This window comes from Ictidomys tridecemlineatus, chromosome 13, assembly GCF_052094955.1.
Source record: "Ictidomys tridecemlineatus isolate mIctTri1 chromosome 13, mIctTri1.hap1, whole genome shotgun sequence".
Lineage (NCBI taxonomy): Eukaryota > Metazoa > Chordata > Mammalia > Rodentia > Sciuridae > Ictidomys > Ictidomys tridecemlineatus.
In genome coordinates this window covers 65083296-65155384 of record NC_135489.1, presented here as the reverse complement: position 1 = coordinate 65155384, position 72089 = coordinate 65083296, and the positions used below count along the sequence as shown (strand labels likewise).

The following is a 72089-nucleotide window of genomic DNA, read 5'->3' as shown; positions in this document are numbered from 1 at the left end:
TGGGATTAATTTCCTTTTCCTTTTTCATCATTTCACAGATAGAGGATTTGTGCTTATTATAGATCTTAAGAACTTTGTCTAGAATAGATTTTTCTTTCCTTATTAAGTCAATAACTTTCACATTTTTATTTCTCATTGGTATATCTGAATTGCAAGCATCACTGGTAATCACATTTCTTGTGCTCTGGGGCATTGCTAAATAAAATAAGAGCTATTTGAATACAAACACTGTGATACTACACTAGTCAATCTGATAACAAAGATGGCTGCTAAGTAACTACCTGGTGGATAGCACATATGGTGTGAATTCTGTGGATGAAGAGATGCCATTGGACATGAAAGATGGACACAGAGTGTGAGGTTTTATCATGCTACTCAGAACAACATTCAATTTAAAATTTATGAATTATTTATTTCTGGAAATTTCCCATTTAATGCTTTTAGATAGTTGACCATGAGTAACTGAAACTACAGAAAGCAAAACTGCAAATCTGTGCCTGAAACCTACACATCCAAAGCCAAAAGACTCTTGCTCTTTCCTACCAAACCTGGTGCTCTATTGGACTTTCCCTTCTGAGGCCAAACTTTGCAGTTAGCTTTGACTCCTCTCTGTGTCTCACACCCCACATTCAATCTAGTCAGCAAATTCAGCCATTTTTATTTCAGATCTCAGAATCTGACCATTTTTTTACCTTCATTGCTGCCAGCTGGGTCTTGGCCACCAGTCTTTCCTTACTGGATTGTTGCTGCACATCCCAACTGACCACCTTGATGCGGTCTATTCTATATGTATCAGCAGAGTGGAGCTACTAGTTCATTTCAGGTCACTCCTTTGCTCATAACACTTCCATAACTTCTGATCTTCCTAAAAATGAAGATGAACATCCTTATAATCACCTCCACCTGTGATTCTGCAACCCCTCTGATTCTGCTCCTGCTCTTATCCAGATACACTGTTCTCCTTCTATTTCCTCACCTCCATGAGTAGTGCCCTGCTTTGGGGACTTCATGCTTTCTGTCACTTCAGCCAGAACCTGCATGTTCCTGATATCACTTGCTTTATTTTTTTTTCCCCTCTCTTGGTTCATAGTGCACTGCTGAATTCCCAGCCTCTGTGTCAGTTTGTAGAACATGGGGGCAGTTGATAAATATTTGTTGAATGAATGATTATTTCCGATTTTCTTCTCCTTGGGTATAAGCAGGGAATATAAAATATTAATTATTTAATTATCACACTTATCATTATTCATGTGTAAATATAATAATCCAACTTAGTTATTGGGATATATAAAAACATTATAAGACCATACAATTTTGAGAAATTTCTCAGATTGATTTTTTTCCCAAAATCTTAAAAAAAGAACAATGTCAATCAAGGAATCAGAATACATATGGAATTAATTGTTTCTGGGTCATTAATGAATTTGACTGTGCTGTTGCTCTCAAAGCACTAAATATATCTGGCATTGAACCAAAGGTCCTTCATGATCCTTGAAACTGCCTTGAATTTCTAAAGAAATACTCAGGCTTATAAGAAGTTTTAATGAGACATTGTACTATTCAGAAGAGAAGAAATCATAGTTTCTGACCTCAGGGGCACTGATAAAATAATAGAGCAAAAGCTCTAGGGAAATTAGTTTTTAGGAAGTGGAATCCAGTGGCTCATTGCACATTCTAAATAGCATCAGAGTAAGAATGACAGTCTGGCTGATTGGGTTTAGTGATGTGGATAGATTTGGCTGTTATATTATCCAGACTGGATTTAAAACCTCCCAATATCAATGAGGTTTTACAAAGATGTAAAACTTCTGGGCCACAATCCATTCTAGTACTTTATTTAAGTTAAAATGGAAAGTGGGCCTTACAGAGGTAAGGTCAATTCACTATTGGAATTTTGATCAGTGAAGTCTAATAATATTAAAGTTTTTCTTGTGTCTGTCTTATTTGTTCTACCCACAAATATTTATGGAATATTTACTATCAATCAGCCACAGTGCATGGTTGGGAGGGTGTTCAACAGTCATCATGTCAATAAATTCTGCTCTTATGAAGCTTCTGTCCCACTGGGAGACAGTCAGACAGACAAATGAATATGTAAATGCAGGTTATAAAATAGAACTAGAAGGAAAAAGATAAAAGTGCTTGTGAAAAGAATAGGGGTCACAATAATTAAACCACTGCTACAGTCTGAATGTGGCCCTATTAAATTTGTGTATTGAAATTCTTACTTTCAAGGTGGTATTATTAGGAGGTAGGGCCTTTGGGAGGTATTAGGTTGGTGGTGGGGCTCATGAATGGGATCAGTGCCCTTATGAAAGAGGAATTAGAGATCCTTTCACCATTTGAGGTATCAGTGAGAAGATGGCAACCCATAAAGCAGGAAGAGGGTCCTCATTAGACCTAACCCTGTGAATTGGCCAGTTCTTTGTTCTTGAGATCCTCAGCCTCCGGTACTGTGAGCAATGAATGTCTGTTCTGCTGCTCAGTTTATGGCATTTTGTTATAGCAACCAGGTGAACTAAGACAACTAGGTTATCATAAAAAGCCATCCTGAAGGTTCCATCAATGTTCATGAAAGAAATGTGGGTTCAATTCATAAAGTATTTGAGTAAGATAAACGTGAATCCTCGGTCAAGGCATTAGGCTTGTGGTCTACGTTTTATTTCCTTCCCTTTTTTTGTATTCTCCACCCTTGTGAATGTTACAAAGGGAATAAAAGGGACTGGTGCTTCTGTGTGTGTGTGTGTGTGTGTGTGTGTGTGTGTGTGTGTGTGTGTCTACTGACTCCTTGCCCTCAGCCCTTATATGGTTTCTCCTGTGTTGAAATAAAAAGTCACGTGTGAATTCTTCTCTCCAGCTTTACTAACTTTACTTTATGTTCATTCAAAACCTCCCCTCATCACTTCTTCCCTCTTGATTATATGGTATTTCACGGTGGCAAGTTTAAGTGGGTTTCTGAAAGTGGAACCTATCTAAAAAGTCAAAGGTGCAAAGATTCAAAGTGTCAATTCAGTAGAACTAATTTCAGGTGCCGATGTCCTTTTATACTAAATTATAGGCCACTAATTTTTCAAACAATGAATTTGCTTTATTTCTATAGTGTCTAATAGTGAGTGGCAATTGTAAATAGATTAAACCATCCCTGGCTAAAACAAGCCTCTTGCCAAGAGGATGCCTGATTGAGGTAGAACTATGTTATGCCACATAATACGCTGGTGGAGTTGAAATGGGTCATTACAATAAATAAAGCAATAGTAATTATTAGTTAATAGTGAATAAATAAATGAGTGAATAATAAAGTGATAAGTTTTTAAGCGTTCATTCTAAGCCAGTGATTATAAATTAGGTCACATTAAAATTCTCCCATCTCAGTAACTGTATGCCCATTTTCTCAAGAATTATTCCCAGTGACTCACACAACCTTTATGACTTAAGCATCTCTGAGACTTAGAGGCACCTTGAAGTTGCCCTGTGTGAATCTGCTGGGAAGGCCACTTTGTATTGGCCCCTGCTCTACCAGTGACCTCAACTCACATTCACTGGTCTCTTCATTGCCCAGCAGCAGACTCCAGCAAGTTTGTTCCAGCTATTGATATTCTGTGTTCCATCTAGGGCAGTGCTAGCACATTATTCACCTGCAGAGCAAAAAAGAGAATGCATTTTCCTTTCTTGTTCTCTCAGGGGGAGCCAACAGCTGGGATTCTTCTTAGGCTCACAAGTTTTAGGAATCTAGTGGAAACACTTTTTTCAGTTCTCACACACAACTTTTGTCTTTCCAGGATAGGACTGGGAAAGTTGATTTGCCAGTCACCACCACCTATACAGAAGTACTACACTTTTCAGGAACCTCAGGCTTCATAGTTCAGTTAGGTCACTCATACCAAATTTCTTTTCCCCATAGAGTGAATTCTTAGCCAGAGATTTAGTCTCTGTTTAGTGGGGATGTACTAATTTATGCTACAATGAACAACTCTACAATATTGGCTACTTAATAAAGCAATAGAAGTCTATTTCTCACTCTTGCTATATATTCATGATAGATTGGTTGGTGAGGGAGAAGCATTCTGCTCTTTACTTAGGGGCATGGATGATGGGAGGCTTCAGCATCCAGAAAGTTTTCAGTCACTTTGGGAGAGGAGAAGGGAGATATACCAGTTCTTTATGGTTTCCCCCAGAAGTGACATATATTACCTCTTCCTCATTTCCTTCTTTTTCTTTTCTCTCTTCCTTTATTTGGTCTTATTTTATCAAGTCACAGAAATAAATTAATAAAACATACATACATTTATGTGTGTGAATGCATGTACAACTTATGCTGCTCGCATCCCATTAGCCAAAGTAAGGTGGCCGAGCACAACTCCTAAGGGACAATGTAGTGCTGTTTTGCCACATGTCTTGAAGAAGAGCTGGGAATGCTGCTGAGCAGCAACAGTGATAATCACACCTCTTTTCCTGGAATTTTGCTCCTATCCCTTTCTATACTCTCTCTACATGTGCCCCTTTTGACATACATCTACACGTATGACCTTCAATCACATGAAGGCCCAAGATTCTCCCATATTAGTTATTGGTTCTGATTAAGGGTCTCTCACAATTTGCTGTCTTAGGCTGTAGTCATTTTAAGGCTCAGTTGCTGTCACAGGTACTCATGTCATTGTTGGCATGCATCTGTTGCTACAAGACTGCTCCCGATATGATAGCTTATATCCCCCAGAGTAAGAGAAGAGAGATGAAGAGAGTCCAAGATAGAAACCATGTGCAGTTTTTATATCTGATCTTAAAATTAACACACTGTCACCTCTGCCTGATGAACAACTCTGAAATAGAGCATGTGGGAACTCTATAAAGATGCGAATAATAAGAGGTAGAGTAATTGGGGGCCATTCTTGGAAGCTGGCTACCACTCCCATTGGGAAAGTCTACTTGCTCTCATATAAATGCATGGCTGCAAGTAAATGCTGTCTGAATTTTAGTTTCTCCCAAAAAGCATACACAACATGGAATAAATGAAATGTAAAACTTCTCTCAAGGGGGTCCCTTCCTTTCGAACAGTGTTAGTCTTTTCCTGTGCCATTAAATGATTCTTACATTCCATCATCTTCTATGTCTAATATCCAAGAAAGTACATATACATTTCCATGACTCATTTACTTTATTGATAATGTTTTAAATGCTATTTTTAAGTCCCTTGTATTTAGGTAGTTGTCACACTTGAAATGAGAGCAGACTTGATATATAACAAATAAGAAGAAATAAATACTTGGTAATTTTTGTTGCCCTTTTCTATGGAAGCATGAGCTATGTGAGCTAAGTGTGACTTTAAATAGGACACAGGGAGGAATTAGAAATAGTGGCACAGTGACACAAACCCCACATTAAAATTCATCCTTGTCAGCACAATGTGATTTCATAAATGAGGGTTCTTTTTATATTAATCAAGAAATCATTAAAAGATATTAGGGGAAAATGCACTTCTATTAGCAGAAGGCAGTTCCTATGTGAGGGGAGGGAATATGTTTTAACGCTACAATTAGAAATAGGGGGGTACATATGTGAATTTGTGTGCATTCATTATTTTTTTGAGCAAAAATAGATTTAGTTTCCTTTCTTTATGAATTATTCTTACAGAAAAAAGCCTGAATGAGCAAGAAACTCAGTGTGCCTAGAAGGTCCTCCCTGTCTCATCCTGCTGTGGAGAGAGTTTTATTTACTGAAATCCTTAAATCAGCTTCTTATAATCATCCCAGTGCTGTCTCATGGATTAATTCAGCCAAACTGGCCAGTACAGGTGGTCTGTGAGAAACACATGGATAGCTCACCTCCTCTTCCTTCCTTTTTTATCTATTATTTCTGCATTGTTTTATTTTATTTTATCCTACCATCTTGAATCTCTTATACCCCAAATTACAATATTCTCACTTTATGCCAGATTTCTCCTCCCACCCAACCCCTCCTGCCTTCACCAGCAACATCTCACTTCAGAAAATCATTGCCCTTGCCTCTAAGCTCACTGTGTTTACATTTTTCTGCTTGTCATGGTGGTTTAATCAATTCTACCAAATGAATTTCCTGGCAACTGTAAAAAGAAAACCCAGAGAAACATAATAGCAATAGAACACTATACTTTTGCTCATTTTTCTAAAATGTACAGAACTGTTTGGTCATTGGATTGATTTTTAATGATCTAAATGATCAAATGTTTCAATGCTGCACTGCTGCAGCTTGATAATAAATAGGGAAGGGGAGGGTCTAGGATGCTGAGCATTCACTCAATGCTAGATGAATAATCCCTGAAATACCAGCCAAGGAGACAAGATAAAATGTTTGTCAAATTGTATATTAGCATTTTTAAACAAAGACACCTAGTTGCTTTATTTTTTGTGATAGAGCAACCAAAGCAAGATATTTTTAATGAGGCATTAGAGCCATTAATAGGGTTGGGAATCAAACCATAGCCTTATTCTATAAGTATCTATAGACATAAGCAGAATGTCGGTAGAGTGTCTTTCAATATCCCCAGAAAGCATTTTGACATCCTAATGGCAGGGGGGAAATATTATTAACAAAATGACACGAGTAACACTCCCCAGGTTACATGAAATCAGTAAATTGTAATCCAACTTATTTGACTGTTTGCTCTTTACGGTAGGTAGGTAGATGGGTAGATAGTAAAGGAATAATGAAATTTTATGCACTCATCATAGGACTTATTAACTACTGTACAACTTTGGGTGAATTTCTTAACTACTCAGTGCTATGACTTCCTCACTGCAAAATGGACAAGCTAGTAGTACTTTTGAGGAATAGTAAATGAAGAGAGCCAAGTGTTTAGCACAGTTCCTGGTACTTACTAGTTGCAGAGCTCATGGTCATTATTGTTGCATCTTCTACTTCTATAATTGCACTCCTTCCAACCAGTCCTTTCTGGCCACATCTAAATGGGGCAATGCTGGTAACATAGTGTGTTAGGCAAAAGTAGACTTGGAAATCCAATCATAGCTCAGCCTTTACTGTCTGTGTCCACAGGTGAGTAACTTAACACCTCTAGATTCTTCAGAGAAAACACAGGATATTAATACTTACTTTGCTGTGAATCTCAAAGGGAATATGTAAGCCTCAGTGCACAAAGCCTCCCCCCTCAAAATGTTAGCATCATTTCATTCTTCTTGTCTCATTTCTAATAGGATATTGCATATTTCAAAATGATATGTGGAAGAAAGCTAATTAGTTTCTTATGCTACTTATTAATAGAGTGTCTTCAGTTAAACAATGTATTCTTTTGAACAGATTAATTAAATTTCTGTTACTAGAAATGTACAGGTGCCAGGTTTATGCCAACTGATCTGGGACTCATTCCAGTGAAGGGTTTTCTCCAACAGCATTTCTCTGAAAAAGTAGCAATATATATTACTTCATATACACATATATGAAGTAATTACAGTCTTGTATAGTATAATTTTTCTTGAAAAATAAGGTATTATTTTACTTTTCAATGTTGGATTTTAGTTATTTATAATAAAGTAAACAAGTTGTGCTGACTATCAGTCCAATGAGTCTCCATTTGAAATGTAAGAATTCCATTTCTTCTTCCTCAAAGCCCAGGTCAGACAGTTCACTATCAGATATGCTTAAACATGTCACCTTAATCCAGGTAATATGACCACAGAAGTGTAGTCCCACCACCACAAGTAGGAAAAGTGACGTGGCAATGGTATGAGAAGCATGGTTTCTGCATTTAAAAGATACCATCTACCATTTCCCCATTTTATATTATAAGAAGATGAGAATCTTATTGAAGAACAAGCTCTAAGAGTGAGAATAACAGGAGTTTGGACCTTCATTGGAGAATATTTGTACTCCTGGTATAAATGACAGCAGTTTGGGCCTCTAAGGACAATGTTTTCTGTTTTTTAAATGTTAGGAAAAGTACAACAGCAATGCCCTATGTGTGCTATAATAGAGGTAAAAAATAAAACAAGACAAAATTGTGCCTGGTGAGATGTTTTAAATATGTTAAGTCTTGAAAAATAGCAAGTTTCTAATAAAAAATTATGTAAGATTTACAGAGGGTTAAGAGTTGAGTAAAATCAATTATTTTATGAAATGGTTCAAAAACTTTAAATGGGTACAAAAAAAACTTTTTAGGAGTGGGAATTATAAACACTCATTTTTTTTTTACCTCTGAAACAAGTCAAGTACAAATCTGGTAAATCTGTATCATTGATTACAATAAAAATATTTTGACCATTTGTCACCAATATGTACTTTTAAGCATCCTTGATCCTGTTATATGTTTGGAACTTGGAAATCACTGGCAGGGAGCAGAGAAGACTGGTTCAATCTCAGGAAGTCATCAATAATCAGAGAGACAGAAACAGAATTTTGTAAAATATTATACACAATACAGAAAAGAATACCTGTGTGTGTGTGTGTGTGTGTGTGTGTGTGTATGTGTGTGTTCATTCTCATTTGCACAGTCATTGTGGGATAGACTGTTACAGATGGGATTTCTTATCAAATGGTATATGTGTTTTACATTTTTTAAAAACCTGCTGCATTATGTAATCAAAAGGTCATTCCCAGACCAAGTTTCCACCAACTTTGAACAGGCTTATCCATTCACATCTCCTCACTAACATTGGATATTTTTTAGTCATATTAAAAGGTTTTTTCTTTACCACTGTGATAAACTAATTACCTCACTGTAGTTTATTTGGTGACCAGTGACATTCATCATATAAATGGCTATTTTCGATTTGTAGTTCTTCTTCTGAGATGCTTATTTGAATTCATCTCTCATTGTCCTTTGAAGTTGTTGATTTTACTCTAATTAATCTATCGGCTCTCCTTAAGGCAAACCAAACAAAAAAAAAACATACCATGGCCTTGTTCACAGCTGACCGTGACAACTCACATCAGTAATCATTTGAGAATTGTACTTTATCCCACTTTCTTCTGTTTCTACACTGCTGTTTTCCTTGTTTCTAATTTTAACATTCTCACCATTGTAGTCATCAGCTAGATGGCAAACATTTGAAGAGGTCAAGGAAAACCAGTGTGTATTGAATTCTTTCATGTGCTATGAATCTATAGCTTCTAAGTGAATACCAAACAAATCTAAAAGATATACATTGTTGTTGTTTTCCAGCTGAAATATTAAAATTCATGAAAGATAAAAAATGAGCCCAAAGTAAACAAAGTGCCATTGACAAATTTCTTATCTGTCTAATGATACTAAAAACCTGTGTTCCATCCACCAAACACTTTCTTCAGAACAAAAAAACTTTTATTAAATAATGTCACAGATGGTTTTAACTTAGGGCTCTGAGGAAATGTAATGTAGAAAGCCATAATTGGGGTTTAGTTATCAATCAAGCTGTTTTGGGAAATGAAGAAGTTGGGCAGTAGGACTGTTGATAAGAGGGATAAAATCATACCTAGACTGATTTAGGAAAAGAAAAGCAAATCAGAAAAGGTAATATCAAAAGTGCTGTGAGCAAGGTACCTTTTTCAGTGAGTGAGGGCACACCAACAGAGGAAAAAGAGAGGTATGGCCCTAAAGGGAAATGCACCTCAGCATTTGTGAACTATTGGTGAAACAACACAACCTCACCAGAAGACAACAATCCAGAAGACAACCTGGACTCCAGGACAGTTAAGATGAATGAGCTCTTATTATGGGATGTCACTCACTCAAGAGTCCCAGGTGCAAGCATCTTTAAACACCAGAGGCTTACCTTTATGGGAAAAGCCTTGGTTATACCTTGGCCTGTTTATCCCAAAGCAAAGATTTGAGTAGCAAGATTATTGGATTGTCTTCTTATAGTATAAAGGACAATTATGATAGTTTAGGCCACCAGCTTTCAGTAAATTCCATCTGGCAATTTACAAATTAGCTCATTATTCTGCTGTTCTTATGAATGTGTTAGTCTGCAAACATATTGTTGTCACAAATTAGTCACCTAGTGTTTCTCAGAAAGTGATTTAATATAAGCACACCCACATCCTGGTATGGAATAGTAAAAGAGGTCCTTACTGAATCCTTACATGGAAGTCAGCATTCAGTACAATTTGACTTCCAAAGTGTTTTTGTCACACACTTTTGTCTTCTGATGTTCTAAGATGGCATGTGATCATTGCCCTAGATATTGACAGTATCTTGTAATAGTAGATGCCTCTTTGTTTTCCCCGTGAACTGCAAGAAAGTTCCAAGCCTACAGAAAAAATGATAGATTCAAAAGTTGAGAATGCAGATTTGTTTGTTTACATTTCCATTTGTTATCATAGGTGTCATCACAGCTGCTGTTTCAATTCAATAATAGCAATTGCAGTTCTGAAAATTCACCTAAACATCTGGTTTTTAAGTGCTTTTTGTGGCAGATGAGCTCACCAACCAGCCATTTAGGAAGAAAAAAGCAGTAGAAGTGAAAAAACACAAATGTCCCTCTCCTGACTAACTTGATTACCTACAGAGAAGGGTCCTCATTTGGATTATAATAAATATTTTATTGTGGACTTTAGCAGTTAAGATGCTTTTTGCTATAAGTTCAGAGCTCCTAACTTACCAGGTAAGCCAATAAAGAAGAGCAGCTGTCTTGGAATGTGAAGGGTCAAGGTAGACTGTTCCAGGGTTGGTTATTTAGCACCTCAGCTAGGTTCTGCTTGGTGCTTGCATTACCCTTTTGCTCAGGCTGACTCTTGATTAGCACAAGATGGGTGGCCATAGCCAGGCACAAGGTCCAAAGGCCGTGAACCCTTTCTTGCCTGTAAAAGAACTTATGTAAATATTTAAGAGAGAGAGAGAGAAGTGGGTAATGATGTGATTCTTCCCCTCCTCTCCTCAAAGGGAGCTGCAGTCATCTTCACGTTAATGATTACTTCAGAGTTGAAGAAGAGACTTCAATGGTGGGAGATTCACACCACACACAAGACGGAGTCCTAACCTTCAGCCATTTTTTGTCCTTCCCCAGACAACAATCTAGGAAAGGCAGTTGGGCTCCAACAGCCAGAGTTTGCATGGATTGGACCACTAGAAACTGAGGGCTTAGTGGGGGGCTGATTAACCAGCAGTACTTGGAACACAGGCTCTGCCTGAGTCGCAGGAGTTGCAGCCAGGGGACCCTGCAGGGATGCTGCTGATGAACCCGCAAAAGTGCCCAGGAGACAAACAGGCAGCTTTCAACATCTACCAGTTCCCCAACAGGAGGTACCATCTTAGAGCAGTACCAATTCAAGAGGAGAAAAGCTGATCTCTTTTCTTTCTTCCTCTTTCCCCAAAGCCCCTAATCCCAGAGTAGTCAGTGGCAACAGCAGGTAAGCCAGGATGTATCCCGTCCTCCATGGCATTCTCCTCGCTGCAAGCAGTTATCCTGTTCAGCTGAGAGGGAGGGGGAAGTGTGGAGTTTGGGATTGTAATCTAGAGTGGGTATTCTAATTTCTAAATAGATTCTGCCTGAATGTAATAGAATCTGAATAATTGTAAAGCTGTTTCCTAACAGTGCTCTGAAAGTCACAAGATACTACTCCCCCTAAATAAAATTTAAGGAGGCAGTGGGATAGTAAAGTATTGATACTAATTTAGAGTTGTTTTTTTTTTTTAATCCTGGGGATCAGATTCAGGGCCTTGCATGTGCTAGGCAAATGTTTTGCCACAGAGCTATATTCCTAACCCCTAGTTTACAAATATTTTAAAAAGTTCTTGATAGTACCTTATCACTTTTGTATCTCTACTTGCATATTTCTCGTATCTCTCATATTTGAGAGGAAAGTCAAGGAAAATGATTTAAAACTTCCAGCAAATGTTTGTCTCATTTTAAAATGCCTATGTACAATCCCAGAATAAATTCACAGTAAAGGTGTAGAAAGTAGTCACTCATAGAGGGAGTGGAAGATAGTATTGAGAGTGGTGTCTTTCTGTCTCAATCTACTCTTTGACTTTCCTTTGCCTTTTTTCACCCCCTTCTCCCTTAAGACTCCTTTGGGTTAGGAGTGTAGGACTGTCACCTGTTTCTGGTACCTGCAGTCTGTGAAGAGAGGCCACTGGAGATTTGGGGCTGCAAAGTTGCTTGATCTCCTTTCAGAACAAAAACTATTCAGTCCTCTCACACACACATGGGTAGCCTCATCTCCAGTGACCTGCACCTCTAGCCGGGGAGTAATTAAGGAGATATGGGAGAAAGGTGATTTTATATTGTCTTCAACTGTGTCCCTCCTTCCTGTATGACTTCCGATGTTTTAAAAACAAGGTGGTGATTTAAAAAAATCAATGAAACATGCTAAGGTTTTGATGGAAAAAGAAACAAAACAACAAAAACCTGGTTGCTCACCCGCTTACTTGCTATTTAAAAAAAATACTATTCCAAATCCTGATTGGTTACTATTCTAAAGGGCAAAGGTCAGTGCAAAAAAGAAGAAAAATCCTAAAAGTAATCTTACCCTTTGATGAACTGCGCTGCTTTATTTTATGATAAAATTTGAAGATCTTGTGTCTTTATTCATTTCTGAATCTTGGAACCAAAAACAACAGAGGAGCTCATGATATTCAATATTGAATTCTTTCCTTTCTATAGCATGCATGCCAGGGAGAAAAGTATAAGATATATAACAAGACAATTTGATTTCATACTAATATTTTTCTGTCTCATCAGTTTTAGACAAGTATTGTTTGTTTTGCTTTTTTGCATCTCTTAAGTGATTTGCATACTCCATTGTGATGTTTCTAAGGTTGGAATATTCCAATTACAGAGAAAGGCATATTAACGGATAGCTTCAAGTACTCAGCATTATGGATTCACCCTCACATGAGCACAGAATAAACAGCAGAGCAGAAGGTGGAAAATGCTAGGTGAGGGAGAAGATATCTGTGTGCAGTGGGAAACTGAGATTTAATAACTAGCCTTGAACTTACTTTGCAATGAAATGCATAGAATTTTTAAATTATATCATATTGATTTTGAAACTATTAGTTATTCCAAAACTTTGGTTCTAATTTTAATACATCTGAACATTTTCTAGCTTTTCACTTATTTTTTTATGATCATATGATGCTCTATTTTTCTCCCTAGAAAAGAACTTTGCCTTCTGAGTACTGAATTTTCCTAAAGGCTAATAAAAAATTATAGTGTGTATCCTCCTTCTAGTGTCTCTCTCTCTCTCTCTCTCTCTCTCTCTCTCTCTCTCATCTCTCCTTATCTGAAACTAATTGACATGCAGTAAAAAAATATGAAAAGCATTTAAGAAAAAAAAGGAGCTCATATTTTGACTGAGACGTAATAGTTGTCAGAGAAAAAGAACAGTCTCTAGAACATCTGGATATAGATGTAATTTTAGAAAATAACTTGTTTTTACTTAAGCCTCTTGACCCTATAACTTTTAATCAAATGCCAACTTGATTCATTGTGGCTCTTTCATATTTCTTTGTAGCATTACTTTTAAATTGCTTTATTTTGGAGGAGAGGAAGGAATTTAGGAATAGCAATATAAAGTTTCTTATTTGGTGACTCATCAAGATTTTGATTTCAAAAAGAACAAACTGACTCAGACAAACTCTTGTTTAAAAAAAAAGAGCCAGGCATGGTGGCACACACCTGTAATCCAGCAGATCAGGAGGCTGAGACAGTAGGATTGCCAGTTCAAAGCCAGCCTCAGCAACAGCAAGGCACAAAGCAACTCAGTGAGACTCTGTCTCTAAATAAAGTACAAAGTAGTGCTGGGGATGTGGCAAAGTGACTGAGTGTCCTTGAGTTCAATCCCCAATACCAAAAAAAACTATAGTTATGGTAAAGTTATGGAGATTTATAGAAACACAACAAGCTGGGGCTTGTTAGATTTAAAAACTCCAGATTTAAGGCAGCAACTGACTCCTTTGGGGGCCATCTAGTCATCCCTTTCTCTTTTTATGTTTGTCTGCTTTTTCTCTCTTTCCTTTGAAATTGCCACCCTCTTCTTAGTGATCAATTCTTGCTTGACCCACAATGTCAGATACAGTCCTCAGTCACGGCATTTGGTTCAACCCCACCTTGGACTGAATAGTCTCACTTTTACTTGGGACTTTTCACAATCCAAAGGTAGAATATTAGTATTTGCTGCCCAGTGAATGAATCAGGTGGAAGTAAGTCAAGTTTTCACATCCACTCCAATCAGGTTTTATCAGAATGTGATATGGGTAAAGGGAAGGCAAGTTCTTTAGGAGCTGTAGGCAAACATAAAGAATCATGTGGCCATGATGACTGATTTATTCATAAAAAATTGATTCAATACATATTTCACTGAGAAACTATTATGTACCAGATATTATTCTAAGCTGTGGAGGATATACAGGGACAAAACAGACCAAAAACCCCACCACTCAAGTAGGTATATTCTAATGATAATCTTTATCTATTGCAAAGACAACTGAAAGAAATGGAATAGCAATGCCTCTACACAGAAAATACAAGAGGAAGAAATAGTAATACATACTTGTGGGTATGTGTGTGTATATTTATAACATGTTACAAATATATATACAAATAATATTTTAAATAATACTCTTATTTGCTTTTAATTAACTCATCAATTGTCAATGATGTGTGTGTATATATATACTGACTTACTGTTTGGGACCTTTGAGTTTTTTAAATGGTAAAGGACTTGATGTAATTGCTTTCAACTTTTCACTAAAATTACTATGAAAACACATTCCCCCTCAAAAAAATTTATAATTAAAAACACCAAAAGCCAAGACTGCATTGCTATGTCTGTATATTAAAGAAGAAATAAGTTAGATTGAAAATATAAATGACAGATTATCCATCCTATTCCATTTAACAATGAATAAAAATGATTTCTTAGTTTTACCTGGAATAGAAAATATATCTACTATATACTATTACTCATTGATATATAACTAAAGTTTTTTTTTTTTTTAAGAAATATAATGGCAGACTCCAAGATGGATCAAAATTAAGGAGCTAGAAGGAGGAGAGTGTGAAGGAATATTCTCAAGAGACCATCCACAGTGAAATTGCATCAGGAGGGTTTCAAGAGAATAAAAACCTTTGGGAACCACCTTTGACTGAACTGTTTACCCTAATAAGCCTAGGAGACTGAGAGGTTTGATTAACTCCACCACCTTGTGCCATCTGGTAACTACGAGAATTCTTTCTCAGGCAGTTATCTTCACCCAACCCAGTGGCCTAGTTAAATATTTTGCAGTAATGAAAAATTAGCGGTGTGGGAAAGAAGTGGAGGAGACAGGAGAGATACAGAAGAGAAGAAAATGCAGCGACTATTCTTTGTGGGAAGAAATTATGAATGACTTGAATATTCTTTGTATTTGTCTTTTTCCTTTGTGTTTCCCTTGATGAATTCGAATTATTTCCTGAATAAATTTCATTTTAAAAAATAAACATTAAATTCTGTTGCATTTATTAATAAAGAAGCTATGAGATAGTGTGTATATTTTATCAATTCTCAAAATATGTCTCAAACATTTTTGATAAAAGTATGGGTTTATTGTTGTTTCAAGCAATACTTAACTAAAGTAAATGGAATCTGTTCCCATTAATGATGTAGATTTTAATATCTACTGTTTTGAACATGTGTAAATATTGGACATCTAAGTATGACAGATTAATACTTCTGATGTTACATTTTAAAACACATTTTATTTTTAGTTTTGGAGCGATTTTAGATTTACAGAAACATTGAAAAAACAGTATAGATGGCCCATGTATCCTAAGCCCCTGCAAATGCATAGCCTGCCTATTATCATTATCTTTCAAAAAGCAATACATTGGTTTAATTAATGATCCTCCAATAACATCGTGATTACCGAAAGTCCATAGTTTACATGAGGATTCTCACCCATAGTGTTGTACATTTATTTTATGTATTTGGAAAAAATTCATCATGAAATGTACCTACCATTATTGTATCAAACAGGTAATTCCAACATCTCTGAACGTCCAGTTCTGATGCTTGCTCTGTCTCTTTAAATACTTTTTGCCTTTTAGTATTCCTCATACTTTTTTTTTCCTTTAACTAGATATATACTGGGGGAAAAGGACTAGAATAAATAAGCCTCATGTAGTGGTAAAATGGAGAGGAGGGGAAATGTTCTATAATAAAATAATTAGGTCTCAGTCTTTTGGTGAGCCTGTGCCTCCAGACTGTGCCTCACAAGTATTTCTCAGATTTTTTTTTCTCCCTTTTTTATGTGGAGTTCAGTATGTCCCTTCTCCCACATGGAAGACCATGGCTCGGTGGAGTTGGATATTTTCCTTCCCCCAGGTCAGTTAGGCTCTTATTAAAAAAAAAATCTCAGCAGGTTAAGTTCTAGTTAATTAGTTTCTCCTGAGGGGGAAGACCTTGTTAAGAAGTGCAATGTATTCTGCAGTATTTTTAAATGTTGACTTTTCCCCTCTTCTTGCCAGAAATTAGATGGAATTTTCCTCCATATTTCCATAAGACCCTGATTGAAATCCTGGACATAAAACTTATAAAAATTATGGTACCCTCCTTATTACTGGAGTCCCCCGGAGTTTTAACTTCAGATTGTCAGCCATAGCCTCCAGAAATTCATCAATTATGATTTAGATTTTTCTACCCCAATACTGGATCCCATGGAGGTTTCTGCTCCAATGTGTTGTGATTTTCTGCATGCTCCTGACCTCCCCTCCAACTCTGAGGGGAGACGTTTGTCCTATGACCTCACATCTCCTGTGGATCTAAGAAGAGTTATTGACTTTTCAGCTTGTTCAGCTGTTTAACTTGTTAGGACTAAGGGGCAACTTCCAAGCTCCTTACCTGTGGAACCGGGACCTGGATGATGTTACTTTTTAACTGAGAGAATGAGTGTTGCAAGAACTGTCATCAAGGATAAGTTGTCAATAAATACCAATGAAATTTATCAGTGAGGGAACATGTATTTGTATGTATCTAATCAGTTGGGCCCAGGAAAGAATTCACAGCTATGCCAGCCAGATACAGTTCTCTCCTGCTACTTAAAACAATCTTTTTCTTGGCCTGAACAATTCTGGATATAATTGAGTAAAGACTGTATGGACTACAGGGTGCTGGAGGGCAGGCTGGAATCTACTTGCTTGCAGACACCCACATACTTGAACTGGAGAAAAATATTATCATAGTAACAATATTAACATATTAGTAACAATATTAACAATATTAACACAATACAATAGCATACTACTAATATATTAATACACAAGATCAAGACATTTGATCAGATATTTAATTTTTTTTGGAGACAGTAGCTTTCCTTTTAATATCAACTCTAATTACTGCTTCTGGCCTCAGCTACAGTGCTGACATAGACACAGAAAAAAGAGTAAATCAGCTATTTATGTTTATCCTTAAGATTCCATACTGATTTCACCAATAATATCAGTGGAATGTTTGTATTATTAAATCCATATTTTGTATTCAACTATTCAACTTTGAGTTTTGAGCTTTGCTGTTTCATATGTGTCATCAATAAGTCTTTCTTGCAAGAATAAGAAAGTTGGGTTTGATATTCTGATATGTAGATAGATGTCAGTTACAAATGTCTGTTCTTCCTTAGTAAATGCTAAATATATTTTCCTCTTAATTGCTGTTTCAATCACACAAATAATACATGGCCATATTCTTATTTTTAAAATATTGATTTAGAAATAAGAAAAAGTTGAAAAATCTCTTTTTTAATGCTGTCCGCTTCTGTTTCCTTATCTTAGAGGTAGTTTGGTGTGTATCTTTCTGGTTCTTTTCCTCTGATTGACATAATTTACATATTAACACACAAGTAAATCCATGAATTCACACTTAAAATAATATTCTGTAAACCTTAGGGTTTCTTTTAATCCAGTGTAATCTCAGATATTTTTTCCAAGTTATTTTTTAGGAATCCGTACTACTTTATAACATGGGTATATTTTGAAGCTAATATTTATTTTATTATATGAGAAAGATTTTTATTCCTTTGAATTTCTGACATGATATAAAAATATTTCTGAAATTGGATTTCTGAAATACAATAAAAAATCTTTAGAAAACTTTTGAGTAGAATAAAATATAATTTCATTCCAGAAGAAACATCTAGCATTTTTCATTTTTTTCTTCTTTTCATTTTGATTTGAGTAAATTGTTGACTAAATGAACAATCTGTATTTTTAATATTTTAACAAGCAAATTCTAAAGACATGTGAATAACATTTGAAGACTTCTTCATATTACAAGGTAGTTTTTTTTGTAATTTAACTCTATAAGTTAAAAATTATAATAATCCATAACTTTGCTAAAATATGTATACTACAGGTAAGAAAATTGTGTCTCAAAGAGATTTAGGGAATTGGTCAAAATTACACTAAAAGTTAAAGGAAGAATTTGAAACTAAGGATTCATATCTTAGGGCTGTAAAATCAAACACAAATTGACTTTCTTCTTCAAACTTGGTGTGGATTTTTTTCTACATTTGATTTTTGAGTATAAGTTTTAAGTTTGTTCTTTGTATTCTAGCATTGGGTTTTCTAATTCTTTGACTTCCAAAAATATTAAATGTAGAATTTTGCAAGTATTCCACATATTTCTATTGTGAAATGTATTGTGATTGATGATCACCATTTTTTTCTATAATGTGTTTATTCATCATTAAAGGATTTAAGCTGTGTATGATCCAAAATGACTAGTTTTTATTAGCTAAATCATGAACATTTTTAGTAAAGTATCCAAATAGGTGTTCAACAGATTCCTTTTCATTTGTCAATTGGAAACTGTTTCCTTGGCTAAAGAATATGTTGAAATTGAATATACCAGCAACTTGCTGAAGCATGATGCACTTCCCCAACACCTAGCAATTGGAACCATGGCTTCATGAAGGTCTTCTCTTATTTCAGTTATGAATGTGCTGAACAGCATGACTTCAGAGTCTGCTAGACCTTGCCAGAAGTGAAAGTCATTACTATCAACATGGTTATTAGTTAACATTTACTGAGTGCCAACAATGTTTTTGGTGTTATAAATATACATAGGAAGATGCTGTTCTTTCCCAGAGGATAAGGGTGGCAAGAGGTTCTACATATCCCCTTCCTGCAGAAGTCGGGTGGGGAGTGTGCAGTTATCTTGAGTCTCACTCTACACATGGAATCCAACTTTTAACTGTTTATTGGGGGAAAGAACATATGTGTAAACGTGTGTGTGTTTACACATACGTCCACACAAGTATGTAAAGTACACATACATTTTTAATAGAAAAGGTAAAAATATTTTGCCTTTTATCTTTAGGTAAGAAGTCATATCCCTCAAGACATCCAAATGATTGTAGTGTCTAGTTCCTGTATACACTAATATATAGGCAGAATGTGTCAGGAAAATATACAGAGATGTTTGTAAATGTAAACATACTTATACCAACAAAATATGTAAAATGAGGGACCAAATTTTTTTGTTTTGTTTTGCTTTGTTTTAAAAAGTAAACAAACCTCTTGAAAGAATTGGAGTTTTACTAAAATATCATATAATAATATTCATTTAGAATTAACAAAATATCATCACTTAAGTCCTTCCCAAATCATGTCTAAATCATTTCTAAATACAGAAGAGTTTTATTTCTTCTATGTTAAGAGGCAAACATTGATATGAACTTATTGATCATACCAGAATGAGTGGGTGATGGAAAGATGCATCTTAATATTTAAAACTGAAGTTCTGTGCTGAAAGTGAAACTGAAGGAAGGAAAGGAAAACATCAGTGAAGTAGGTCATCACACCCCCACCCTATCTGTAAGTACAAATAACTAAAGTGTTTAGGAAACACCCAAGTTCAGAGACTGGGGTGTGTCTTTATACACTATGACAGCATCAGCACTAGTGTCTAAGTTAGTCACTTAGTTATTAATGAAGGAGTTTGAAGAAGAAATGGTCTTAAACAGTTAACACTGCAATAAAAATGTGCCTGAAGAGTGCTAATTTTGTCTTCCTATTGTTATGCTTTTGTGAACATTTTTTGTTGAAGACCAGATCCTTTTCAAATCAGTCTTTGAGATAAAACTGCAAAAGAAAGTTGGGCGTAGTGGCACACTCGTTACACACTCCTGTAATCCAAGTAGATCAGGAGGCTGAGGCAGGAGGATCAAAATTTTGAAGCCAGTCTCAGCAAAACCAAGACGCTAAACAAGTCAGTGAGACCCTGTCTCTAAATAAAATAGAAAATAGGGCTGGGGATATGGCTCAGTAGTTGAGTGCCCCTGAGTTCAATCCCTGGTACCGGAAGGGGTTGGGGGAAGAAAACTGCAAAAGGAGAAGAGCCTTGGTGGAAACAACATGAGGTGGCTGGTCTCCCCTTTGCCTCTCAGTTGTTCTAAGACAACTTTGTAAACTCACAACATTTCCAGGAAATTAGTTTGAAAACTATCACTTTTAGGAGCATAACCCCCTTGCCATAAAAGGACTTTATTGGAAAAGAACATAGGGATGCGGGCTAGTTTAGATTTCTTCTCCTGATTGTGAGAGCACCAGGCAATTTTTTTTTGGTAAAAATCTTGGTGATTTTGGTTTCCTCTGAGTTTGCAATTTTCACTTTATTGCCAAGTTGATATTCTATTTTTTTCTTACATCATTCTCATACAAGGATAGCTAATGTGACTATCCTTGAAAGACCAATAACTCTAATGTTGGCCAAGTGAATAAAAAATTAAACACCTCCAAATCAACAACACACAAACAGCCCCTGTGCTGCTAGAGCTGAGGCTGTACCATACCTACAGCAACCTCACCAAACCAGTACCAATATATGACGTTCTACTAATAATTAGCACTTCTTTATTGACCGAAATAATGGGCCTGTGATCCTCCCTGCATCTAATCTTTCATGGCTACTTCTTATTCTTCTTTATTTTTTTTTTTTGCCTTAATGTCTACCTTTCTAATTTTTAAAATTTGTCTTTTTCAGATGTACACACCAGTGGAGTGTTGTTGGCATATTATACATGCATGGAGTATAACTTATTCTAATTAGGATCATGTGGTTGTACCTAATGCAGAGTTATCCTGGTCATGTATTCAAATACAAGGATAGGGAAGTTATGTCTGATTAATTCTACTGTCTTTCTTATTTCCCTCCCCACTCCCTTCCTTTCATCCCTTTGTCTAATCCAACAGACTTCTATTCTTACCTTTCCCATCCTCCCTTGTTGCAGGTCAGCCTCCACATATCAGAAGGTCAGCATCCACATATCAGAGACAACATTTGACTTTTTTTTTTTTTTTTTTTTTTTTTTGCGGGGGACTGGTTTATTTCACCTAGCATGATATTTTCAGTTCTATCCATTACTAACCAATGTAATAATTTCATTCTGCTTTAAGGCTGAATAATGCTCCATCATGTATATATACCACATTTTTTTTATCCATTCATTTGTCAAAGGGCACCTAGATTGGTTTTATAGCTCAAGTATTGTGAATCAAGCTGCTATAAACATTGATGTGGCTGCATCACTGTAGTATGCTGATTTTACATCCTTTGGATATAGACCAAGGAGAGGGATAACTGGATCAAATGGTGGTTCCATTCCAAGTTTTCTAATACTGCTTTCCATAGTAGTTGCACCAGTTTGCAGTTCCACCAACAATGTGTGAGGTGTATCTTTTTCCCAAATCCTCATTTCATGGCTTATTCTAATATTTCTTAGATAGTCTATGAAAAGACAAGTATCTTTAGTAGAACAAAAAGGTTAGTAGTACCCTAGTCCCATTAACAGTATTCATTTTTGAGAACTTGTTTTTAAGTTACAAACCTATTAGATCTGCCTACTGGTTGTTTCTTGAAGGTTACATATTTATGAAAATTTTTGTTCTTAAGAAGTTTCAGTCTGTAATTTTGTGAGTCATATCCCTTAAGGCCCTGTTTCTAATCTATATAAGATAAAAATACTAGAGTGAGCTATTTCTAAACAAATCTTTTATTTTTATTTATTTATTTTTAGTTGTTGGTGGACCTTTATTTTTATGTGGTGCTGAGGCTCAAACCCAGTGCCTCACACATGCTAGGCAAGTGCTCTACCACTGTGCCACAACCCCACCCCAAACCTATATATATATATATATATATATATATATATATATATATAGTCTGAAGTCTTTAAAAATATTAAATTTAGGGGTGATTATTAATTGGTAGTATTGGTTCTTTGAACTGTGAAATAAATAACATTTTTTATTTATTATCCTTCAATTAGAAATTTCACCTTTCTGTTACTTATCATCGCTTCGTAAATAAATTTTTTAAAAAAGTAAGAAGAGCTTGTTTAAATATTTAGTTGAAATCTTCTTTTAGTTTAAATATATTTTAATTTCAAATCTCTTTTAATCTGATGACTAAATTATTTGTATCTTTTATTTATAAGGTGATTTGCATATATCATTGCTCACATATGGAAACATAGTTCACAATTATTGAGTGTTGAGATGCCTTGTATTTGAGAAAGATTCAGAGGTATTTTTGCTATTATATGGTAATATGATAGGTAACATTTGGCATACAAGCAAAAGGAAATATAAAGGACTGAAAAAAAAGAAAGGACAAATAAATACTGCTAATTAAATGGAAAATATATTTCTACATCATTTTACTAATTTTTATAGAGATCTACTCTCTCACATAATGCAAGAAGTATATGTAGGTTTTGAAATAGATGGGTGTCCATAATCATTATCATCAAAGAAAACTAAGCAGATTCAAGTAATTTAAATTCTCTACTAGATCTTCTGCTGCCATGGTGTCTGGCAATTAACTAATAATATCTTTTTATACATCATCTCCAAAATGTCATGATAAAAGTTTTACTCTCCTCAGCATGCATCTGTGTGGTTAAATTAATACTCGTAAAAGGAATTTATTTAGGAAGCATAGGACCAATGCAGGGTGGTATGATTACTGTCACCGAGGTGCTAGAATGTAGTGTCAATGCATGCAGGCTACGCTTTTTTATTTCAAATGGTGACTCTTCTAGGTGCTGACTTTTAGCGAGCTACCTAACCTTTGAGCACTTCAACTTTCTTATTTAATAGCAGTCCTTACCTAATAGTATTGTGATGAGGAGTAAAACAGCCATGTGATGCTCTTAGAACAGGGCTTGGGGCATTTTCAGTGCTCCTACCTCTTAAATAATAATATTTAAATATCTGTGTAATATCAAAATTTGAGTTACTATCTGATGTTTTATTCCAAACATTATAGCTTTAAAAACACAACAGATTGAGGGGCTGGGGTTGTGGCTCAGTAGTAGAACACCTGTCTCACATGTGTGAGGCACTGGATTCAATCCTCAGCAATATAGAAAAATAAATAAACAAAATGAAGGTATTGTGTCCATCTACAACTAAAAAAGTATATTATAAAACAACAACAAAAAAAAACAAAAATTGAAGTTAAAGTTTTTTGGATCAGATCACAAATGATCTTATGGAAGAGATTGAGCTTTTCACAGAAATCAGGTGGGAGGATATGGTTTGATCTACAGGAAATCCCAGTGAAATATTAGGATTTTGCAATAATATTCCCAGTAATATTCTCATGTTCCTTTGTGCTGTGGTGCCATCTTTGCGAACCTAAAGTTCAAACTGCTTTTAAGGGAATCAACCAATTCTTCCTCCTCCCAGGAATGATGAAACTACTAGGATCATAGTTTGATCAAACTATAGCAGTTTTCAAAACTAAATATTATTCTTTCTTTGAATTTATGGAAAATTCCCTCCCTGCAACCCTGAATAATATTTTCTGAAATGACAGGATCTCACTGGGGAAATCCTAACTGAAGATAATGGCATGATATATTAAGTGTTGCCAGTATTCCATTTAATATTAAGCAATTGCATAGCATCGTTTTTAAACACTCAAGTTAAAAGTGATACATTAATATTGAGTACACTGCTACTGTAAAGCCCATTCTCTTACAGATTTCAAACAAACACCATTTAAGTGCCAACCTACTATTAGAAGAGTTTACTCTTTTGTTCTCCAAAATGGCATCAACAGTGATGGGGTGCTTCCAGGGGATTATTGAACAGAATTTTTGCAACAAAGGGGCAAGCTTGAGGAAATACAAAATACCACCTATAAGCCTTACAATGTTTTATCTCAGCACTCCACCAATCTACACACCCCCTAGTCAAACAAGCAGCTTTATGGCATGCACAATTGCAGTTTAAGTCTAACTGACTTCTGCAGAACTGGCTTCCACAGGATTTCCTGTCCAAAATCAGAATGTGAACCTCTGTAGCTAAATGGTTACCAATAAAATAAGCAAGTCTTCCCCACCACCTACCATATTTTTGTTCTTTTCCTTCTTCTTCTTTTTTAAAAAGAGCGGAGTTGAACAGATCTCGTCATTTGTCAATTATTTTATTCCCTTTATATTCATTGGATAAGACGCAAAACAAATTTAAAAAACCTACCTCCACAATAATATCTGTCTGTTTAAGGTGTCATTTCCCTGTGAGGTTATTTACAGGTTTCTTGCTGTTTAGCTTTTCTTGCTTGGTAATTACTTACTGAAAGAAATCTGCTCCTCCAGGGAGGGTGAGCTCTTCCTTTAACCCCTTTTACTCACTCTCCTTTGGAGGCTGGCAGGAAGCGCATCACTCTGCAGTGTCTGGGAACCCACCTAGAGGGCCCCCTTGACGCCAGCACATCCCCTGTCAGGCAGCAGTCTGCAGCCGAGCAGGGCTGCTGCAGAGTTAATGTACAGTACCAGGGAGCCTGCAAGTGTCCTGAGCTCCTCAGACCTGGGGCGGCACAGCGCAGGGCAGACAAGGCAGCTACTACGATTCCAAAGGTTCTGCTGGAAATTCGGCGCTGGGGGACTCCAGCAGGAGCTTGTTGCCATTGTGTTTTTAAAGCATACAAGGTCTGTATAGCTTGGGCATGAGAATCTTTCAGAAGCTATCAGAGCATCAGAGTAAATGACATTTATTGGGAAACTGAATTTGGGGTAAAAAAAAAACCGAAAGAGAGAGCAAAGAGAAGAGAAAGACAGTGGGGGAAGAAATTCTTAGACCATGTCTGACTTGTAGCTGTGAAATTCATTTTATTTACAAGGCAAAAATATTAAAAGCCCACACATGGTTTTAATAACAGATTAAAGGGAATTTCTGCAGTGAAAGGATCAATAGCTTAGTCATTTTACTTAAAGAGAGCAGACAGACTTATTATGGGGTTAGGCAGCAGAAATGAATTTCATCACGACAGCACCTTCTGAAGTCATGATGGTAGCTAGTGGTAATCCTGTCCTAAAAAGCAGAAATTACTCTTTGCCTTCCTACTTTTGCAGTGGAGACCAGCAATTCTGAGATTTGAGGAAGAAGTTGGCTTTAATTATACATGGTTTTTAGCCCCTCTGCCCAGGTCTTTGTCCGACACGTCTTAGACAGTAGCACTGCATTAAAGTGACCACACATGAATATGTGCCTAAGAAAGAAGAAAAAGCAATATTCATTTCTAAAGGACAGCATGGCAAAGCAGCCTGAAGTTTTCCATTTTCCTTCTAACACTTCTTTAACAAGGATAACAAGAAACTGTCTTTTGACTCCTTTCTTCCCACATTCCATAGTCCTTCCTCAAAGGATGCATTAATTTATACTCAAGGCAGCTGGATTTTACCAGGACAATATTTGCCATCATTTAGGATTAGCAGTTGGACTGGTTATTTTAAATGTATTGACTTACTAGTGGAACCTAAATGGATGGACCCATACCTGCAGTGCTCTGTGATGTTTCTTTCTTCAAATTCTGGAAGTGCTTTTGTTGTTGCTCTATCTGTTTTGGGGGATATATATATATATATATATATATATATATATATATATATTTGGAAATCAATACTTGTTGCAATAACTGTCCATGATAGCTGCTCAAACAAGAGAGTTGGAATTCATCTGTGAAAATCACTACATATAACAAAGGAGACAAAGAAAATATTAATGACAGAAGATCTGCCAACATGATGCACATGAATAATTTTCCCTTTAGAAGGCATTCCTGGATATGGTAAGTAATCAATATGCCCTTTAGTTTGTAAAACTCAGAATTCTAAAATTCCATGACAGCTACCAGATGAGAATTTTTCTGGAACAAGAATGCTGGTATCAAATGAGAATGAGAAGTCAAACATATAAAATACCAAATGTGTCTGAGAAAGTAATGGTTATGCAATAAAAAACTTACTTGTTAAAATAAAGTATTTCAAATAAGAAATCAAGTATGATGACATTTACAATTATTAACACTTCATGGTAAAGAAAAGAAAAAACCTGTGAGAATGGCAACCTATTAACAGAAAAGGAGAGGATTAGGATTTGTTTTTATCTGTTTTTCTTTGAAAATTCCCTGGGGAAGGACACTCCTAAATTTCTGACATCTCATATCAGTTGGTCTGGATTTCTAAAAGAAGGTTAAGGGAAATTTAACTTGAGTTGATTTTAAAATAATTCTTAGATGTGTTTGTCCCTTTCATTTAAGATGATTTTAGCTATTCAAGGAATATTTCTACTATCATGAACCAATAGAATTCCAGTAGAACTCTAGTACATGAATCATGAAGTGCTCAGACTCTTACAGAACTTGCTTAGTTTTGGATATTTGGTTATGTATTAAGGTTCAAGGCAATGCATTAAAGTCCTTGGACATGTGCTATTTTGAACAATTTCTTGTTGGAATTTTTGTCTATATGTGTATAGGAACTAGTTTCTGAGAATATTACAAGAGCAAAGTCCATTATTTTAAAAATTGCTTGTTTCTTTTATACCTCTAGGGTGGTCTAGATTCAATCTCTTACAGCAGAAACTTTGTAAATGCATAATAAAGGCACATTGTAAATATTTGTGTCTACAAACATGGGTTGTTTGGGATACTGTGCCTGATTTTCAAAGTGTTTCCCAGGTAAATATTTTAGCTGGACTCCAGATAAGTAGTAGATATGTGAATACAGTTTTTTGAGGGGTTTCCAGCTGCTTTATGACAGTGTCTTAAATGAAAATCCCCTAATAGCTTAGGCACCACCAAGATCACCTGCTGTTTTGTTTTAGAGGTTTTGGCTTTCAGCTAAAAGTCCATTGCAGACAAGGGTTGGAGACATCCTATCAGTCTAGGTAGGTGTTCATCTTCTATCAACATCAGAGACATCCAGAATCAACCTTGTGGCATATCTTCCTTCTCAACTGACCATGTCCACTCTCCCTGGTCTCTAATGTGCTTGGGAGGGAATCTGGGTGGCATGCCTGCAAACTTCAGTGGCCCACTGCCAACTGCATCACCAGAGCTCCCCACTCAGTGGCAGCTTGGTGTCATCGCCTTGCTTGTTCTGTTACTTAGGGGCAGACATCAGCAATAGGGCCTTGACATTCCAACAGAAAATTTCACACTAGAAGCCTTTAATCCTGAGATTAAACCGTCCTGCTGGCAGTCCATGGCACATAGTAGGCTTTTTCTGATGTTTTTCCTTCTGTTCTTTATGCCTTTCTTTAAGATTAATGTCACACCTCTTAAGAATTCTTAGACCCAAAATTGCCTTACTCATTTCTATAAAGTGTACCTTGCTATAAAGCAACAGTTTTTCCCTGCCCAAGTCCTATTGTTTTTTTGAGTCCATTTGTTTATGTTGCAATAGGTACGATGCATGTACTCTCTGAATGCCTAACATTGTAAACACCTTCTATTCTGTTGCATTAACCTTACCTTTGCTTTGGACTGGGAAAAATGACTTATTCAACTCTTTAGTGTTGGAAAGAATGCAAATTTGCTTATTCATGATCTCTGGATCTGTAATACAATATGTTTCAAAACTATAGAGAAGTTGAGTGTCCTGGTTGTTTATTTTGTGTCTGGAGCTAGTGAGCCTTCATCCATTTTACTGCATGATGTACCAGTTTGTTATTGTTGTAGCCAAGCTGAGCCAGTGTGGAGTGTGAATGTTATGTATGTGTGTTCTTCTCTGGACCCCTCAGAAGCATTCATCAATGAGAGTTGGACTCAAAGGAAAAAGGTAGTGGTGTTTTTCCAGGTGACCCAGTTAGTGTTGTGCTTGGTTCTCAACTTCCCTAGTTGTTGTTATTTTTCTCTTATTTATAACCTCACCTTTCAGTACTGCAGAAAGAGATTCTAGATGTTTGTTGACCGGAAACCTTCCTTCCCTTTGTAAGCATCCCTGTTGTATCAGATTCCATTCTTAAATGTTCCTGCTAAGAAAGGTTTTGCCAGGTTGTTTCCTTTTCACATCCAAAGACTCCCTCTTTCTTTATTCTTTCATGCAGGTCTTTCTTCATGGCGGTGCAGATCAGAAGGTGGAAATAAAATAACAGCAGGGCATAATAAGGATGTTAAAGAGGTGTACTTTGGTGTCAAGAGCCCTAATTTACCTCTGAAAAGGGTTTAGAGATGCGTTTTCTGGCTCTGTTTTCCTCTGCTTGTCTAGAAGCAATGTGGAGAAAAAATTTGTAGACCTACCAAGTCTGGAGTAGTCTTCAAAAGTTCATCACAGGTAGTGATTCTAATAGTTCTCATTCCTCCTGCCCTCAGGCTAGTGTGTTGGTAATTACACAATCATATTACAAATTCATTGTGTATTGGTTACACTTTAAAGTTAATAAGTGGTCCCATTACTCAGCTTAATAGAACACTGCCCCTTAAATGCTAAGAGAGTGGTATGAAGAATGTGTCTTTTTTGTTCGAAGCTACATTAGTAGTATTTGCTGGAGGATTTTACTGCAAAGGCTTCTTTCCATTACACATTTCAGTCTTTTTTTATTGCCAAACTAAACAAAGATAAGGGTTTACCTTACTGGGTAAACAGGTACTATATAGTGCCTGTTTTATTCTGGCTAGTTGTGAGAATAGAATGGTAGCCTGGCAATTCAGAAATGTGCCTTGCATGGTCAAAAGAAGGAAAATGCAAGTCAGCTTTCTAGGAATTTAAATTCCCTTTAGCAACAATTAAGAGGACCTTTTAGAAGTCTCATAACATTGAATCACATGTAAGAGTCTATCAGGAATGACACAATATAGTGTAACATGTTTGCAGCTTTTGCCCTTTGCACAATCTGATTTGTAAAAATGTAATTTAATGCCCAAAACATCAGGGTCCTTTCCAATGATGTTGAAGTTGTAAAATTTAGGAGGACATTTTATTTGAATACCTTTGTATCCCTTTTTATGATGGATTCAAACAATTCAGAGAGAGGACAATGGAAAACTGAAGCCAAAGGGCACTACTAGGGGAGGTTGTTTAGTGCTGCACTCAGGGTGCCCTCTGAGGACATCAGAAGAAGGTTTTGGGAAAGTGATTTTGGATGGTGATTAATTATTTACTTAGTTGGTACTTAGGGTTTAATTTTCTAAGGGCCAGATATCTAAATGATTTTATCAAAGTTTTTGTGATGCTGACCGCTGATTCCCATCAAAAGGCAAAAAATGGGAAGATTGTGGTATTTAGCTCAATATTGAATCATTTTTTTTCCTCTTTCTAGGCCCTGACTTTATTTTGTTGAACTGTCCCTTCCAAAGATCCAGTTCCCATAAAGCTTAGTCTAACAGGTCACGGTTCAGATGTCACTCTGAAGACCAGGTTTCAACTCCTAAACTAGCTTGTTTTGTTTGATATAAATATTTTATAGATTGAAAAAAGATAAAAATCAATCTCTCAATATAACATTTATATATCTGTTTATATATTTCAAATAACTTAACCAATGAGTAAATATTCAGAGAAAGGCAAGTTGGCCTGTTTCTATCTGAACACTATCAATCTCATTTTTAAGAGTTATAATCTCTCCACACATTAACTCTATAGAAATTCAACCCAGAAGTACAATTTCCAGAATTTATGTTTTGTCTAATGTAATAATCAGGTTTTATTTGAATTTTAGTGTGATGAGGATGTTAGGTTTGATCACAGTATATACATTGAAGGACAGAGTATACTATTTCTCATGCAAAATAATGGACTTCTGCTCATTTTAGTCAACCTGAAATCCATTGGGAGTCTGCTTATCTTCTCATGAGATTGCAGGCCAGCTGAACTTACTTCTCTTCCTCTGAGTGACATAATTACCCAGGAATTCTAAAGTCCTGAGGTCTTCAGGCTCAGAGAATGTCAGAGTTCTAGATGGATTTAATCCTATTAGACAAAGTCATTTAATTGTCAACACTTTTGGCCAATAAAGTTTAGACTCATAATTATGCACCAGTCCTTAGGGCTCATTAGGAAAGTCAGCATATTGTATAAAGCAGAAATTTAAGTTTGGATAAAATACAACACAGATTTTTCCATTGTATAATATTTGACCCTACTAAACTTTAATATTTGGCTTTCTATTTTGCTGCTAGAATTTAAATATCAAAATATTTAAATTCATAATTTTATGTTTAAGTTTTTAAGATAAATTTAATTAGGAATGGTATGATAGAGGAGAAAAGTTGCCAATAATAATACTAGTGTGCCCACCATTTATAGAAATTAAGTATAATTTTTAGTTCCAGCAGTATTTATAGACTAGTAAATTAGTCTATGTACTTTAATCTGTTGACAGGTTACATCCTTAGTGGGCTAAGTGGGTGACCCAATCTGGGGAGATCTTAAAAAAAAATCCCCACAAAATGAAGAAAGGAAAGGAAAAAAAAAATTTTCCATCATACAAAAATTGTCAGCTAAGAAATTGGGATGTTTAACTTCTATTGAATTCCTCACTTTTTATCCCTTTTTCCTTCATGTCTTTTCATGAACTATTATTATGTTATTTCCATTAATGCTGAGGTCTTTGGACTCAGAGAAAGTCATTGCAAAGGAAAGATCTTTCAGAATTCCAAACTGTAAGAAGAACCTAAGGGACCTTAACAACCAGTTTCTCTCTTGTCATGGGTTAAAAATTCCTTTTTATCCAACCCTTCCCTCCTCCTTGGCCTTTAGCCAAGTCCCACAAAAGTTAATGCTCATTAATATTTTGTATTGCAATAGCCCCTCCTGCCTTTTAAATAATAGTTCAAAAACACATCCCAGCTACACATTAGTGACTACAACTCATAACCATTTGGAACATTGGATGGTATTTCCAGTTGTTTGAGAAGTAGCAGCCCATAAATACATTCCAAGACAATATATTTCAACCAGGGGCTATATGTCTTGTAAAATTTTATAAATTATATGTACTTTTTAAAAAAAATAACATATATATATGTATATATATATGCATTTTACATGTGTATTTTAAAATTATATATGGATCCATATATATACATTTGATATATATATATATATATATATATATATATATATTATAGAGAGAGAGGGAGGTATAGTATATACATGTAATATATAAATATATATATATAATTGGTGTCAAATATTGATGGATAATCTGGATTCTATATAATCAGGTTATTGGTGCAATTCTTGGTTTTTAATTCTAATCTAATTCTGGTGTTAATGTTTTGTGTGACCTTGTCAATGTGCTCTGAACTTTCATTTTTCTATTGAAAACCATGGAAGCAGATATTTATTCTTTTTATGTTAAAGAGTGGATTATTAAAGAAAAACTCATAGAACATTGGAAATAATAATCTATTATGATGTTAACAATGGCATACTAATAGCACTTGAATGAATTCTTTAAAAATATAAGTAACAAATCCAACTAATTTATATATCACTGAAGGGGTCAAGGATGATTGAACCCTAGATGCATCCCAGTGTTTTCACAAGAATTACATCATTTGATAACAGCAATACTTTCTAAGGAAAGGAGGGACTTTCCTTAGAAGTATTGCTGTTATCACAGAGTTTAAGAGCTCAAGGTCACATTTCTATGAGTTAGAGAAGTTGACTCAGGCAAAACCAATCAATCCTGATTTGAAAGCCCAATATCTTTTTAATATACTATATTGTTTCTGTGGCAGATGCCTCAGTACTCTTTCCAGAGGCCTCCTGGAAAATAGACTAGCAATAAACTGAGAAAATAATCAGATCCACTCTGCCATTTAGCACACTGGGTAGGTATGTAGGATACCTACTAAATGTGAGTGGCCTTCCCTTGAGAAGCTCTTCCTATTGATGTTAGAACTCTGACCTGTACTTAGTCTATGTCAGCAGCTTTTTCTGTTTTCTCAGAATGAGAAATTTTACAAGCAATTTGCAGTGAACTGTGTTCTCAGGGCCATTCTGGCAGGTAGGGTCCTTTCTGTGAATTAGTAAAAGGTGCTTCTCAGCCCAGATACATTAGAAAAGGTGATGAATAAGAAATGCAAACTGTGGTGCTTGGTGAATGGGCAGAGCCTCTGTACAAAGCAAAAGACGCTCCTTCCTCGGGGCAGGTATTTGGGGTCAGCTCAATTCACTATCTCCGTGGGGCACTGTTTGGCCTGGTCCAAACCAGCCCTGGCACTGCTTTGATGCTCCATTTTACTTTCCAATGGTCAGGTGAAATGTTTTTGAGAATACTTTGCTGACAAAAAAAAAACATGCAATTTTGGGATTTGCTGCCATCATTATTACTTTCTTCAAAATGCTCAAATGAGTATAGGTTTTTCCAATTTATTTTTTGTATACTTAAAAAATATTAATATTATCTAAAATCAGAGATAAGGGTCCAAATATATATATATATATTAATTATAAAATAGCTCGATATCTCAGTTGCTGAAAAATATCATTCTTAATGAATCATATTAGAACAGGTAGGATATACTAATTCTTTTAAGCATAAGGAATGTCCAGATAAATAAAAGAGGCCTGTCTTGGAGATACTTGTAGCTTGATGAGAAAAACAGCTGTAGAAACAAATAATTACAATATAATTGGGAGCAGGTTAATACAGATATATTCCAAGTGGTATGAAATCTAAGAGAAGATGCAACTTAACTGACTTGATTCAAATACCTTAAAGAAGTCTAGAAATGATAGAGCAAAAATATATTAAATGGAATTGAGAATTAGTTGTTATCATTAATACCTTGGGGAGTGGTTGGAGGGAATGTCTGGGCATTTCTGAAGAAAGTGCCCGGACACAGAGCTAGAAGGCTAGTGGAGGACATGACTACCCCAAGATAGAAGGGGGGAAGCAAAGGATGGATCCAGACTACATAGAGATTAGGATTAAGTAGATGGAAGGAGAACCAGAGGGAGTTTCCATCTCCTGGCTTCTATTTTCTCTAGGAAGTAGAATTCAAGGTCATGTGGAAGGACCATAGAAGAGTAGGTGGGGGACTTAGGAGAGTAATGGAACCACTGTGGGCAGTTAAAGAGGCCACTAAAGGGGAAAGTATTAGGGGTATCAGAGTTGAGAGTGTTCAGTGATACCCAACCAACATGCCAAGTCAATAAAGAATATTTACCTTGCTTTAATATTGTTTACAGAAAGTATTATGTCAGGGAAAAGTGATAGAGAGGAGATGGAATATTATAGTTTTTAATTTCTAAATGAGGAATTATTTTGTGATTAGAATTTCTTCTATTGCTTGTGCCTTTGGGGATTCTGAAGAACCCCAAGCTGATTTCATTGTTGATGTTGTTTTCTGTTTGGTAGTGATAGAGACTGTTTTTATGAACATATTAATTAGATTGCATGACCTGATTTTGGAAATTTAAGGTTTCCCATGCTGCCTGGAAATAATTTTTGGGTGACAAACAGAAGTTCTAAGATGTTTTCTTTGAATTTTATCTTCAAATGAATAAAAATCACAGTGGGGAAAAGAGAAGGCAAAATGATTCAGCTTTGCTCACTTTTTTAGCAGGAACTTTTCTGTGGTTTATGTTAGAATGGCACCAGTCCATATATATGTAACCTGCTTTCACAAAGATTTCTTCAAAACCCTTGTGAAGTTTACTTGAAAGTGTCACCATTCCCTGGGAAACTTAGTGAAAATAACAAAGCCTAATATGACTTTAACCAGAACTGGCTAACCTAGTTTAATTAAAAATTTTAAACCTCTTTTATTTTGCCTTGATACCTCAGAGGGAAATATGACAAATATATAATATTAATTAAAGGGTATTATTAAATAACCTTATAATTTATAGGCCACAATAATAAACCCTGGAGGAAGGAACTGAAAGTTTAGCAGATATTATAAATGAATTTCATCTCTTTTAATCATTAGCTCTTTCTCTGGGGTCAACAGAGCTGCTTCTTTAATACTCCCAGTGTGGGGGCTCACCACTGCTTTATACAGGGCTTTCTTTGTGGGAGTTCTGCAGTGGCTCCAAAACTAAATAGTACCAAGCAGTCCTGGTCACTCATAAAGGGACTTCATTCTTCCTCTTCCATGAGTGTCCATGTTTTTCTTTTCCAAATTTGAAGGTGAGGAGATTGACAAAATAATTGCTATAGTGCTAAAAAAAAATGACACTATATTTTATCTAACGGATTTACTCATTTTTTTTCTTGTTTGGATTCAGTTGCATTTCAAATTGAGGTAGTTCAGAGAAACAGTACATTGATCTACAAACTATGCCAAGACAGAGCTCTAATGCTTTTCTGAAGCATTTGCTCCTCTTTTAGAAAACCCTTATCCTCTTAGCTGTGGGTATTTTGCATAACTCTTTCTTCACAAAATTCTAATTTTAAATAGCAGCTGTTTTCCTAGGTAAGACAGCAGTGCTGTGGCCATCAATGTTGACACCCCTGGTAATTCAGAAAACATATCTAGCCTACAGTGTTTGCATCCCTCCTGTCTTCCCCACCACTCTCTGGGTGAAGGTCTCAAGCCTTTGCTTCATATAGCTCCATCTGATCTAAAGAAATGATGTGGTGTGAAGTTCTTATTATCAATGACCATGTTTTAGTTTGCTTGGTAAATTTCAAATCAATAACTAGCATACTGATGAGAGCCCTTGATATTCTAAAGAAGAAATGAAAACCTTTAAGCTGTTCATAGGCAAATTGAGGCAACCATGTTGTTATTGAGAGCAGGGGCAGAGGTTTGTTCAAATCACTGTAAAGCATCGGGGATCTTAATCTTTGTGGTGTTTGAATTCTAAAAGAAGAAAGTATTTAATGAAAATTCTCATTTTTTAGAAAGTCATCCATGCAAGAGTTGCTTTATGAGGGAGGTTAAGTATAAGGTGGATCAAGATGTCACCATTCAAAAGGCTTATCACATGCTACAAGGCCATCACTGCATGTCTTTCTGCTTCAAGGAACTATCTTTGTCCAGGTGAGGCTTGGTGATTTTCTAGTAACAAACAATTGTATGCTATTCATGAGAACACCACCTAAGGGACTTTGTTCTACTCTGTACCCAACATCCAGCACAGTGTTGCACTTAATAGGGACTTTCTATGCTTTTCCTGAATGAGTGTATGCAAAGAAAAGGTTAAATAATGTTGGGTGTGGTGGCACATGCCCATAATCCCAGCAATTTGGGAGGCTGAGGAAGGAGGATTGCAAGTTTGAGGCCAGTCTTAGCAACTTAGTAAGACCTTGTCTGAACAGAAATAACAACAACAGCAACATAACAAAAAAAACCCTGGGAATATGGCTGAGTGGTTAATTGTCCCTGGGTTCAATCCTCCATATCAAAAAAAAAAAAAAAAAAAAGGTTGAGCAGGGAGGATAAAGGATATGTAGCAAAAAGAATTCTGGTTGTGGGATAATTTAATTAGATATTCTTTCACATTTTTCAAATAATGTTATAATTATGCCATGGGAACTTATGCTGTAAAAAATTTAAGATAATAATAATAGCAATAACACTGGAGAGCTAATTAATGACACATGTAGACTAAACTTTTCACAGACATTATCTTTTAAAATCCTACCCCAAATCATCTAACATCTCTGTGACTCAGGTTACCCACTGGTAAAATGGAGACAATAAATAGTTCTCATTTCATAGGTGGCCATAAAGATTAAATGAGAAAAGCAGTCAGTGTTTAAAAGAGCACCTGTCACTCAGTAAGGAACCAGGAAGTAGAAACTCGTCTGTGAATGGTTAACCAGGTTGCCTAGAGCAATCTAACTGCCCCACAGCAGATCATTAGCTATAGGTGGGTTGGAAGACCAAACTGCCTTTTCTATATCACATTTTGAAAATTTTCAGAACATACCAGAAAAATACATTGGGATAAGTTTGAATGGTAGACTAGTGCATGCCCCTCGGCTCCCAAGCCTCAAGGAGAACAATCTGCCCTTGTGACCTGTTGCCTCCCACCATGTTGACTTAAGTGTGGACCTCCTGCCAGATGGATTTCATCTTAACAGGTTGTCTTACCTTTACCCAAGTCCTGCATCATTATAGTTGCAGTTCCTAGCATGGTGTTCAACACAGAGTAGGTACTTAATAAATGCTTTAGAAGAAAAAAAAATTACTTTTCCAGAATTGGGTCCCTGAAATTTAGTGCTTTAAAGATTAATTTTAATTTTTCAGGATACAGTTCAAGTTTGGGGCAGGTAAAATTTCTATAAAAATTGTCACCTTCAGCATAAATAATTACCACACATCTTGATTTCTGACACTTAGGAGACCTTAGCTGAATTTGTGCAATCTGCCATCTCACTGAATTGTGTCTGACATGAAAATTCAAATGCTGTTTCTCCAAATTACCTTATATTAGATGCTATTCCTTCAAAACTAATAATTCACTTTTATATAGGAATCTTTCTTTCTTTGAATATATGTATGTTTTATTTAGCAAGACAAAAGTCTATAAATTAGCACTGCAGCTGGGTTCTGATGCTTAGTTATGTGGATGTCTTCCATTTATAACACTTATAAATGTTGCTTTTCATCACATGATATGGTCCTTGGATACAGACCAGCTTCCCCATGTGGTTGTTCTGTCTTTTCATATAGCTTAGACTGTCAAACTAAGCTCTAAAAATCATCTCCATAATATCTGTTCATTTGCCAAGAAAAATGTATTGTCTCTGTATTTTATATATACTTACTTTATCCTTCCAATAGCACCATTTTCATTTCTACAATAGTTTTTTTCCCATGTGCAGAGAGGCAGTCTACATACCACATAAGAGACAGAACCTGGATCCAGATTGTTTGGATCAAATCTGGTTTTGACACTGGGCTAGTTATTTAATCTCTCAAATTCCTCATTTTCAAAATTGGGATTACAGTAGTTTTAACTTCGTAGGCCAGTATGAGGATGAAATGTAATATAAATAAAGTGCTTAAAATACCTCTAAGCCTGCAGGTGATCTGCCATGGTTAGTTGTTCTTAAAGGTATCCTGTGGATCATGTGGGGTTGGATTCCTTCAAAAAAGAGGATATGAATCCAAATGGATTTGAAAATAAATGTTTAGGTGGTGATTCCAGGAAATACCAGTAGGGGAGTAGGGAAGTAAGATCAGAAAGAGAAAAAACAAATCTAATATAGGGAGCATTCATAGTCAGATAACAGGCAGTCCTGCTGAGGGACTCTTGAAAATAACAAAGAACTTGCTTCAGTGTTGTCCTACCTCAAGGGATGAGAACACCAGCAGGAGTTGATCCTGCATCTCCTGTTCTTCATTTATTTCTACCTTTCCAGCCTGATTTGCATACAAACCAAGCCTTAAGAGGAATAATGTGTGCATTTAGACTGGGAAACCATAGCCACAGCATTGCTGAAGGGATATGGGCAGGGCCCTGACAATAATTGCTTCAAGAATTGTGACCTGAATTCCTAAGGACTGTTGCATTCTGGGTATTCTTTTTTAAAAATTTCCCTGGCCCATGTAGTATGCATTCAGAGATTTTGTGGCATGTGTGAATAATCTAACATATTGGTTCTCCTACTTAACTTTCAAAGTTCTTTCTAAAAGCATCTGAACTTATCTTTAATTCCCAATACATAATTCTTATGATTCCCCAATAAGGTGACTTTTTCCCACTGTACCCATATGAGATGTTTCTGCCCTCAGCTCTTCCTATCCAAAGCTTTGCCTGTTCTTCAAGTCCCTGCAACAACCCCCATGAAAAGTTCTTTGACCTAGATAGCTTACTTCTCTGAAGTCCCATTAATACAAAAGACTGTGCAATATGGTGATTGATTTACTGTTGCCTGGTGAGTTTCTCTAATTGACACATATAATCAGCTGAACAAACATTCATGTCTTTTAATTTCCCATCTTTTTCACATATTTTGCTACATCATACCCAGTTTAAAAAAAAAAAAAACTACGAAATCCTGAGAGGACTTTATGGACTTTGGAGGTAGATAACCAGGATTGCATTTCTATTCTTCCATGATAAGTTATAAGCACTTGGGCAGCTGTAAAACTTTCTTTCATCTATTTTTCCTCACCTCAAAAGTAAGGCTGAACTGAGCACAGTGGCACAAGCTTATAATTCCATTGACAAGTGCCCCTTAGTTCAATCCCCACAACAATCACTGCCCCATGACTGAAATCCCTACCCTAACCCCATCATATTGCTGTAAGGATTAAATGAGGTATTTTATATAAAATGCTTAGCACAGTTCTTCTCAAGAAGTAGGAGTTCAGTCAATGGAACTTACTACTTGATTCTTTCAATTTTTTTTTTCATTGTACTGGTGGTTAAACCTATTGCCTCACACATGCTGGGCAAGAACGTTGTTACATCCCCAAATCCTCAACCCTGATTCCTTTGCTTCTGAAGTAATCAATGTCTTCTTAGAAGTTTGACTATATCACTATTCCTTAGGTTCTCATTTTGCTATTGGTTTGAATTTAGTTGTTTTCAAAAGGAGGCATTAAATGAATCTCAAAAACTATTAATTTTGCAATACTGGAAATATTGATGTTTTATGAAAAAAATACTTTCTTTATGGAGCTTGAAATTGAGTAGAAGGTGATATATTTTTTCTTATTTCATTTAAAATATCAACTTTTAGATCATTGAAAACTTAGATCTCCTTATACATTAGAATATAGTTTCATTGTCAAAGAGTATCAATGACTATTTTATATATTTATATATTTCTTAGTCAGAGTGTATGTGGAAAATTAACTTCATCTTCATTAGTGTAATAATCTAGAATTTTGATTCTTATTATAGTAAAAATGATGAGAGTTGAAGAAACTGTCATTAGGGCAGGCAGTTGTATCATATATTAGAAACATTTGCACATGTCAAGTGCAAAAGAGTCAGTTCTTACCTTCCTATCCTAGTAATGAGAAGAATATGGATTTGGAGGGGTGGGTGGGACTAGGAGGTGTCCTACGTATTCTGACAAAGCATTTGTGGCGTCATAGATGGTACTAGGCAAGGGAACATCCCAGGCTTTGGAGCCCTATCAGACTAAATTCATATTCAACTCTGATGTTAAATGGCTGATTCTGAGCAAATTATCTGATTTTATGAGCATCACTATCCTCATTCATAAAAGAAAAGTACAATAGTACTAATCAGGTGTACTGATGTCTTCTTAGAAATTTGACTTTGTCACTATTCCTAAGGTTCTCATTTTGCTATTGGTTTGAATTTAGTTGTTTTCAAAAGGAGGCATTAAATGAATCTCAAAAATTATTAATTTCATAAAAAAAAGTACAATAGTACCAATCAGGTGTACTATTCTACTTTTTTTATGAATGAGGATAGTGATGCTCATAAAATCAGATAATTTTGATTTTTGATACCAGGTTTGTTGTAAGGATTCTATGAGATAACATATTTATTTATTTGGTTAAACCCTACTATGTCCCAGGCAGCCAACAGAGATATATGTGCAAAACTTACAGAAGATAAGGGAAGGGCACAGTAAAAAAGCATATGATATTCCTAATCACATATATACATGTCCAGGTGAAGAAAATTATATTGCCTTAGCAAATGGCATGAAGATCTTCTTGAGGAAGAGAAAGGTCCTGTGATGAAAGGGACTTTGAAGATACCCTTGGGGTAGAAGGAGAGTTCATTGAGGATTGACCACATGCAGGTGCTCAGTTAGAGGAAATGATAATAAAAATCTCACGAATTGCCAAATCCATGTGTAAATGCTATGTACCTGTTTCTTCATATATATTTTTTTCAATTTAAAAATAATTACCTTTACTGTAGAAGTCAGTTGACTTACTTTTATATAAGCTGATGTACAGTGCAAATACCGAGAAAATTTCATACTTATTCCAGATTAGTTTTAAAATTTAGATTCACAATACATTTCACAAGGAAATTATTTTGAAAGTATTTTGTAGCACAGACCTGGGAATTTGTAAAAATACAAGATCTAACTTTTCTTTTCGTGTGCTGCATTGCTTATACTTAGCAAATGAATCCATTAAATGACTTTTGTTTCTACAGAAGATGTGAAACTTAAATCACTCTATCTAGAGCTTCTCCATGGGCATATAAATTTGTGATGATAGCACTGGTTAACCGTGAAGGACAAGTCAGGAAGAAGACCAAATTATAGATTATGTCTTTTATTGTATAATTCATTTTCTACATCACAAAACTTAAGACCTAAACTTTTTCTTCTTAGTTTGATGAGCAAATTGCACACCTGAAATGGCAGTGTCTCATCATCCTAGAGTCACTAAAATCTACCCAAATTAACTGGTTACATTTTCTTGATGACTCATCTGAGATGTATCTAAAACAGTGCATTTATGTTTATTTTTACGGATTCGTGGCTGTGTTTTTTGACAGTAAGAAAATTGCTTTTCTAATTACAAAAATAAATGTGAGGAAGGAAAAAAGGAATGGAAAACTGTAAGACAGGATGTAAGACACATGATTTTCTTGGAGTCTTTCCAACTTTTGTTTCTAGCTTTATCATTCTTTCTAGATGCAGCTATGCAGGTACTGCTTTACTTAATCTATTTTATTCAAACAAATGTTTAAAAAAAGCATGCTTTTCTTAGTGTAACAGTTGAGACAAAACAGAAATTTTAAACCAAGACGTTAGTGACAAAAAGAAGTTGTTTGTAAAATCAAAGCAAGATGCAACTAAATTAATTGAGTTAGCATGCAAGGTACTCTGCTGAAATCCAGGCCCTTGTGAGAAGTTTTCCTTCTGGATCTTATTCTATACTGGGCAGCTGGGGCTATGTTAACCTTCCTTCTAGAGAGAACTCTGAGATTCAAGACAGAGAAGCTGAGTCTTCTCTAAAACCTACTGAAGGCCCACTTCTTAATTCTGATTTTCTCCCTGAGGACACTTTTCTTGGTCTGGTGGTTGATGCTGGGACTTGGAACAATATTTAGAGAAGGTCAACCTACTTAAAGAAACCAAACATGTCACCAAGTTTCAACACTCTAATAAGAGGCACATAGGTATGTTTTTAAGATGGGCGGATCATTAAACCACAGCATGAGTCATAGGATGGCCTTAGTAAATATTACTTTCCTTTTCTTCCCCTCAGAATGACTCTCCATACTCTTTAAATCACCTAGCCTCATAGATAGGGAGGCCGTTTTCTTGTGTTCTGAGACCACAAAATTCCAAGCTCCTTTTGTTCAATTTGCTCTTGCTAGACTATCTTATCCTTACTTTCTTCTCATATAAGCCTTGCAGGTTTTTACAGGTCAAATCAACTCAAAGTCTTTTCTCTTATTAAATACCACTTTGATATCATCCTTTCTCTTTGTATATCTATTATATGTTGATACCAATTTTCATTTACATAATACTCAAAAGATATTTTTAAAGAGAGAGTGAGAGAGGAGAGAGAGAGAGAGAGAGAGAGAGAGAGAGAGAGAGAGAGAGAGAGAATGAATTTTTAATATTTATTTTTTAGTTCTCGGCGGACACAACATCTTTGTTGGTATGTGGTGCTGAGGATCGAACCCAGGCCGCAAGCATGCCAGGTGAGTGCGCTACTGCTTGAGCCACATCCCCAGCCCTCAAAAGATTTTTAATATAAAAATTTTATCTTCCCTGAGAGACAGGGATAATGATTTGCTCTTTGAATTTAATTTCTTTTATTTGTTCTTAAATCTACCACTATGCATATTGTAGGGCTATGAATGTAGCAGAAACTTGGTAAATAATCTGTGAATGTCTAAAATGCCCATCCATTCATCACTCACTCAAAAAATACTGGCATACACATTGTCAAGCATTGCTAGACATTTGAGCATAGAAGTAAAATAATGATAGAGAATCACCTACTGTTAATATGAATTATTTCAGAGAAGAGAATTCATTAAAAATAGTTTTGAGAAATTGGTTTGGGAAACTCGCATATTCAAAATTATAGAGAGCCATCTTGTGGACAAATGAGTTCTACACTGAAATAAGGTCTTCAGAATACTGTGGTTCTCCATGACCTGGCTGTGGAATAGAAAAAGTATACTAAAATTTCATACAGTTAAACAGGTTTAAAATAATATTTACAAGTTAATTTTGTTTTCTACAATGCCTCTTAAATGTCTTGAATATGTCAAAAAGAAAGTTTCTGAAAATAAGTTATCGAATATCATAAACTTGACTTATAACACCATCCATAAGAAATCTTATAAAATTATAATTGGAAAGGAAGGAAAATCCTTAGAGATTATCTCCCTAAATGAGCTTTAGTGGGAGTTCTCTCAGGCTGGTTTAAACATCTGATTAAATGTGTGATTCCACTTTCTTGAAAAATGCAAATATGCATAGAATGTTGCATGTAATTTCAGGGGCTTTACCAATTTCCCTGCAGTTCATTCACAAACCCGTTCTAGACTTTATAGTTTTAATTCTTATATTTTACATAATATACAGTGAAGGTCTAAAAGATTTGTGGGTGAGAGTTAAGATGTGATCCCATTAATCTCACTCAAACATATACACTACATTTCCTTTTTCATCTTTTGGCATCTTCTGACTTAGGTAAAGTTCATGTCATGGCTATTGTGAATGAAGCTGCAATGAACACAAAAGAGCAGATATCTCTTCCAAACACAGATGTCATTTCCTTTGAATATGTGCCCAGTAGTGGGACTGCTGGATAATATGGTGTTTCTGCTTTTAATTTTTGAGAAACCTCCAGACTATCTTTCACAATGGCTGTACAACTGTGCATTCCCATCAACAATGGTCAAAAGTTCTCTTTTCTCCACATCCTCATTAACACTTGTTATATTTCATTTTTAAGTAATGGTCATTCTAAATGTTATAAGGTGGTACCTCGTGTGGTTTTAGTTTGCATTTCTCTAATAATTAGTGATGTTGAACATTTCCTTTCATTTTTTAATATACTTATGGTATCCCTTGAACTTATTTCTTGAATAATAGATGTCTTGAACTTATTTCTCTAGACTGCAATTTGTGAGTGTGTGTGTGTGTTTGTGTGTGTGTTTTAACTGACTCTCCCCTTACTCCCAGCTTCCCTAATCTTCTAGTCTCTGATTCTCTCTACTTCAATGGAATTGACATTTTTAGATTCCACATATGAGTGGGATATTTTGCCCATTATTTGTTAGTATTGTTTTCTTATTACTCACTTGTTGGTGTTCTTTGTGTATATTAGAAATTCTGTTGTTGTAAACAACACAAATGAACTTGGAAGGCCTTATGTTAAATGAAATAAGCCAGATACAGAAAGGTAGCTACTACATAATCTCACTTGTATGTGGAATCTAGAGTTGAATGCACAGAAACAGAGTAAATTAGAGGTTACCAGACACTAGGGGATGACAGAGTTGTTGGTCAGAAGATACAAAATTAAAGTTATACAAAAGGAATAAATTAAAGAGATCTATGGTACATCAGGATGACTATAGCTTATTTTCAGTTCCCCATCACAAAAACGTAGGTACTGAGGTAATGCATTTGTTAATTAGCTTGATGTAATCATTTCACAATATATGCATATACCAAAACATCATGTTATATGCCATAAACATATCAACTTTTGCAAATTAAAAAAATGAATTTTGGAATTACAGTAGAGCTTTGGGCAAATTAATCTATGACAGTATGAAACTGACACATTTAGGAAAAAAGTTGTGACCCATTGCTTAGCCCTATTTACATAAATACTGTGGAACTATAAGTTCTTTGTTATCTTTTCCTGTCCCATTAAGAATCAGTGGCTTCACAAAATTCACCTCCTCTGGTGAGAATTATTGGAGCTTCCCCCCCCCTTTAATATTTGCAGCAGTTTGTTTGTTTTCATCATCTCCTGTTATTAAGAACCCTAGTAACCTAGGTCAGTAATTCCCAATGTGAATTCTGTGGAATGTTAGGTTCATATATATACACAGGTGCTACATGCAAAAGGATTGCATAGTTGAACAACCGATCTTGACAAAAGTAAATTGATACATTGTAAGAACATTCCAAAGAATCTTTAAACAAGCTAAATAAAAATGTTTAAATCTCTGAGAAGGAAATACCATGTGCTATAAATATTATTATATATGGAATTTTGTTTTCAGAATATCTACTGGGGTTGGTTCTCTACTACGATATATGCAGATTACTTGAACAAATTTCAGGATGATGAGAAGTTGACTTGTAGAATATTCTGGGAGAGAACCACTCTTTTTATATTAAATGATCTTAATTCAAATATTATGATGAATTTTAATTAAGCAGGCAATTTGATGTAATGGAGAAAGCATTCACATGCTTTCACCTATTTCACTACTCAGTACAATCATGCTGTTCTTCAAGTGATTAACAATTCATTTTACCTCTACAGCTAAGGCAAAAAAATTCTTGTACGAATTATAGGAGCACTTTGATTAGTATAAAGTTTGGTTTTAGGTGCTTGTGCATCAATTTTTGAATGACGTGCTGTCATATTTATTGGTGTGCAGGGGGAAACCAGTCATTCTGCACATGCTCTCCCAACTCCTAGGATAATCATACTCCAATTTGTATATTCAAAGTTTTTAGAAGTTCTATAATTAAAAAGCATTTTTCTTTAAAATTTTCAAGTCAATGTTTTCTAAATTATTTGGCTCCTTTTAAAATTATTTTTCATTCTTCAACTGGACTCTTTAAAAATAGAATTCTATTCAGCAGTTTTGGAAATGTTCTTATCAATTTTTCTGCTTTTAATGTAAAATTGTTTTTTCATACAGGCTCATAGAGAAGAGCTATTGCACCAATAATCTAAAAATGTGTTCTTCTATTTAATTGGAGTGAATTGGCTACATGTGTTCATATTATCTCTAATTAAAATGAAGGGCACAGGAATAGGAGAGAATTATGCCTCCCCACCTGTCCCACAGGGGCCCCCATTAGTGACACAGTTATTACCACAGAAGAACCTAACTTGTATTTTGTAGGGAAATATTATTAGAAAGGTTCAGAACTCTGAGGGAACAGATTTAGTACACTGTCGAGCTGAAACAAGGCTATAGGCAATGTTGTGTTGCAGGATTGGTTCCCTGAACAGGCTCTCAGATGAGACATTGGTGAGCAACACTTAGAGGAAGTGCTTTCAGGGTCAAAAGGGGAGGAGAAGGAGGACTGAAGTCTCAGGGAGGCCTCAGCCAGACCCACAGAGGCATCTAAAATGAAAAGGACCTGTCTTAGGCCTCTAACAACTTCCAAACAATAAATAGCCTTAGATGCTGGAATAAACAGATCCAATATTCTGATAATTGGAGGGAATTTTATTTTCAATGGAGAAAGCCAAACAATCAACAAGTGTTGAAAGCAAAATAAAGCCATCTGTAGTCATGAAAGATCTGAAAAAAGTTTTAAATACTATTTGATCTTTTGCCACTTTAGCTTCTGAACAATGTGACCCATCAGAAATGGAAAGCGATAAAACAGGAAGTCCTAGGATCTAGTAATCAACACAGAAGATGACAGAGAGAAGGTTTAGGATGTCAGGTTTTTAGGAAGCCTAGAAAGCAACTAGCCCAGAATTACAGAGGAAGTAGAGGCCCTGAGGTATAGTTCTGAGGGGAGAAAATGAAATTGATAAACATCCAAGGGGAATGGCAGATGAGAGCAACATTTTTTTGGGGGGGGAAGGCAATGATTAACTGAAGGAAAAATTAAAGTTTTACCATATTACATGTGTAGTATATACGTTTATATAGTAATGATAAAGAGTAATAATATATAAACAGCAAATTTAACTAAAATTGACATGTAACAAGATGAAAGAAAGGAAAGGTTGATCAGAGAATAAGAGAATTAAATGTTTATCTATTACAGCAAGAGCTAAAGAGATGTCTAAGAATTTTAAAAATCAAGGAAAAAATATAAGCAAATTATTCAGAATTATAGAACTTAAGTACCAGCAGAAACAAAGTGATTTGAGAAAGAATATTCACAATGGGCACATATCTAGTTTAGTGTTTTCTTAACACTTTCATTACAGTTTTTAAATTTTATGTGCATAATTTCTCTAGCCATCATTATGGGTCAATTGAGTTGTTCTAACAACTTCCAAATCTGTCACCAGCAAAGATTGTTGGTTGTATTTTTGCTTTTGTTTTCTCATGTTATACATACTCAACTGGGAGCTATGTTCTACAGTCTCTTTATTGCAGTCAGGAGGCTGAAAGAGTTTACCATTGTGGGCTTTGCTAGTTCCTCTAGCAGAGGGAAAGAGGAGAAAAGGTGGAAGGTCTCACACCAGCCATTCAGTGTGTGTTCACACATGACTCATTGGCCAGAACCAGTTTCTTGGCTCCCTTCTACCACAAAAGGGTTAGGAAGTACCTACAGGTACCCAACAGGTGGAGAATTGAAAAGATGGAGCCAGCAGCTCTAAGGACAACCACAATTTCCCTCATAAGAATTTTTAAGTAAAAGTAAAATGACTTGTTTCTACTTAAGATTTTAGTTCAACATGAAATACTCATATGTGTAATAAATAGGTAAATATTTATTTGTATAATATAAATATATAAATATAAAAATAAATAAATGTATTTCATAAGATACTTGTAATGTGTAAGTTTTTTTATGTTTATTTTATTCTCTTCTATATATTTTATGCATTCCTTAAGCAGGTAGTATTTGAATACTTTATACTTAGCTAGGCATTGTTGCAGGTCCTGGTGCTCATTAATTAAAAAAAAAAACACTGAGATCTCTGCTTCTCTGTGTAATATGCTAGGGTGCTCTAAGTACTAGGGGATAGTAGTACAAAGGAAGGGAGTTAAAAGTCAAGGCTGAAAGTGTAGTCAGATGTTCAATAGAGATATCAGGACAACTCTTATTGAGAATGGTCTGTTTGAGCAAGACCTGAAATGATCAGAGTGATCATTGTGAATCCAAGGCCAGAGGGAACAGAGGATGCAAATTCCCCTAGAACACACTTGTTGCTTTCCAGGAATGACTAGAAGGTAGGAAGTGTGCTGTGAAACAGTGAAGGGGACTTAATAGGGGACACAATGTGAATATGTGGGCTATAGGCCATGTCACAGACTGCTGTGCTCTCAGTTAATTGCCTGACCTCTGAGTGCAATGCTGTAACTTACATCAGAAAATAAATCACCCAGCATTTAGAAGATGACTAATAGTTTGTATAAACCAACCTCGTCAAGCCATGAAAAAGACAGGGAAATGTGGACTTTGTCTGTCTTTTCTATCCATTTTAAATTCCTTAAAGCTCTCCTATGCTTTGTAAACATACTATAAACATCTATCCTCCAGCAGAAAGCTTTCAGGAAGGCGAGAAGGAAATTAATGTAACTTCTACAACATGCCACTTAATGACCTCATTTTAGGCTGGTAATATTCCAGTTAGGAAAATATAATGTCTCCATTGTACAGCTGAGAATACTGAGGTTCATTGGGTATGAGTTGATTTGAGTTACCAAGGCTACGGAAGAACTGAAATTTAAACCCAAGTAAGCCTACTCCAAACACTTTTGTTTTCCATAGTTTTATTTAACTTCCAAAAATATGAATTGTAATGCATAGATTTTCTGGGTCTAAAAATTATTTACATTTTTATTCTATAAACTCTCTATTACCAGATTACATTTGTAAAAGGAAGATATACACAGTAAAAATTGGCCATTGGAAAATATCACTGCCATCCCTGTTAATATCTACAACAACAACAAAAATAACTTCATTTGTAGAACATAATAGAGGGATTGATTTATAATTGCTATATTTCTGATGATAAATGCACTCTGATGTGAAATTTATTGCTCTATTTTCTTTTCTTTTGCAGGTAAGTTTGGAAGTATTTGTTTTTTCTTATGAAATACTGAGAGGTATGGTGTCACTTTTTCCTGAGTTTTATTTCAACTGTTTCTAAAATTGAGTATGCAAAGATTATGTGAATCACTGTACAAATTTTTGTTGTTATTGCAAGTATTTGGAAAGTAGCATTGTGGGTTTAAGTTGTTTGAGTCCCAGATTTTAAGCATGGGATTCTGTAGAACAAATCTTTGCAGTGCTAGTGTTTTGGCTTGTGTTTAAATGATTTCTGCATCTGGTATAAGGGAGAGGATTGGATTGGGGGAAGGGAAAATGAGAAGAGTAAAGAACAGAACATGCGCTGAGAGACTGTAAAGCTGAGCAGGGCAGCAACTGTCCACTCCAAGTGTACTATCTGCAATGGCCATGAGTACATGGCCCAGGACGGAGATGCCTCTGCATGAGGAAAAATAAATGAACCAAAACCTCTGTTCATTCATTTTTCTAACGCTGAGGTTTTCTTTTTTCTCCAATTGTTGTGCAAGATTTCTCGCCAAGTTATTGATGATGTGTATATTTGAAAAAAAAAGTATGCTTTAGCCATTTTAAAACAGAAATAAAATAGCAATAAAACAGATAAATAAAATAGATAAAATAAAATAGCAATAAAATAGATCCATTTCCTGGAAACCATATGAGAAAAAGCTCTTATGAACTGTATATCAACCTTTTTCAAATAGGGAGTAGGAAATTTCAACAAAGCTCTTGGATATACAAAAGTGAGAATAAGATCAGAGGAGCTTAGGAAAGTGTGAGACTTGTACTGGGGGAAGGAAGGTAGCCTATCAAGTTGCCCATATAGAGCTATGACCTTGTTATTGTGCTCTGTGCTTTCATTAGTACATAAAGGAAATGGTTGTGTTACATTTTACTCAAGCATAAAGACTAATGTCATGTTAATTATAAATGACATGTTTACTTTATTCCAGAAAGACTGTATGTGTTTGTAAAAGTAATTGCATGCTTTACTAGTAATTGTATGAAGTGGAAGAGGGCTTGGTGCACTCATCATCTTATAATTCCAGTTCTACTTAATCAAAAATAGATGAGTGCTATCATTTGGCTCTGGAATGTCTCCCTTATATGTTAAGGTCATGATACCTAGAGTGGTGGGATTGGGAGGTGGTAAAACCTCTAAGAGATGGTGTCATTGAAGATCATTGAAGGTGCATGTTTTAAAAGGATTGTGCCACACCAGATCCTTCACCTCTCTTTTTCTCTCTTTTAATTCCTAGTGATGAGGTGAGTGATTGTGTTCTACCATGTATTCCCACCATGATGTGCTGTCTTGCACAAAACAATGAGGCCAACCAGTCACAAATCTCCAATGCTATAGTTCAAAATAAACATTTTGTCTTTATTATTCTTTTTATTAATTATCTTAATGCAAAGCTAACTAACACAGGGAATTAGCACACAAGACACAAAATCTCTTCCTGTTCTGATCTTCATGGATAAAAAGGTTTGATCTTATTATATCTTCCTGAATAGAATCATATCAGTGTGGAAACCTGTGGGGTATGGGGTGGATATTATCTCACTGAGTAGAAATACAAAAATTAAGGATCGAATGTGTTTCATCAAGCAAGAACAAAGGTGGTACTTTTAAAATGAAGTTAATTCACTAACCCACAACTATCTTTATTTTAACTAGTATCCTAGTGGATGATGGAAATTAATGAAATTAAAGGGCATCCTAAAATGTCCTGACTTCTAAAATTATCAACGGATTCTCTAGGAGTCAGCAGATTTCTTTCTATGAAGAGCCATATAGTAAATATTTTAGCCTTTTCAGGCCATAAGGTCTTGACAGTAACTACTAGACTCTGGTGTTGAAGAGGAAATTCGGTTACCCATAGACAATATGTAATGAATAAGCATGGTGTGTTCTAATAGAAAATTGTTAGAAAAGGCGGGGCTGTGGGGGTGGGGCCAGGATTCCCCCTGTGTTAGTTCCCAAACACTTTTTTATCTCTCTTTGAAGTAAAACATTTTAAGTAAACTTTAAATATTTTATAACAAGGTGTATGTTTACCACCTTTGGATACAGATAAAGCATTTGGTATAAACAGGAGTGTAAGGGTGTTCAATTCTGAAGTTTAAAAGTAGGTTAGAAACTTTTCAAATGTTTTGATGAATTTAAACACTAGAGGGCACAAAGGGATATTTTAAATTCAAGAATCATTTGCAGAGTATTACAATTATTTTTTTAAAATGACATGTCAAGTAGAGCATTGTGACCTTAATGGGAATAATTTGTCTGAAATGTTGGCCTGCACCTCCTGTTACCTCAATGGCCACAAGAGCTTGAAGTGGTTGACCATCTTTGTGTTGTTATAATAATAACCACATATCTTTCTTTTTTATTGCTTTTGACCTTTTCATAAAATATGGTCAAAAATAGGTTTTTAAGTGGTGGGGATTTTTTTCCATCTTATAAGAGAAGAATTATATTCATATTGCTCTAGGATCTGACTAATTTTCATGTAATGAAGTTTCTCTTTGTAGTACATAGCAAGAGATTTGGAATGTTTTGCTAAAAATTTTTAAAAGGTAAAATCATGCATATAAATGTACTCTTGTCATTATTTTTTAAACTAATTATAGTTTTTTATTTCAGGAAAAATGATTAAAATTCATCAGGAGTCTGAAGTCTCAAAAATACTTCTTCTCTTTAGTAATTCTACTTGAAGGCATTTAGATTCCAGAAGTAACTTGTAATTTTAAAAATATTTATGTCCAAAGATATTCACCCAAAATAATATTGAGAATCTAGATATGTTATAAATATCTATATAAACTAGAGTTTAAATATATATCATTAGGCTGAACCAGTATAATTTAACAACCACCAAAAAATAGTATTTTCTAAAACATTAGATGATAGGGAAACTGCTTGTAGTAAAACATGAAGTGTAAAGCAAAATCCAAAATTGTATGTACTAAAATATCAATAGAATGTTAAAATTAGATTCATAAAGACATTTCCTCAAGTATTGGTAACTTTTTAAAAATTTTCTTCTTCATTTTAATTTTCTGCAATTTCTCCATTTTATGAATATTTATCATTTATATAGTCCTAAAAATAAATATTATTTAAACATAAAATTTTTTCAGCATTCTTAAAGTACTTGTGCAGATATGATACTTAGGTAAGTACTAGTAGAGGTCCGTAGGTTATAAGAAAGTTATTTTATGCATCAGAAAATCCATTTAATGAATTCTTGATTGTTAAGTAGACACATCATGAGGGTTTCCTTGAGCCCCAGAATGGAGTGCTTACCTTGAGTTCTACATTGGGCTGAGTTGCTAAGCACAGGGGTATAAGAAGGCCCAGAGAAAGAACAGGAGAGCAAGAACGTGCCGGAAAGGGCTGTGTACTGACATTTAACATAGAACTTCCCTGTGCACTCATTCCCAGGATGATGGTAAAGCAGGGAATATTAGCCCCCACCCCACCCCCATTCTCTTTAAAATCTGCTATCTGACCTTACTTTTCCTTATTGTGGAGTTATGTGAAGAGGAGCTAGAGACATGTAGCAGGAGACCCAAGGATGCTAAGCTGGCTTTTGCTTTGAACACAGAATTCCTTAGAAATGACCTGCATAAAACATGAAAAGAAATCCCATAAATAATATCTGCACAAATACCACAGAAATGTGGCTCAAAGCAAAAATTTGTCACTAAATCAGCTTCTCTGGTGATATTTTAAGCAGCATGAATTATCTTCTAAATATGTAAAGCTTTATCCTTTTGTGTTTGTCAACATAGAATGAACAAATGCACAAAGTTGGAGCTATAAGCAATGTTTTTTTCTTAATTCACTTTGTACTTGCTGGGTTCCTTAGTGCTTTAATCCCTGGTGACTAGAAAATTGAGAATCTTATACATGTGTTTACTTCACAACTAATAATCCCATCAAACAACTCTTAGTACTTGAACTTCTCTCTACACCTTTTTCTTTTCCTTTTTAAATTTTGATTCAGTTGGCTTATAATGTAAACTGATAGATTCAATCTGTCATTTTACAGGTATACATTGGACATTCTAAAGCTTGATAGTTTATATCCTCAAGTGATAATTGCCAATTTATGTATGTGAAATGGTTTCAAACATACCAAGGTACAATTAAAGCTGTGAGAAATGCAAGCATTATCTATTATTATCCATTGATTAGGTGAAGAAATGGATGATTTGGGCTTATCTAGGTTAATTACGAAAGGAAATAGAGAAGCTTTAAATCTTTTCTGGAACAAAACATAATTAAATATTTATTACATGAAATAAAGCAGAATTTAGGGCAAAATAAGGAAAGTTCCTAGGAGTCTGTCTTCTAAGAAATTTGTGGGATTTATTTAATGCCTTTATTTAGCTCCTGTTGAGCAGGACAGCCCCAGGGATTCACAGCCCCAGGAAGTTCAGAGCCCAGTAGAATATTGAGAGGACAGCACTCTTTTTCTCCACAGCCTTCCTTCAGAGAAAAGGAAGACTGCAATATGCACTATACTCCAGATGAGAAACCAGCTAGTGAATCCTTGCTGATCTCCACAGATGCCTTTAACAAGTTTATTCCCATTGATTCAGGCCTGGTTCTCACTGATAACCCACAGCATAGTCATGTCCATCCTCATCTTTGCGCAGTACTTTTGTTATTAGTTCTCTGACAACATGAGGGAAAATAGATCAGAGCTTTACACACCTGTTGAAGGTTAACCTTTGACTCCAGAGATGCCACGAGCAGATATTTGTTTCAGCTAAGCAAAGTATGGAAGTGAACACCCACAGTGAGGTCAAAAGTTGTACTAAGTATGAAAAAGAAATAATAACACAGTTGTCATGGTTTGAATGTGAGGTGTTCCCCAAAAGCTCATGTGTGAGACAATGCAAGAAAGTTTAGAGGTGAAATGAGTGAAAGCCTTAACACAATCAGTGCATTGATCCACTAATATGGATGATCTGGATGGTATCTGTAGACAGGTAGGATGTGGCTGGAGGAGCTGGTGAGGGGAGTCTGTCTTTCTCTGCTCTTGGTGTGATGTCTTGAGCCACTATCCTCCACCACACTCTTCCGCTATGATGTTCTGATTCACCTCAAGCCCCGAGAAATGGAGGTGTTTTCTATGGACTGAGACTTCTGCAACCATGAGTGCCAAATAAACTTGCTCCTTACAATTGTTCTTGTTAGGTCTTTTGGTTGCAGCAACAAAAATGCTAGCTAAACAACAGTAGTTGAAAGCTCATGTTAAAAGGATGCACCCAGTAGTACATGCACCAGTGACTTAGATATTATGGAAAATGAAGATTTGAAAAGGGAAAATTTAAAGACCTTGTCTCCCAGTCTTCAATCTTTCCTTCTCAAGTTCTTCTGAATATAATCAAAGTATTATTACATTCTCTTGTTCAGAAACCTTGATGACATGCCACTTTTTTTGGTATATATTTTTGGTTTATTGGATTAAGAAAGTATTTCCCGTATTTACAGATGGCAAGAAGATTTATTCACCCTCCCAATGAATTGTTGTATTTTATGTAATTTTTTTGCATATCTTAAAATGAGCATGTGCATTTTTCTACTTTATTCTTTTAAATGTGATTAATTACATAGATTTACTTTATGGAATGTTAAAACAGATTTGCCTTCCTGAAATGAACTCAACTTAGTTATCATATATTGTCTTTTTTTTTAAGTACGTTTAGTTTTAGATGGACACAATACCTTTATTTTGTTTATTTCATTTTTTTAAATGTGGTGCTGGAGACCAAACTCAGTGCCTCATCCATGCTAGGCAAGCACTCCACCTCTGAGCCATAAACATAGCCCTATATGCTGTCTTTTATTATAACTCTGATCCCAGAAAAAGTTGAAAATCATACTGGACCTGTATCCATTATACAGATTGTACAGAATTTAAAACCTTTCTGTAGGCAGGTACGTGGCACATGCCTGTAATTCCAGAGGCTCTAGAGGCTTAGGAAGGAGAATCACAAGTTCAAAGCCAGCCTTCTCAACTTAGTGAGGCCCTAAGCAACTCAGGGAGAGTCTGTCTGAAAATAAAATATTACAATAAAAGGGATGGATATGTGGCTTATTGGTTAAGCACCCTGGGCTCAATTCCTGATACCAAACAACAACAACAAAAAATTTCCCACAAAGATATCTCTAGGCCTAGAAGGCTCATAGGTGAATTCTTTCAACCATATATCTAATTGTTACACTAACATTAGACTCCTCCTTCTAAATGGACTAAAGTCCCCATTCCTAATGCAGCAAAGATCCTTGGAGTCCGGTATCAAATGCAGTACCCTCCCTTTTTGTGACTCCAACTGTTTTATAATCTCCCTCTGAAGGCTGCTGATTTTACCACACCTTGGATATTCATTCTTCTGAAGAGTGGCCGATGCTTCTTCTTCTTATTGAACAATACTAATCACAGTAGTTAGTAAATGTTTGATTAACAAGTAACAATATTTATTTAACATGGCTCTCCGACCAGTAAATTCAGTCACATGGCAAATGTATAAATTGAACCTCTCCCAGGTGTAGGCCCTATTTTTGTTGATTGTAAAACAGCAATGAACAAAGCAGTCTCTCTACTAAATGCTTTTCATGTTTTTTATAAGGAAGAGTGTAGGAAATATATGAAATATGCAAACATATAAAACATATGGTATTTTAAGATGATAAGTTCTATGAAAAAAATAGTGCAGGATAAATAAATAATAATGAGACTCTGAATTTAGATTAAATGATTAGAATAGGTAATTGTTAAATTGATCATGTAAAGCTTAATAGAATGATGGATCCATGCAGATATCCAAAGGAAAAGTGTTTTAGAATGAAGCAATAGAAAAATGCAAAGGCCCTGGGGCAAGAACAGGCACACTGTGTTCAAGGAACAGGAAGACCAGTGTGACTAGAGCAAGTGAGCAAATGGGAGAAGAGAAGGCAAAGAGGTGGGGGGTGCAGGGACAGTGAGGGCATTTGTAATAGTAAGGGGTTGGATTTTTATCCCAAGTGAAGTGGAAATGAGTAGTAGGATTTAAGCAGAGGAGTGATGTACATTTTCTTTTCCTTTTTAATATGTTTTTAGTTGTAGATGGACACAATAACTTTATTTCATTTTTATGTAGTGCTGAGCATCGAACCCAGTGCCTCATACATGTGAGGCGAGCACTCTACCACTGAGTTACAACCCCAGCCGGTGATGTACATTTTATTTTTTTCTGTCTTTTTTTTTATTTCTTACATATATGACAATAGTGGAGTGCATTACATTCATAATTATTCATGCACAGCACAATTTTTCTTAACTCTGTATATAAAGTATGTTCACGCCACATTATGCCATTATACATGAGCTCTCTTATTTTTTTTTTGGCATACAATTCTTAAAACAGAGATATGATAAATGGTGGTATAACAGTGATGTACATTTTTAACTGGTCCCTCTGAGTGCTCTGTGAAGGATAGCTTGGAGTAAAAGTACAAGCAGAGAAAGTTGATCAGGAGTCATTGACAGTGAAAGACAATGGTTGACTTGGGCATTTTCATAGTTCAGTGAAGGTGATAAGTCATGACCAGGTTCTTGCTACAATTTGAAAATGGAACTGATAGTATTTTATGATGAACTTAGAAAATTGAAAACTTGTGCTTTTTATTGTCTGAGACAGGAGAATATGAGGGAGAAGTAGGCTTCGTGGTGAGGTGGTTTAATTCAGGCATCTGAAGTTTTAGAGGCCTATTTGTGGCCAAAGTATCATCTCATTTCCCCTAGACTCACCCCAGAGTTCCTCTGCAGCTACCACAGTGGACAGTTCCTCTGTGCTTGGCCACCTTTCCATTTCAGGCAGCTGACAGCTTTCTTTGGTAGACAGAGCTTGTTCAGGTTTGTGGGAGATCTCACCCTCTTGGTGACTTTAACACACTGGAGAGTGTGTAGACAAGAGTGTTGGGGGACAAGCCCCCGAGGCATGTGGATATGGTCCTTCCAAGCATTTCCAGGGAGACTAAGTCTGCTGAGTCTGTTTCCACCCAGTTGTATCTGTGGCAAACTCTACTGACTTTTCTTCCTTTACTGTCTCACTTTCCCACTGCACAACTTCTATCTCTTACAGTCGCCTCCCTTCCTCCTCCCCAAACAAACAACTCATGGCAACACTTCATAACATCTGTCTGGGTAGAAATCAACATAAGACTTTTGGGGGGGGGCGGTATCTTTATTTTTCTAATTTGTTCTAATTAGTTATATACAACAAAAGACTGTATTTTGACATATTTTACATATCTGGAGTATAATTTGTCATTCTTCTCGTTGTACATGATGTAGAATTACATTGGTCATGTAATCATATATGCACATAGAATTGTAATGTCCAATTCATTCTACTATCTTTTTTATTCCCATTCTCTCTCTCTTCCCTTCATTTCCTTTTGTCTAAATCAAAGTATTTATTTTTTCCCAACCAACTCCCTTATTATGAATTAGCATCTACATATCAGAGAAAACATTCAGCCTTTGGTTTGGGGGGATTGGCTTATTTCACATGGCATGATAATTTCCAGTTTCGTCCATTTACCAGCAAATGCCATAATTTCATTTTTCTTTATGGCTGAGTAATATTCCATTGAATATATTTTCCACATTGATATGGCTGCATCATAGTAGTATGCTGATTTTAATCAACCTACTTTTAAAGATTCAAATTTTCATGTCCAAGAAAGAGATAGATTACAAACCAGGGAAAATGTTTGAGACAGATATATAATTGGATGACTTTAATCTCTTACAAGCCTACATGATTATTTTTTGTAGCAAGGATTGAACCTAGGGATGCTTAACCATTGATTCACATCCCCAATCCATTTTGTTTTGTTTTGAGACAGGGCTTTTCCAAGTTGCTTAGGGCCTCAATAAATTGCTAAGGCTGGATTTGAACTTGTGATCCTCTTGCCTCAGCCTTCTGAGTTGCTGTGCTTATAGGCATTTGCCACCATGCCCAGCTGCTTATGTGAAATTCTATTTCCCAAGCTCTAAATATGGCTACTTTCCTACACATACACAACCTTCCTTAACTGCCTTATGTTGGTTTTTCTACATGAACACAAAGATGCTTATCAATGAACAGTGTAAGCTTTCAGCAGAGGCCATAATACAATTTCAAGAGAATAGTAGATTTGAACATGATAACAAACTGATTAGAAGGAGAAAGATCCTGGGTACTTTTGGACTTTTTTTGTTTTTAAGGAGGAGGAGCTGGTACTGGGGATTGAACTCAGAGGCACTTGCCACTGAGTCATATCCCCAGCCCTATTTTATTTTATTTAGAGACAAGGTCTCAGTAAGTTACTTAGTGCCTAGCTTTTGCAGCGACTGGCTTTCAAATCATGATTCTCCTGCCTCATTAGCCTCCAGAGCTGCTGGGATTACAGGTGTGAGCCACCTTGCCCTGCTTGGGGACTTGTTTTGAACCTGTATTTGCACAAGAAGCATATTAGTTTAGCTTCTAATATATAACATTTGGGGTGGTTTTGGACAAATCAGTGGGCATTAAACTCGAAGGGCTCTCCCAGCTATGCTTTGGTATTATTATTGATATTTTAAAATTTTAATTTTTTAAAAAATTCTTTATTTGTTATTTTTAGTTATATATGACAGTAAAATTTATTTTGCCATATTATACATACATAGAGCATAACTTTCCATTTTTGTGGTTTTACATTATGTTGAAGTTTTACTGGTGGTATATTCATATATGAACATAGAAAGTTATGTCCAATTCATTCTACCATGTTTCTTATTCAGCCTTTGGTTTTTTGGAATTGGCTTATTTCACTTAGCATGATGGTCTCCAGTTCCATCCATTTGCTGTCCAACTGCCATAATTTCATTCTTCTTAATGGCTAATTATTTTTCAATTGTATAAATATACCACATTTTCTTTATCCATTCACCTGTTGAAGGGCACCTACCTTGTTTCCATAGCATTAGCTATCATGAATTGAACTGCTCTAAACATTGATGTGGCTGCCATCACTATAGTTTGCTGATTTTAAATCTTTTGGGTAAATACTGAGAAGAGGAATAACTGGGTCAAATGGTGGTTTCATTAAAGTTTTCTGAGGAATCTTTCCATATTGCTTTCCATACGGTTGCACCAATTTGAATTCCCACCAGCAATGTATGAGTGAACCTTTTTCCCTGCATCCTTGGAAACATTTATTGTTACTTATATTCTTGATAATTGCCATTCTGACTAGAGTGAGATGAAATCTATAGAATGGGAGAAAATCTTTGCCACCTGCACCTCAGATATAGCATTAATATCCAGGATATATAAAGAACTCAAAAATCTAAACATAAAAAAAATCAATAAATGGGCAAAACTAACTAGGCACTTCACAAAAAAGAAATATGATCAGTCAATAAATACATGAAAAAGTGTTCAACATTGCTAGCAATTAGAGTAATGCAAATTAAAACTGCACAAAGATTCCATCTCACTCACATCAGAATGGCAATTGTTGTTGCTTTTTAATAATAGTTTGTACTAAACCACACTTTTTGCTTGCCTGGTTCAGAAATTGTTGTATGCAGGCTTGAATGGGAAAGTGAATAGAGATGAAGGATACCCTCATTAACTAGGCTGTGCAATTAACAGCAGGCAATGAAAGGGCTACTCACTTCTCAGTTGCTCAACTAAATGTGAGAATAAACTATTTTCTCCTCTGTTTTGAGCCAGCCTATCAGATAAAGCAGAACTACTCTTGTGTACATTGAATCACATTCCAGAGTAAAAATTTTCCCTTTGCAGGAAGAATCCAGAATTTGTTTCTTCATGCCAAGCAGTTATCCCTATAATTTCATATCAATAGAATTAAGATTTGTATTTTTTTCTAATTAAGAAGCTAATTGAAACACATAAAAACAAAGATAGTAGAATGTACTGGATACATGTGCATATATGACTCCATGACCTGTGTAACTCTATACCATGAACAACCAGAAGAATGAGAAGTTATACTCCATTTATGTATGGTGTGTCAAAATGCATTCTATGGCCATTTATAACTAATTAGAACAAATTTATTTTTTAAAAAATGATCCTAATTCTCATATTACTCAAATGGTAATTTCTTAGTGATTATCATGTGAAATTGCAGGTGACCAATCCATTTCCAAATGGTATTTTATGCATATTAACATTTTGTATAAAAGGTTCCCTATTTTTAAGATGAATATACAATATTTTTTCATTATGGTCCTCAATTTTAATATTCAATTTTCTTTTGTCAAATGTCAAAAGCTGTTCATTTAGAGCAGAAGTTTCACAAGTAGTGGGGAGAAACAAATGGTGATTTCCTATTTTGTGGAGTTCTATTTAAAGTAATACTGTTGAGAAATACAATTGTGTATTATCTGTAAAAATGTTAAGTAGTGGAGATGTCGACCATCAAGTCTATGTGTTGCATCTGCATCCTGTAGAGGCTCAGATGTCTGTCTCAGATGACCAAAGCAAAGCATGTGCCCTGGGTGGCTAGTTGAAGGTCTTGCCTCTTCCCTGGGGTGAATGTGTAGTTATGAAACCCTCTCTTCACCAGGGGGCACTGTGCAAACATCTAGCTCTTTCCATAGAAGGCAGTGTCCCTGCAGACAAGAACAAAGTGGATTTCTTTAATTTATAAAGAGCTTAATTTGTTTCTCTGCTTTGCTTTTTCTTAGCCATGACTTTTGGTACAATTCTGAAAGGCGGGCTGCTTTTCTATTTATGCTTCTGCAGATGATATCATGCTGCTTTTAATTTGATTTTAAATCATATCATCATAGGTGTTAAATGATGTGGATGCCATTCTAGCTTCCCAGCACATATTTCTCTCTCTACCCCTTACACATATCAGCAACATGTAAAATATATCTATGAGACATGTTTAATTCAATATGAATTCAAAAGTCTTTATCCATGGCCTTTGAAATCTAATCTACCTAAAATTCCTGGTGGAAGAAAAGAAACTTAACTACTCAAGATATTTTTTTAGCATGTGTTTAATTTTATCTGATTATAAAAGTAATCTTTGTTAGTTGTAGAAAATATGAACATTATGGAAAAGAATGTTAAAAATGTTTCTATGACCCAGAAATAACACTATTGACATTTTGGTGCATTTTTTTTAAAAGATTTTATTTTATTGATTCTTAGTTATACATCCTACACTTGCATAATTTTTTTTCAAAATGGATTTTACAGTCAAGTGTAGGATGTATCTTATTCTAATTAGGATTCCATTCTTGTGGGTGGGTATGATAGTGGGGTTCATTGAAAAATTATGTAAGATTCATTCTACTGTCTTTCCTATTCCTATTTTGATTGGAAGGTTTTAATTGAAAATGGATTTTCAGGAGAATTTAGATTCTACTTAGTATTAGCAATTTTACAATACATTTTGTTGAGGTTTTAGAAGGTGAGGAATGATGTGGCATAACAGCTGGATGCTGCAGTTTCAGATCTCTTGTTTCTCTGGGATGTAGGTTTAATTTTCAACTTGTAAAAAAAGACTTTTTCTCAGAGATAAAATCTTACCCCTTGCCATTTAGTCATGTTTTTACTAAAATTATTTTGAAACAATAAGCCCTTAATAAAGTGACAGAAATTAAAATATGAAGAGATTTCTATTTAACCTTTTTCTACCCTTATAATTGTGGAGTAATAGCTATAAATATCTGGTTGAGATATAAATGACATCAAAGGTTCACCCTAGAAAACATTTTACTTAATTTTTTTATAAGGATTTATTTTTCTGATTACATAAATCCTTATATCTCTGAAAGTTTCTAGCTAGTTCTTTGAAACAGTATTGATATTTACATTTGAAATCAAATCTTAACTTTGTTCATGATGAATCTCAGAAATAATTTGCTTATTACAATGACCTCATCAATGCCTGTAAACTAAGAGAGGTTATGTATAACTGTACAGAAGAAATGAGGAGGCAGTAAGTGATTTTTAAGGAAAAATAACATCAACATGTGCAGACATTTTTAATGTCTTTATTCCATTCATATTACGATAAAGGGCTAAAGTTTCCATTTTTCTATTGATAAGCTCACACATTTTCATTTTTTTTCATCTTACTTAACTGTTCAAGAACTATTTTTGGCAATAATTACAAAATATAAATTTACTTCTCCTTTCTTGTACAATTTTCCAAAATGTGCATTCTTTAGTAGCATCATCCTGGATTATTATTATGCCCTTATATATTTTTAATCAGATGTTAATTAACAGGGCATTATTTTAGAATATAAATTGATAAAGAGATATAGACAATTATGAGTGAAAATATTCATTGCTTGGGTTAGCCTGGATGGGAAACAAGTTTAACAATAAAAGTAGTATTTTTCAGACTTGAAAGTTGTCTATATGGACTGTAGCTTTCACTGTCAGATACCAGTGATGCTGTTTCACTTACAAAATTTAAAACATCACTGGATAGAACAAAATCTGGCTAGTTTCCTGAGATGCCAATACCACCCCACTGCTCCCCTAGGGCTCTGTTCTCCCGTTCCATCTACTCCAGTCTACTCCTCCCCACAGCCCTCAGGGCTCCTCCCCTTTTTACCCACTTGACCAATTCTCTTACACTGTCTGACTTTAGTCTAAGATAAAGCCATTCCACTAAACATGAGTTGTTAACTAAACACCAATGTGTTAATTCTTCTAGGAATGTTTGCATTGTGTAAGAGCTGACCCAAAGTGAAAATTCAGTAGTTCTACAGGAGTGAACTGCTGAGAGGAGAAGTTCATACACAAGAGGGGCAGATTGCTTAAGTATAGGCACCAATCCTACACAAAAGCCAAAAGGCAGTTTTTGAAGCATAAAAAATATTGCAAGTTGAGTCTGAGAGAATGTGTTTATTTTTGAACTCTCAGCTCCTCCAAGGCTGTTGCTGTTCAGGGCAGTTCTCACTTACCCACTCTCTGGAAGCCCATATGTCAGATAACAAAGAGGTGAAACTGTAAAAATGTTTTCTATTACTCATCCCCAAAGCTGATACAGAGCCCATAGCATTCTCAAAAAAAACCCTGAAGTGCTGGATGCTGTTGTGAAATTAAGCATGATGTTTAAGGTCTTCATATTTTATTGAAATGACATAAACGTTCCAATCCCCTTTGGTCTATAAGATACAGATTGAGTTTTAGGGGTCTTGAAATTTAGCATGTATAGCAGTGTTCATTGAGCTCATGTCTTGGACAGTCTTTTCCAGCACAGAGTGGGTTAAATTCACTCTTGGGCACTCCATGCCTCTCTAATCTTATCCTGGAAAAGGAGCTCTGCCTTGGTTTACAGTGGAGGTCACTGGTTGGGCAGTGTTTGGACAGGGACTGATGGAATTATGCTGCACTGTTAACATTAAATGCCACTTGCTGGTGGGGGCTGATGACAGCATTGTGGTCCTTTGACTCCTCGAGTACGATATCTTGAAATATATGCCTCTCTGAGATGTGGCTAGACTCATAAAACATGCAAATGACTCTCTTTGGCTTTCATCATTTATTTAATTTGAAGAAAGGTTGTTTTAAGGGATTTATCAGAGAGTTAAGAAATGTTTCTAGGGAATAGAAAATGGACAAGAAAATTGATTTTTGTTGTCAAAGTCATTGCATTACAATTCACCCTCCAAGGTGACACAGTATCTCCTGGAGGGAGAAGCTGCCAAACACTTTGAATGTGATCTGACTCTTCTCACACTGACTTGCAGGGAGACACTGGTATTTTCAATTATTTGCCAATAATTATGTTCATCCATAAGGAAATAAGGAAAATAATACTTGGCAGCTGAATGTGTGAAATTTAGAAATCTTTGTTCAATTTCCCAGTCATAGTCCTATATTTATTTATTTTTTCAACAGAACCCTGTGTTTACAGTTTTTAAATATTCACACTTAGTGTGAAACTTCAAAGACTTCAGTCATAACTCCTCTCATGGGTATTCATGTGTGTGTGTGTGTGTGTGTGTGTGTGTGTGTGTGTGTGTGTTGTGCTTTTCAGGAGTGGCATGTAACAATGTTGTTTAATCAGGACAATATTTTTAAAACATTTTTCATGGGAGTGTTTCTCACATTAATATTGAGATAAAGTCCAAGTGAAGCAAGCTCTGTCACAAAGGGCAAGTGTCATGCAGCAGGAAGTCCTGGCATCCCTTCTAGCCCTGCCTCAGCCAGCCTGCCACCTCTCTGTCAACGCATACCACCATACAAGAAGAAATGCCCTCACTCAGCCACAAGTGCCTGCTGCTCCCTGCAGGGCCCTCCAGCCCCAGGGCCCTGCACCAGCTCTGACTTCCTGCTGTTGCTGTGGATCTTGGCACCCTCTTTCCAAATGGCGTTTGTTTGGGATCCTCTTGGAGCCACAGTACCAGGACCATCTCCAAGAGCTAAATCAAGATTTCATTTCTCAAAGTCCTACAGGTATCGTGCTTTCCTTTCTGTAGCTAGGAAGGATTTTTCATCTGCCTTAGGCCCCTTGCAAATAAGCCTTTGCCTTATGATTTAGTTCATAAGGTTGGTTAAATTGCCACTATATGAAATAAGATCTAAGATATATGGAACCTTCAAATAGTCAGGGCTATGTACAAACCTGCTGAAGTAAAAGGAAGTTGACCAGCTCTAAAAGCTTATTCTGAGAGTTAAATGGTAAACTTAAATACTAGCATTCATATTACATTATTGTGATATGGAAGAACAAATGTACTAACTTGCCTAGTACATTGATATCATCAAAGTTATACTAACTTTAACTCTATCAATATTTAGGAAAGGGTTCTTCTTTCATTGAATGAGCAAACAATGGCAAAAACAATTACTATACTGTTGTTTGGGTGTTCCAGAGCATGTTCACGTGGAAAAGGTGAACCTACTTCAAAGTGGTAATTCAGAGTTTTAATCTTGTTCAGCAGAATTAGATATCATAAGTTCTAAATAAATACTTTGTTAATGCTTTGTTTCCAAAGATTTCTCTGGAAATTATGTGAAAAGTCTCAACCCTGTGCCTTCAAAAAATTGTCAATGGCTTTTTTCTATATCAAAGTTTACCTTATTTTAACCAAATAAAAAGTAAGAAAAAAAAAAACACCAAAAAACCTTTGACTTCTTCTTTTGCTTGGGTGTTCTAGATATTTATAAGGAAAATATTACCTCTTCATGATTTTGTTTTTCTAATTGATTAGTCAATATTACTGGTAGCTATTTCAGTAACAGTAAATAGAAGTGACATTCTTTGCATACTCTTAAGAATTGGTCTTTTTAAAAATTTGTTTTGTTTAGATATACATGACAGTAGAATAGATCTTTTTTTATTTTGACCAAATATAGTAATATAGAAGCTAACAGTCTCACGTAGAGGTATACACTAGATTTGAATTAAAATGTATTCTTATTTGTCTGCACAGAAAACATTAAAAATTTGGATTAACATAAACCATAAGAGCTGGGGATGTGGCTCAGTGATAGAATACTTGCCTAGCATGCATGAGGTTCAATTCCCAGCTCTGGAAAAAAAAAAGGAGAAGGAGAAGAAAAAGAAATCATAAGATTTATTTACTTTAAACATTAAGGAAGATAGTGCTATTGTAATTTTTTAGAGAACTGAAAGTCAGAGTAATCAAATTATAAAATTCACTAGTAACAATACACAAACTTTGACAACAGATAGTATACATGAATTGCCAGCTAAAAGTATAAATAGTACTTCCATTTATTTCCATTTTAGAGCAAAATAAGTGTCATTTTATTATATTAATTTGTTATAACTATGAAATTTGGTTGAATATTAGAAATCATATGCCTACTGTATGCTTTGCACTCTACTGTATATGATTTTCATGTTTATTAATTGCATTTCACTCTTATGAACTAAGCTATATGCTGAAAACTTATCTCAAAGATTTATTAGTATTACTGTGTATATTTCCAATGGATTGTGCCTTCTAAGCTCTCCTCATCACTGAGATCTAATAGCCAGTTTCTTAGAATCATAATTAAATAACTGATAAATAGAGTAAAATCAATCTAAAGAATCTGAAAAATACCAAGCAGTACAGATTTTAAGTTCTGTGTGATTCACAAATATATTATGAATCTTGCCTTTTTGTTTTGGTGAAAAATTTTTCTTTTCCTTTGTTCAAGCTCTAGCCCTTCCCAAAATACATGCACTGGTGCAGCTAAGGATGATTTAGTTTTTCATATATTTAATGACAAGCTTCATTTGCAACAAGATTAAGTGGTAAGGATGATGTCTCAAGTAGCCATTGTTGGCCCAAACTTAGGAGACTTCATTCCTTGCTTATTTCCTCTTCACTCAAATCTTAATTGCCTGCAAAATATTTATTTTGATTATTTATACATACTGTTTTTATTGTTCTGAATCTGATGTTATCTTCCCAGTTGGACTGCCAACACTTTGGGGTCAGAAACTCCCTTACATACAACAGGAATGTCATTAATGCCTACTTTGAAGGAGCATTCTGCTAAACTCTCTTATCTGGAATGACTGTATTATGTCTTTATTGGCATGGCCAACTTGTTACTATGGTGCTGCCTATCCCAGGTCAATAACTGAATGATAGGTTAGGGAGATAGGAAATCTTTGAGCTTCCTACTCTCACCTTTCCAGAGGGGTCTCACCTCCCAAAAGATATTATGCTTTCAACCATAGCAATATGCTGGAAATAATGAAAAAATATATTTATCATTTACCTATACATTTTTATCATACCAAAACACCTAAATGCAATATGAGTCCATGTATAAATGTAGATGTACACACACCCACACACACAAGCATGCACATGCACATACATTTAAATGTGATAATCATCTTCTGAATAGCAGTTTTATTGCATAACATTGCTGGAATTAGATGCACTAAAGAATTTCATGTGAATACTTAAAATGCCCTCTGAGTTTACAACCATCTTTTTGTATTTGTTCATTTCCTTTTTAATATACAAGATCCTTTAAAACATGAAAGTAACTTAAGCTAATCTTGACCTTTGCAAGGCTTTGGATGTGATTCCACTGTTGAAGCAACTGAAAGAACTGGACATTAACCAACATTTCTTCATTGGATTTCTCCCATTTAAGACTTTTTTTTTGCTTAAGAATGATATGTTATATTTTGTAAAATCGAATGTACCTAGAATAGTGTCATTTTTCTTTGAATATCAAAAGCGTATTCATGCATGATATTGTTGATGCACTTAACTTTAAACTGGAATGTTTTTATTTGGCAGTGCTTTCCCTCCCTCCTAATGTTCAGGCTAAAGAAAAGCCAAGTCTATCAGACATGAAATTCAAAGGGTCTGACTTGGTAAAGTGATAACATAACATATATATTTGGTGAGTGTTGGCTCCTAAGAAATACAAAATTTGACAATAATGTAATGCCAATAATAGATACGAAAGTTGCTTTTCAGCAATGACAAGTTTTCTTCTTTTGTTAGTAAAACATGTATTTTTAAGAAGCCAAATTTATATACAGCCTATTTATTTATATACAGCTTACAAGTTATTTTGGTTTGCTGCAGAAATAGAAGAAAAGAGAGAAAGAGAGAGGATAGGAGAGGAAAAGGAGTGGAGGGCTTGGGGGGAGGGCTTCATAATGAAAAAGCCTGTTTTCCTCTGTGGAGTGGAGAGTCACCTATGTTTAAGCACTGGCTTCACTGTTAGAGCTGGGGCTCTTCTCACAAAGCTGAGGGCTGTTGTGAAGGACAAATCACTGATTGGTCACCAAGATGCATGTTTAAACAGCCACCTGAGTGAGTATCTGTCTCAGAGGAGAGAGAGGAGACTGACATGCTCAGAAAACAATGTCAGTGAATTGTGTTTGTGGTTTAAATATAGCACCAAGAAAAAAAAATGCGGGAAAATGTGATCTGGGAAGCACAAAGCCAAAAAGTCAAAATGTTTAAGAAAACATTGAACACAATTTACTCCTCTAGAGCTGTTCCTGTCTTCCAATTGTGAACTTTCTGCTTTGTGTCTTCTCAAAAGAGGGATATTCAAGGGGCAATTTTTTTTCATTGTGACTATGGGGTGGGTGCTATGCAAATAGAGGAAAAACCTTCCATGGTACATCTAAATGTAGAACAGAGATGATTCCATAGCATCCCATGGACCAGAAACAGGAAGTGTCTTCTAGTTTCTCACCTCTTATACTAAGAGGGGTCATGAGATGCACAATAAAATTGAAATGCTCAGAAAATCTTTCAATCTCATTTTTGCAAATTGTGTCAACATCTTTTCCTCCCCAGTTTTTTAGCAGAGCTGCTAAGTTGGTGATTCCTTAGGTGTTTTGAACATGCTTGTACCACTTGCAGTTGGGGGAATGAGTAACATTTTCCAATGGGATACAGAGTCAAAAGCAGATACTCTGAGTGTGGCACAAATGATTTTCTGGCAGTGAGAAGAGAAAAAGCAATATTGACATATATATGCCACATTTTCTTTATCTGTTCATCTGTTGTAGGGTACTTGGATTGGTTCCATAACTTGGCTATTGTGGATTGAGCTGCTATAAGCCTTTATATGGCTGCATCACTGTAGTATGCTGACTTTAAGCCCTTTGGGCATAGACTGAACAATGGGATAACTGAGTCAAATAGTGGTTCCATTCAGGTTTTCTCAGGAATCTCCATACTGCTTTCCAGAGGGGTTGCACCAGTCTGCATTGCAGTCCCACCAACAATGTATGAGTGTACCTTTCCCCCCACATCCTTGCCAATATTTATTGTTAATTGTATTCTTGATAATTGCTGTTCTGACTAGAGTGAGATGGAATCTTAGTGTAATTTTAATTTGTATTTCTCTAATTGCTAGAGATGTTGAGCATATTTTTTCTTATATTTGTTGATCAATTGTATTTCTTCTTCTGTGAACTGTCTGTTCAGTTCCTTTGCCCATCTATTGATTGGGATGTTTAGGTTTTGGTGTTAAGTTTTATGAGTTCTTTGTATATCCTGGAAATTAATGTTCTGAGGTGCAGTTGACAAAGATTTTTTCCCATGCTGTAGGCTCTCTCTTCATGTTTTTGATTGCTTCCTTTATCGTGAAGAAGATTTTTAGTTTCATTCCATCCCATTGCTTGATTCTTGATTTTACTTCTTGTGCTTTAGAAGTCTTATTGAAGAAGTCATACAGAATGAAATATGGCATTTCCTGGCAAATGGATAGAACTGAAAGATATCATGCTAAGTGAAATAGGTCAGTCTCAAAGGACCAGAGAGACCGAATGTTCTCTCTTGATATGTGGATCCTAACCCACAATAAGAGAGAGTAGACAGGGGAAGAATAGAAGTTTATTAGATTAGACAAAGGGGAATGAAGGGAAGGGAGGGGGAGAGAATAGAAAAGACAGTATAAAGAATTGTTTATAACTTTTCTTTGCTCATAAGTGAATACACAACCAGTGTAACTCCACATTATGTACAAACACAAAAATGAGATCCTAATTGGAATGAGTTTTACTCCATGTGTGTATAATATGTCCAAATATATTCTATTGTCATATACATCTAAAAGGAATAAAAAATTAGAAGTTTTTAAAAAGTAATATTAGCTTCAAAAATGTCTAAATTGTCCTAAATAATCTCTAAGAAAGTTAGACTGAAATCTGTAAATTTGAACTGGAGACTTTTTAGTAGAGGATATAAATAGGGTGAACAGCACAGTGTGGTCTCAGAGCTGTTGCTTCTTTGCTTCTACCAAAACCTCAGTAGAGACACCACAAGAGGTTGAATCAAACCTCCCAGTGTCCACTAGAAAACACTGGACAGATCCCATGTCTTAGAAATGGAATGAGTGCCATGCATGAATCAATATACTAGGATATAACTTTCTAAGTACCACAAGTATCTTTTTGCACAGCATTTCTTTAGTTTTTAAATTTTTCCAGATGGAACATGTGTATTATCTATTGTTTGCAGTGTCCCCACCACCACACTTATCTTGTTCTATTCTTTAGGGAAAGTGGAGAGGATGGAAACAATTACTGTCAAATAATCCAGGGAGATTCAGGGGACAAAGGCCACATATGTGGTCAGAAAGTCTGTATCAAGAATAAGAAGAGCTTATTTGTGTTACCAAGCAGTGTTCCAGGTGCTGTGCACACACTGTCTCCTGCAGGCCATCTTCCAGAGCAGCCCTGGGTGGTGGGTCTAGCAGTGTCACTATTTACCAGTGAGGAAGCTAGGCAGAGCATAAGAAAGGTACCCAAGGATGAACCCTGGCAAACTGCCCTAGAACCTGAACCACTGCATAGTTCCTCTTCTACCTCGGGTTTCCTGAGAAGGCCCTCTTGTCACTCCACAAAGAGGATTCCATGATGGGAGGTTGGATTCTAATAGGCTTGTTGTCTTCCTCTGTTCCACTCAAATTCTTTCTCTGAAGAAAGAACACCTTATAATTTAATATAGAAAATACAGTGAAGTAATCAATTAAAATATAAATGTACTAAAACTATCTAAATTATCTTCAAGTCTAATTACTAATAGCTGAAAGTAGCTTTAAGCATCAGAATACAAGCTGTGCTTTTTGGGTTTTTGTTAGTGCTGTTGAACTCAGGGCCTCAGCCATGCTAGCAAGTGAGCAACATGCCCAACCCTCCAAGATATTTCTTATGTAAAAATAAGAAGGAAGGGATAAAGGATGGAAGGGAGATAAGGAAAGAAAGAAAAGGAAAGGGAAAGTGGAGAGGCTATAATTATGGTCTAATCCGTGATTTTATGTGGCTTGCTTCTGTCTCCTCCTTGGATTTTGCTTCATGGACTTCCATCTGGCTCATTTTATCTGGCCAAAAATATTGGTCATATGGTTGAGTTTTACTGCCAAATGTTGCTCTGGGGCAGCTGCTCAGAGCAGCCAGGAGGTTTTCTGAGGTAGATAGGTTATCTTCATTCTATGTTGTACATATTCATTCTATTGGCATTATCTTGGCTGATACTGTCTTTCTTTATGATATTCCAGATTGAGAGTAATGCTGGCTAAATTGACAATGAAAAATAATTAGCAACAGGCAACATTGATACCAAAGAATAACAACAACATTAACAATCATTTTACTTTATGGAGAAAGGTAGCATGAAGTAGGAGGTGACTTTGGGTTTGGATACAAACAGACCAAGCTTGAGTACCAGTCTGCTGCTTTCTCAACTGGGCAGTTTTCCTAATCTTCATGAACCACTTCCATGTCTATAAGCGGAAAACCTATCTCAAAAGATCATTGTTAAGATTAAATATAAATATACACACAAAGACAAGTCTACCTACCACCTCTTTTATAGCATTTTCCAAGTTTTCTTTATCATTTCATGAATTTTATGAGGCTCCTTTTGTCAAATAGGTTTAGGAGTTTAACTGGCATCATTGGGACCACTCTTAATTATAGACGCATACAATCCAGCAGACTTAGTTATCTTGTAAGTACCTTGAACATACATACAGTCTCACCTTGGAAATGTGGTACAGAAGAAGCTGAGAGCTGCCTGGCTATGGAACCATACTGCTTAGTTTAAATTTCCACATCCTACTTACAGTTATGAGAAAACGGGCAAGTTACTTAACTTCATGTGCCTCGTCTGTCTCCAAAACATGGTTTTGTGAGGATTAAGTATTTTGGTCACGTAAAGTGCCTGGTGCACAGACAACACTAAAATAAATACTAGCTCTTATGAATGGCAAAAGGTAAGCTATGCCTTGGTAGTGATTTTTGGTATCCCCCTCCTCCTGAGGTTGGCCTAGAAGGATGTCTGGACAGAATGAGTGTCTGTGTATATATATTGAATTAGACTACCTGCTGTTTTCAGATCTCTGACTAGTATGGGGACACTCTACTTTCTTGTGCCACATTTATGGGAAAAAGGTTAAAAGTTGTAGGAACATGAGGATTTTCTTGGCCAGAGCAAGAACACCCAGTCTGTGTGCTTCTATGTAAATCTTTGCTACAGTTCCTCAGCCCCTACTTCAGTCCGAATCACATCTAATTCAATACCTTCAGTAAGATAGCAAGGGGAATATTGGGGACCCACTTTTTGCAGATGGGGAACTAGGTAAGGGTCATTATTGGGCAACAACCATGAAAAGACAGGTTTCTGAATAATAGAGAAACTTTTCCAGGTAAAACTAAGCTCAGACTTTTTTCTTACAAGTTGCAACAGAGTTAATATAGGAGGGACTACTTTGTAAACAACATTTCTACAGAGGGCATTACCTGAATTTTTAATAGTGAAAGAAAGTCACATGTCTGGCTTCCTAAAGAACTTGTGATATGGGGCTGGGGTAGTGGCTCAGTGGTAGAGTGCTTGCCTAGCTGTGTGAGGCATTGGGTTCAATTCCCAGCATCACATATGGATAAATAAAATAAAGATGCATTGACAACTAAAAAAAATATTTTTTTAAAAGAAACAGAGAAAGACTGAAAACACAGATTATGAAGGCTCTGTACTATCAAGATAGCACATGGAACAAGCCTAGACAGGAAGATAGAGAACTTTGTGCTGTCGTCTTGTAAGTACTGATGCTATGAGATAGCCTGTGGACTGTGGACAATATATTGTTCAATTCTTGTGATAAGCCTGTAGAATTTGCCAATTTATGATCCCACATCTCCTACCAGTCCATTTCAAGTTGCAGAGGTCACTTAAGTGTGGAATTGGGCAAGAGATACATAGCACAAGTGGTGTTTTCACATATAGATCAAATACATGTAAATCACCTCAAAAATTTAAATAATAATCTGCTGTGGTCAAATTATTAAAAAGTAGGGAGTTTTGAATATAAATTGCTATTGTTTTGAATATAATTGTTTAGCTCTAAGTTTGTATAATTATAATACTTATTTGGTATAACAACCAACTTATAATAAACATCCTTGCTCACCAACTGTTAGAGACCACTCTACCACATCATTGTGACTGATGCTTTACTAGCTACCTGAAAACATTTTCCTTATATAAGGGTCACAGTGAGGAATGAAATACATGGATGAAGTTT

General features: G+C 35.6%; 1 long non-coding RNA gene across 1 annotated transcript; it reads left to right on the top strand.

The window, feature by feature from the left end:
* The first annotated feature begins 24642 nt into the window (after positions 1-24642).
* On the top strand, positions 24643-51040 carry LOC144370148 (uncharacterized). Its single transcript, XR_013430082.1, has 4 exons — positions 24643-24880; positions 35034-35172; positions 41677-41746; positions 50668-51040. It is a non-coding gene; the product is annotated as an uncharacterized LOC144370148 (long non-coding RNA).
* Positions 51041-72089: the final 21049 nt, after the last annotated feature.